Raw genomic sequence first — 51,313 nt, forward strand, 5'->3', positions numbered from 1 at the left:
TCGTCGGACACCCATTTTCTTGCCTTCCTACCTTCTCAGCAACAGCTCTAGGTTTCAAATAACTGCAGTTGATTAAATTCAGCTATCTGAAACGCTGCGGAACGCAGAACACTTGCCTAGAGTGCTTGGTGGCAATTCTGAGTCATTCCTCCTACAACCAGGCCCCCTCTAGGACGTGTAAAAGATGTTGCTTGAACGAACTAGCCGTTCAACAAAAAAGACGACAACCGAAACCGATGAGAGGGCAGGATTGAAGTGCTAAAACGCTCTTTTACCCTTTACAAAGAAAGTCGATCGCTGCGCAGCGCGCGTTGACAACGACTTGACGTTATCTAATTCAGCTTTACCTAGGAGAAGCAGGGGTGAAGGTTCTAGCTGCTCTGATAATGAACAAAGTTCCTGCATTCGGTACAGCTGGTTGTACCAACGATGACGTGCTGCACTTCGTGACAGTGCAAGGTTAGCCTCGGTCTCCCAAACCCGTGTAGCGCCGATACAAAATCGTCCTCCACGGGTCTGGGATGGTACCGCCTCTTCTCAATATATTGCAGTTGGTCCTAGGACCAGCATTAGTGTTCAGTTTCATAAATGCATACCTTTCCAATTACGGCCGTAATACAACAACGACGAAGACGTGTCGCGCTAGAACATCGTGTCGCATCCTGCTGCACGGGTACCTTTGTGTTTACAGTAGCTACGGTTTTATCATTTGTGTGTTAGTAGGGAACGCGAACGGGACGTTAGAAAGCACTGTCTTTTACTACTGGTGCCGCGGACGCGATCGGCATGTGTCTGATCGCCGTGAATCCGCTGCGAGTAGCTGCTAGTCGCGCGTGGAGTTCCGAATTCGCGATGAAAATTCGCGATGCGCGCATCCGCTGTGACTCGATCGTCCGGATTCGATGCGACTTGCCGCGAAATCGCGACAAAACTTCGCCGTGAATTCTCCGCAAGACTCTGTGTAGTGGACGTGATCATGAAGTCGTTGAGAATGCGGCTGGCTGGCTAGTGTAGATGTCGGAGCATTGGTTCGAACAAACGGCTCTACTAGGTGTCGTTACTGCCGTTGACAGGTGCAGAATACAAACCACGACGTGTAGGGATGTGAGTTTGCGTGAAGAGCGCACTACAAGTCGTCGTTTGTGTACAGTGTAGTCTTTGGTAGACAGCAGATATGCATGAGATGTCTTCGTTGATTACAGCTGTAATTGGGAAGGTATGCATTATGAAACTGAACACTAATACTGGTCCTAGGACCAACCGCAATATATTGAGAAGAGGCGGTACCATCCCAGACCCGTGAAGGACGATTTTGTATTGGCGCTACACGGGTCTGGGAGGCCGAGGCTAGTGCAAGGTCAGGCAATGGTAGATATCAAACTGAGATAGAAACACCTGCAAACGTCCTATTCAGAGCCAAGTAACAATTTAGGGACCTTGAAAGGAAAGCATGGGCTGTTCCTGTGCGAGTTGGGAGAATGTGCCCACTGCAAGCTAGAACATGGATGACGTGATTCGTCTGCTACATCCGTGTGCATCAAGCCTGTGCAGTTGTGCTGCAAGACACTCAGGAGTTCAAATTCTTACGCTGGTAAGACTAGACAGTACCGGAAGGCTAGTAGATGCCAACAGAGTGAGCTTGTCAGCAGAGAACATTCAGCGGTTTCCGCTATTAACCGTTGCTGAGTCAAATTAAGGTCAAACGAATTGGGGCCGTACGATATTTCCTTCCAACCCTCTCTCATGACATTATTACCTGCAGACTGCCGCTGCAAAGACAAAACGACTGTCCGACGAAAGGGGCGTTACCTCGACTCAATGAGCGTGCGCTATCTCTCCTGGAGAGTACACGTACAGTGATAGTGTTGTTGTGTTAGCTAGTCACCTATAAACCTATCTCAGGTGCGAAGTTGCAGAATTGTCTTTGCGTTTTTATGGGGGAGGTCGTGTCCGGTGAATGATGGTTGTGTCCGATGAACGGTGTCCCAGAGAAGGATCACGTTTACCGTCCTAGCATAACCGTTTTAAGCCTTTCGAAGTCCCACGTCTGGAATCACAGTCTTTACTAATCCTTCTTACTGTGGGCTCTAGGAAAGCTCAGTCTTACTTCGTTTACTACTTGCACGGCTGTCCGATGATTGATGGTGTCCGATAACAGGGGCGTCGCTCTACAGTAACAAACGAAGAAACCGTACGTACGCAGCTGCAGGTAAACGCGGGAAGAAATCTCTTGCAGAAGATACGGGTCACCTAACTAAAAAGTGTGCGGAATTACCCCGAATTTTTTTAGCCTACTGATCATAGACTATTACTCGTTGTTTACCGCGTTTTGTGACTGCGTCGCTTATTAGCGCACGCGAGAATTATACGGGTGTATGAATCGGAACTGCTTGTACGCCCTATTGTTGCCCGTATGAGAAACGTTCGCAACATGGCCACAGCTCTTCAGTACGATTACCTGGTTATTGGCGGTGGTTCTGGTGGCTTGGCCAGTGCAAGAAGAGCATCTCGTTTCGATGCGAAGACAGCCGTGATCGAGCACGGAAGGATTGGAGGGACTTGTGTCAATGTTGGCTGCGTTCCTAAAAAGGTACTCTTCAAAGTCAAGCACGTGTAGCTCCGCAAATCATACTCCTCATACTCCTTAGTTGGTGTTGATGTACTTGGTACTTTTCACACTACACTCCAAAGTGCATTTGAATGCGTATTAATTGCCGAGCGTAGCGAGGCTTCTAATCTAGGTCGCACAATAGAAATGGGCGTGGTCCTATATGGCTCTTCATCGAGCTTTTGGTGTGTGTGTGTGTGTGTGTGTGTGTGTGTGTGTGTGTGTGTGTGTGTGTGTGTGTGTGTGTGTGTGTGTGTGTGTGTGTGTGTGTGTGTGTGTGTGTGTAGTGTTAGTGCATACATGCCTGTCAGACAGAGTGGGTAGTCACGAACTTTTGTGTTGAGGTGTATCTGCCATCTGGATTTGGCGTTGACTTTGTGATTGACAGAACATCCCAGTGTTTCTCCCAGAAATCTTAAAAGGCAGAGCAGGATACTCCGTGAAGTGGGTGCATTACCCCAATGCCATGCCCACTTTACACAATGCAAGGAGCTTCATCAGTTGCCGCTCGTTTTTCAACAATGCAAGTGTTCCTATCTTCGACAGCGTTGCTCGTGAAGAAAGACTCAGTAGTTCTCTACGATGCTGACATGACACGTGCACTTCGCTGACATGTATACCTACTTGCACATGAACACCAGCTGCGAAAATGTGGTTTAAGGCTGCCTGTGTGGGTGTAAAGTGTTAGTGTTCTGCACAATTAGATGAAACCCGCTGTCGTAGTTAATTAAATTAATAAGCTTACTTCGAGATCCTCAAGTCTTGGGCATCTGGATGATCTACTTTACCTAATAGTTTAGTTGCTTAGAATAAAGCAGAGCGGGCCAAAAGATCCTGGGGAGAACAATGAATTTGTCATCCATTTGACATACTAAAATTTGCTTCTCCTCGAGAATGTTGTCCACGGAATGAATTGTATATTATATCTGCTGGAGACTGATTCATTTTACGAACATTTAGTGTTGCTATTAGTAGTATATAGAGCATTGTTTCTGGACCACTTCCGGTTTTGGTCCAGCTTTTTCCATATTTATACTAGTGGTCCAGCTTTTTTTCCCCATCTATTTGATTGGTCCACCGACTATTTCCTGTTTGTCAGTCTGATGTATGTACATATCTAGCCTATCTGGTATCTTCCCAAGTCGAGGGCGCACACCTCCACTCGGCACTCGAGACGCATGAAGACATTGAGACAGTGTTCGAAAACATTGGACGAGCATTTCAACTATGTCACACCTCTCTCTATATATATACAGTCCTTGTCAAAACTATTGACACATTCTGCTTGGAGGCGTGGCCATGGGTAGTGTGAACAGAAACGCATCCGTTTTCAGGTCACGTATGTTCTTTAGATAGAAGAGAACGTTGTGTATGCTTGTAGATTTGCTAGACTTTTGGAAACTCAGAAGTGCGTATCAGTAACTTGAGTCCTCCTTTCATTTTTTGATGGCATTTTCTTTGCTAGCATAGTTCTAGACAAAGGCTCATTTGGCTAGACGTGCGTTCAATGTACAGCAACAGATCACAAGGCGTGAGCAAGTGCAACTCTGCTTGGATTGTGTCTTCCAGTTCATTAACGTTTTGAGGCCTATGAAGCTTAACTCTCCACTTGATGACCGCCCAGAAGTTTTCTATTTCATGCAAGATATCTGGTGAGCTATAGTGGGTCAATTGAGAAACCGTAACTCCCAGAGTCTCGTTTTTTAGCTTCACTAGCAGCGGAATTTTAATTCTTAGGCATCGTGTAGTGACACTTGAGTATCAGTAAAGCTCACACGCGTGGTATGCTCCCTGGTGTAATGGTATAACATACTTAGCGCCGATGCGGGAGATGTGGGTTCAATTCCCACCCTGACCACCTGTCTTTTCACTTTCGAGGTGAACTTGTGTCTATAAAAAATAAAAAGAATATTTTAAAAAGTTCACTCAAGGTGAACATTGTCTATAAATAGTAAAGTTCAGTCAACTGAACTTTGTGCCTATAAATAGTGAAGTTTACTCCAGGTGAACTTGATCCTGTCAAAACTGGTCATGGGGAATTCCCGGAAAAACTGGGGAATTTGGGAAATTTTTGGAAAAACTGGGGAAATTTGGGAAATCCTACATGCTCATCATGTGCATGAGTCAACTATAAAAGCAGTGCACCGTGAAGCTAGCATCATTCTGTCTTTGGTGATAGAAGTACACTCTCTAAGCACGTTTTTGTGATATTCTCTATAAAGACTGCTAACGAATTGTATTCCATTAGAAAAATAATATAACATTATATATATATATATATATATATATATATATATATATATATATATGTATATATATATGTATATAAGCACGTTTGTGTGGCAGTCTCTTGAAGTGTCAAGAAATTGCGCCCTATTGGAGAAATAACTATTCTATAATATAGCACAGCAATGGATCATGTTATTTGAAAGCTGGCAAGTTTCACCAAGGACATATCCTTGGAAACGTATATGAATGCTATCCCCTTCACAGAGGAGACATCTCTACCAGTGGTTGTTACCACTTCATGTGTCCAGCTCCACGTGTTAAACCCATCCCGCTCCACGTGTGAGGCCCAGTCCAGCTCCACGTGTGAAACCCACTCTAGCTCCACGTGTGAGACTTACTCCGCGTGTGAAACACACACCAACCGTGTGGAAACACATGCCTCACTCTGTAGGTAATTTTCTTTGAGGTTGGCAGATGGACGTGCCAGAGGATCAACACGACCCTCAATCCTTTCTGACAAGCGCAAGTTCACAAATTCATCATCACAAGCTCGTGGAAGAGATCCTATCACTGAACGGTGTGAAATTCCAACTGCTTCTGGAAATTCGTCTTTACAAACAGACAACCAAAGGACTCGACAATTGGAATGAACTCACACTTAGAAGTAATATGGAGCCTCTTCTTACAGCCGATGAGATCTCAAAATTGTTGGAGAGAAGATTGCAACACATGTTGGAAACACTGGAATGGTTCACCAACGAAGGAAGCGGATGGACAGCGGACATGATTTCAACTCCACATTGCACGATACCAACCAATCCACGGTGGCTCTTATGTCCCACTCCCAAAGAAGTGCAAAACAAAAAGTCTGTCATCAATGTCAAAACAAAGACGACAGCTGCTTATGATGGGCTCTGCGTTCGGCACTCTTCCCCGCACGTGACCTCACTGATTGACCCAGCAAATACCCAGCAGACAATGGACTGTATTGGAATGGTATTCAAGAACCAACTCCCATCAAACAGATTGATCTCGTGAGGAAGGAAAACCCCAGACTCGCTGTGAACGTCTTCAGATGGGACAAAGGTGTCTACCCACTCAAGTTATCAAAGTCTGACTCACCCATTAGGATCAACCTCCTTCTCTTAGGCAAAGGACTCGAACAACACTACACCTAGATCAAAAATCTCAACCACCTACTCAACGATCAAAGCAAGGATACTCATCGTATATTTCTTGCGAACGCTGTCTACACGGATGCAAGCAACAAGACCTTCTCGAACAACACAAACCCGACTGCTGAGGTATCGGATATCGCGCCATTTGAGTAGAGATGCCTGAAAAAGGCAAGAACAAAGTCATCTTCCAGAATTACCAAAACCAACTCAAAGTCCCTTACATCATCTATGCAGACTTTGAGTCTTCACGATTTTGTCAAAGACCACTGTCACATCACGGGACGATGTCGAGGTGCAGCCCACAACCAATGCAATCTCAAACTCAGACTGTCTACAACCTTTCCCATGGTCTTCCATAATCTTTGCAGATACGACAGTCATCTATTGATGCAAGCCATGTCTAGAGTATGAGCCTGATGACGAAGAGTACAACCTACTCTTGAGAAAGGCATCTATCCATACGAGCACATGGATGATTGGGCACGATTCTACGAAGCCAAACTACCACCTCGAGATGCCTTCTACAGCCCATTGAACGATGAAAGGATCACTGATGGAGATTACAACCACGCGCAGAAGGTATGGTCGACCTTCAAAAGTAAGACCATGGGCGACTATCACGATTTGTATTTGCGTACGGATGTACTACTATTGGCCAATGCCTTCGAGAACTTTAGAAAGACATGTATGGAGACCTACCAACACGATCCAGCTCACTACTACACAAGTCCAGGGCTTTCGTGGGATGTGTTGTTGAAGCACTCGGGAGTAGAGCTCGAACTCTTGACCGACTATGACATGCATTTATTTGTTGAAAAAGGTATGCGAGGTGGCATATCGATGGTCTCTCGATGATACGCCAAAGCCAACAATCATTATGTCAAAGACCACAATTCCGACAAGCCCACCATCTACATCCAGAATCTAGATGTGAACAACCTATACGGATGGGCAATGTCACAACCTCGACCCACGGAAGGATTTGAGTGGGTGGATCCACCGAGCATACAAACGATACTAGATCATCCAGTTAAAAGTGACAAGGGATACATACTAGAAGTCGATCTAGATTATCCATCAAATTTACACCACAAACACAACGCCTATCCGCCAGCACCCGAACGTCTGGAGGTTCCAAAAGAATGGATGTCGGACTACCAATGAGACCTACTTCAGGGTATTTGTGGGAGTGAATCGAATGAAGTAGATAAGTTGGTACTCAATCTTCAAAACAAGACCAAGTACGTTTTCCAATATAGGAACCTACAACTGTACTTGTCTCTAGGTATGAAGCTGACCAAGATCCACCGTGTGCTTCACTTCAATCAATCTTATTGGGTGGCCTCCTACATCCACAAGAACACTGAACTTGCAAACCGGCCACCTGCAACTTTGAAAAAGATCTGTTCAAACTCCTCAACAACTCGGTCTTTGCCAAGACAATGGAAAATCTAAGAAAATGTCAAGACGTCAAACTTGTACGATCATGTGAGGGGAACAGATTGCACAAGCTGATCGCCGACCCATCCTTCAAACGCAGCGTTATCTTTTGCGATGGGCTCGCCGCACTCCACATGAACAAGAAAAGGATCTTGTTAAACCATCCCGCCTATGTGGGTATGAGCATCCTTGAACTCTCGAAGCAATTGATGGACGACTTCTACTACAACCAGCTGAAGAAGGAGTACGGAGATCTCTGCGAGTTGTTGTACACAGACACAGACAGTCTACTACTTGAGATTCACACCAGAGACGTGTATGCAGAAATGGTCAGCCAAGCCGATCTCTACGATACAAGCAATTACCCCAAAGATCAACCACTCCGCGACGTAAAAAATAAGAAGGTATTGGGGAAAAGGATAGATGAATGTGCTGGCGTTTTCATAGTTGAATATGTAGGACTTCGACCGAAGATGTACTCGATCGAAGCCGAGACCACCTTGATCAAGAAAGCTAAAGGAGTGAAAAAGTGTGTAGTGAAGAAGCAGCTACGAAACGAACAGTACAAGGAAGCACTGTCCGGAAAGACATTCCACCACAGTATGAACTTGCTGCGAAGCGTGGGTTATCACATCTATGGAGTGCATCAGAACAAGATGTCACTGTCTCCTCTGGATACCAAACGGTACATTTGTGATGATGGGATCCACACTCTAGCCTATGGACACTCAGACATAGTCTAACCGATATCAAGCCAAAGATACTTGATACCATCGACAACCCATCCTCTATGAATTCAGTTCAAAAGATTGTCTTGGAGTTGAGGAAAAATAGTATGTAGAGTCTCCTCAATATCGGGAACATCCAAGACGATCATCCGTCTGCGACATAGCGACAGATGAATCATATCGTTGTCCATTTGCAGTTATAGTTTGACTGTGAGTTTGAAAGACAATGCGTTCAATTCGGACAGCTCTTTGGTGAATTTATCATGTATCTGTGAATACATCCCATCTAGAAACAATTCTAGATTACCGCAACTACCGACATCCATCTGCCACGACCGAAGAAAGTCTTTCATCACCCAAGCTGCAGGTCTTCAGACCAGGGTCGCACCTTCTTGTATGGTGACACGGTCATGACTGGTATATATGGGTATATAAAAACTTATATTAAAGTCTCATGCACAACGGGTGGTGTTGCCACATCTGAACAAGGTCCTGGAAAGTCGACTTTGAACTTTTTATAATAGTTTCTGCTTAGCTCATCCAGAGTGGGAAGACACATATCGGTGACGAGGTCGTCCAATCGGTTGAGTTCTAAGAGCAGAATATCCTTGTGGAACTCTTTTCCTTGAAGACATCCTTTCAATGTGCTCAACTCTTTCTGGTAGCAAGTGTAGGCAAATTGACAGGCCTCCACCTTCTTGGGATAATTCTTCTTTAGGGTCACCGCATGCAGAACCGCACCCAACCTGACCACATTGAGTGCGATGAGATTTACAAAGACACGTACTGTGGCTCCCACGGCCCCCAACCTGGCCGAGGTCACGTGGAGCGCCAAGTCTTTGCGTTTCAAGGACCTAAACATTTTTCTATAACACCAACATCTGTTGTGGTAGGTGAGGTACAGCTGGGTGAGCATACGGATGTCACTCTCTGACAGATCGTCGTCGATGTGATTGAAATTGATTGCTGGAATCATCTCTATATATGAGGTTAGATAATCCACTTATTGGTCTCAGTGTAATTGGTATCATTGGCCACCTTGACTAGTTTATCGTCCCATGCAACACCACCAATTCTTGATTGATTTTGGTTGTTGCCTACATCGATACCAAGCTTACTCACGGCCTTATCCAACACCTCAATCTTTTCGAATTTTGCCTACATCGACATCAAGCTTACACACGGTCTCATTCAACACCTCCAAGCTTGTCGAATTTTGGCGGGCGAGCTTTGGTTGGTCTCTATAGCCAGAATATTCTGATTCACTGCTTTCAGAAATTTATCGATATTCTGATGGTTTTCTTCCACAGTGGACAATGTTGTTGTAACCGGGTCTGATTCCTCCAACAATTCATCGATATTCTGATGGTCACCCGTTATCAACTTTCATTTTCTCTCGCAAACTCTGCTCCCAGTCAGACGCAGATTTTAACAACTCGACGTCCCGGATGATTTGCAGCAAGTCGTCGATCTTCCTGTTTGTTCCAAACTTGTTTACTGACATTATATAGTCACTATATATAAAGATTATATAAAATGGATCTCATCAAATTTTAATGATGGACATCGTAGCTAGCCTAGAGACGATTGGCATTTTCTACTTCTCGACTGTCATTACCTTATGGTAGGGCTTACGGGATGTGGAAAGACGACATTGTTGTGTAGCATGTTGATGAGGTGGATGAAGCCCAACAAGTTGATCACTCTACACCATCAAGCCTGATCAAGACAAACTGCTACAGCACTTCTATGATTTCTGGAGACCGAGGGAGTGGATGGAAAATTCCAAATGCTTGAACTGGAGGAGGTGATATCCGTCGAGGAACTGGATGGTGACCCTAGCAAGGTGGTGGTGTTTGACGATATCAAAATAGACAGCAGTCATGAAACCTATCGAGGAATACTTTTCCTTGTCCAGAAACCGCAACTGCAATTGTATCTACCTCACCCAGAGCTACTACGACGTCCCCAAATACATTTGTTGGAATACCAAAGCCTTCTGTCTTTCCACGGACTGGACAACAAAGATATTTGGCACATAGCAGACGATCACAGCAAGGCAACAATGAAGAATTTGCCTATATATATATATATATATATGAAGGCATCTTGACAACCCTACTCATTCATGCAGCAACGGAGTTCAAAAGCTAAACTTCTTGCTCACCTTGGTCGCTCCATAAATGGATAAGACAGACTCTTCGTCTCGTTCCACGCTATTTGTACCATTTTCGCCCGGAAGTATGACGCGGCAGAAAGGGGTCTGGCTATGCGAGACTACCAAATAAGCATGCGCGGCTTGTTTCCAGCACTTGACCCGAGCCAGCCCGTGCTGGCCCATGCTGGCCCATGCTGGCCCGGCTATAAATACCGATCTGAGCTGGCACAGCTCGGCCCACGTTTACACGTACCATAGAAACCGAGCCAGCACGGGCTGGCCTGATTACAAGTGCTTGTGTAAACGGGGTATAAGTATGCAGGAAGGACAGGCCTCACACTTGGCTACTCTGTGGTGCATGTACTCAAGTCAATTTCCATAATTTTTGTTGAAGCACCCGGGAACTTATTTGAAACTAATTTTTTTCTCCATAAAAATCCTGTTTTATGTATTGCGGCCCTGGGTGCTGTTTTGGAAATTCCTGGTATAGTGCTTCTTCATTCAAAATGTTGTTTAAGAAGCTAACTTGGCAGCGCAGACAGAGACTGCTCATGCACTATCTTTGTTTGTTTCAGTTGTTGATAATGTAAGCTGCAATTTATCTTCAATGTCATTGTGCACACTAAAACAAATTCTAGATATTAATTTTCAAATTTATATCAATTGCAAGATTTATCAACTTGCTTTTGGTTAAAAAATTATCCTGGCTACTCCACTGCCTGAGCCATGACGACCGCTGGTTATAACGTAGGTTACACCAGTAGGCGTGTTTCTACTACGTTTACGTGGGTTGCATTTTTCTAGTGTGAAATGGGTCAATGCACATTGACTGCTCATCTAATTCACATCTGCCACAAAGTGGATTGAATGTGGTTTGATGCACTTCAAGTGTGAAAATGATGATGTGTTCGATAACTTTTGACCTTGACTAAGTGTATGGTTTTAATGAAAATGTTGCATATTGCAGGTAATGTTTTACACGGCTAGCCAAGCTGAGGCCCTCCATGACATGAAAGGCTATGGGTTTACTGTTACACATGATTTTAGCTGGCCGTAAGATGTGTTCTTTTATTCAGTTGTGTTAGTGATGTTTGAGAATGTTGTAAATGTGTTGGCTTGACTAGAGTGATCAAGAAAGCAAGGGACGATTATATAAAGAGATTGAATGCCATTTATGACAGAAACGTGGAGAAGGTCACATGTGTACATTTGTGGATATGTTCATGGGCATGTTTCTTTATTTTGAGAGTTAAGTTAACGTACACTACACATAATTTACTCATTTTCCAAACAAATGCTTTTGTGTGTTTAGCATTGCATGGTACACACACACACACACACACACACACACACACACACACACACACACACACACACACACACACACACACACACACACACACACACACATGCACACGCACGCATGCACATGCACACGCACACACGCACGTGTACACATGTGCGCACACACACACACACACACACACACACACACACACACACACACACACATGCACACGCACGTGTACACACGTGCACACACACACACACACACACACACACACACACAGGAGGTTGATAATTGAATACATGCACGCGTGCACACACACACACACACACACACACACACACACACACACACACTTGCCCATGCACCCACCCACGTACGCACCCACGCACACACACACACACACACACACACACACACACACTTACCCATGCACCCACGCACGCACCCACCCACGCACACCCACACCCACACCCACGCACACACCCACTCATCCTCGCACTCACTCACCCACGCACGCATCCACCCATGCACGCACCCACGCACGCATCCACCCATGCACGCACCCACGCACCCACGCACACACCCATGCATGCACCCACCCACGCACGCATTCACCCACACACGCACCCACACACCCACCTGCCTACCCATTGTCCACCGAAGAGACTTTTGGATGATCTCATGACAGCCACATTCACCAGAACCATTTCCGTTGACCACGTGCGATTAACGCATGTGTCAAATGTTCTACACAAGGAAATAATGACATAAAGGCAAACGTGGCGCGGCACTGGCAAGGTATGCTGGTGGGTGATGAGAAACAAAGAATTACATCGTTGTGGGCTTAGTTGTATAAACATGTGTTCCTGGATTTATTCAAGGGAGGTTTCATGCACTGTTTGTACTACCACCTGTTTAGTAATGTGACCACTATTTGCAGAATCATGCGTGGGCATTTTACAAGGTTTTACTGTAACTCTGCTCTAGCTTTACCAACATTTGTAGCTCTTTTCTTTTTCTTTGTGGTAGCTTTAGTATTCTTAGAACTGTGATTAATGAAATGAGTAGAGTGTTTGATAGAATAATGAATTGGTAAACAAATTTGTTTCGATAAACAAATAGAAAAGTTTATCCTTTCCGAGTGTTGCAGTAACTTCTCTGAAGCCCACTATGTTTAGATTGTTGCATGCTCATCTGCTTGTTTAACTTTGCCATGATACAAAGTCATTCAAACATTTTCTGTACCTGTATATTTGGGAGTTGCATTCACTTGGGCAAAAATTTTGCTGCTTAGGCACTATTTTACTCTTGTCCTTTGAAGTGAGTTGGAAGTGCTATGAAGCAGTATTATGGCAAACTAATCTGTGTGTTCTGTCAGAGAACCAGAACCCATGTAGGAGTAGTTTGTGTTTCTTAAACGATGCAGCCACAGTTGTAGCCACTTTGTTTCCAAATTGATGCTGTACACTTAGCAGATGTAAGAATGGTTTTCAGTAAAACTGAATGGCTGATTTTCTTTGAAGCGATTTGACCCATATGTAGTTTCTTGATGACATGACCCAGATCATTCAAAATTTGCTTGCACACTTGACAAATTTTAATTTGTGTAATAAGTTGAAATCTGAACATTTGAAAGATTTACAATTTTCTGTTAATGCACCTAGTTCTTTGCATTTGTTTTTACTTACTTAAATTCGGCATTAGACCTTTGCAGGATGCAGCATGCCAAGTTGTGCTTACTGGTGGATTTAAGAACAAGATTTTCTGAGGTTGATATGTGGTACAGAAATGCACGTGACATCCACAATTGGCTCTTCAGCAACTGAGATGGAAGATGTGTTATCATTCAGGAATGAAAGATTTACTGACAAGCTATACACTGCTTGGGATGTGATACTAAGTAAAAATGTGCTTGGCAGGAAACCTTATGGAGTTTTCCCATGTTTTCCAGTTTGGGAATAGGCGACTTAACATGACTTCCGGTCTGTCTGTCGGTATGTCTGTACCTATGTTTGTAACTATGTATCTATGTTTGCTTGTAAGCGTGTGTCACGCTCGGGGACTTTGTCGAGCCAATCAGCAATCGTTTTGGGACGCAAAACGTAGGTGACGTAATACTAGCTTGTCAGTGTGAATTACTCTCGGGAATTTGTAGAGCCAATCAGCAGACCTTTGGCACACCAACAATGGGTGACGTAACAATCCCGCGCATTATGACAGAAAAGCCGAGATGTCGTAAACCTTCATTTTACGGTCAAAATGTCGTCAAACCGAGAAGCGCAGAGGAAAGATCAGGTAATAGTTGTTCGCGTTTGTTACTTTTTACAAAAGAATCGCAAAACAAACGAATTTATCGTTCTACAAGAAGCCAAGCAAAGGTCCCATGGGACCATGCATCTAGCTAGGCACCGTTGTATAGGCACCACCAACATGTCATCCGCGATCTTCAAGAGAGCAATATATTCTAAGTAGGACTGATGATAAACGATCGACGTCGTCTTGCAAGAAAGATTCATAGGAAACGTTGACGCTGCTTAATTAATATCTTCTGGATCCGGTCGCTAGATGTACATGCATGTTGCTTCACAGTATATTCTATGCAGCTAGAAGACGTACACCGATCTCTAGCTACAACGAAATAGCGGAAAGAAAGATGGCGACGATTCAATAAAAGTATGATAATTTGATAGTCCATCTCAATAGTTAATTAATTTATTAACTTCCAGTGATACAAGAGCGCTATACATGCAGAATTGAGACATAATGTGGATAACAAGCCCGCTCCGTGCAAGAGTTGCGTAGCTGTGTGAATTGGAAGTAGTGTGGGACATTGATGGTATTTAGTTAATTATCTTTAATCACATTGATAAATCCAGGTGTTTTCAAAGAATTGCCGTTTACATTCTAGCATCAATTAAGCTAATGATTAATATGATTAATTAATAATAATGACAATAATTTAACAAAATTTAATAAATATACATTGATATTTACAATAAATACACACACACACACACACACACACACACACACACACACACACACACACACGTGCACACACACACACACACACACACACACACACACACACACACAACGTCACTTCTGTCACTTGTGCTGAATTCGAAGAGTAGTGAGGGACATTGATGATATTTAGTTAATTATCTTTAATCACATCGACGCATCTCTGTGTTTTCAAAGAATTATACATTCTAGCAACAAGCTAATGAATAAATAATGATGATGACAATAAATAGGCAAAAGTTAATAAAATTACATTAATATTCACACTAAATATACACGTGCCACACACACACACACACACACATACACACACACACACACACACACACACACACACACACACACACACACACAATGTCACTTCTGTCATTTGTGCTGAATTCGAAGTGTAGTGTGGGACATTGATAATATTTAGTTAATTATCTTTAATCACGTCGACGCATCCCTGTGTTTTTAAAGAATTATACATTCTAGCAACAAGCTAATGAATTAATAATAATAATGACAATAAATAGCCATTTACAAAATTAATAAAATTTACATTAATATTCACAATAAATACACACGTGACACACGCGTGCGCACACACACACACACACATGTATGTACACACGCACGTGCTTACACACACACACACACAGACAAACACACACACACACACACACACACACACAATACACACACACACACACGCTCGTAGATGTGAAGCGACGGTGTAAACACAGCTTCATTTACTAGTAGGTATATAAAAGGGAGACTAAGATTTAAGAAGCGAGTAATGTACTATAACAATTTGGATGTTTTGTGTGAAAATGATTGCTGTTAATTGATGTTTAGGATAAAGTTACAAAAATTGTTGGGCATGCAAGATTTATACCATCCGACAAAGGGCCAGTTGTCGAGGTGGGCAGGCAACAGTATACTGCCAAACACATAACAATAGCCACTGGTGGATATCCTGTTGTGCCTTCTCTTCCTGGTGCTGCCTATTGGTCTATGTGCTCAACAATTATGAAGTTTTACCTCAGACACATTTTATAGGTGCAGAGTTGGGAATAACAAGTGATGGATTCTTTGAACTAGAAGACTTGCCTAGGTTAGGGTGTTGTTGATGTTGTTTCCTGATGTAGTTGTGATGCACTTTCATACATTTTGATTGCTCAGGAAAACAGCAGTAATTGGTGCAGGTTACATTGCTGTGGAATTAGCAGGTATTCTTAAAACTCTTGGGTCGGATGTATCTCTAATCATTAGAAGGGACAAGGTGAGTGTTTGCCCATTTGCAAAAAGGGTGATAGCATTGACTGTGTGTGTACACCAAAAGGGTGTGAGTTACTTTTGAAGGAAATTATGTATGTGTTGTAAGCATTTTATACTGCTGGTAGTTGTATTGTTTAGAAGCATGTAAGACGAGGTTTTGGATCATTGTGCCTCTAGAATTGACAGGTGGTCCATGAAAGACCTTTGCACCGAAGCACATATGGGCCAGAATGATGAGTGAGAAAGATGGTGTAGTCTAGACATGTTTGATCTTGTATGATGGATGGTTTACATGATGAAAAGTGTTCACATGATAAAAAGTGTTCACAGGATAAAAAGTGTTCACACAATCTAACTTATCATTGACATCTGCTAACATAACGTGTTTTGAGCTGTGTTTTATATTGTATTTACCTGAGGCCCGGATATCCGGGCTAAGGGTACAGCAGTCTGGTGATGACCGTACGACTGTATTTATATTGGATTAGCTCAGATGCAAATGAAGCTATTCCGACCAATACACGAGACGTGGTGTCATCATCAACCAATAGATGAACGTGATGTCATCATAAGGCTCCATCTCTCTTTGTTTGGTAGCTGCTACGAGAATTCGGCTATTAGGTTGTCCATCCTGTACGTGGTATCTATTCCTTTGCTTATCATAAGGGTTTAGCACTTAGAAACAATGCCTAATCTACATTTGCACATTCATGTTTCCCGCCAACCATCCAGGCGTCTAGAGAGTGAAGGTGCTGTTAAGACGTGGCTGAGCGGTTGCAGCTACAGTCAATAGTGTCATTCAACAGAAATTTGGTGCTCCACGGGAATTTGCGAAGGGGAATGCATTGTCCATGACAGCATGTCTGTTTGTTGGACGAAGCGACTGACCTGTAAGTAGGCAAGTCTGGAGACGAGTTACTGCACCCTTTGTTTACACGCTTGCATTGGAAATCTTAGCTGAGGTCAGTGGGTTGGGCTACCTTAGTATGCAAAACATTATCACGTGACGAGATATGACATACACCGGTGGATGGTTTAGCACTGTAGTTCTTTTCTATTTATTGTATTTGTATTAAACAGGTAACAGCCTAATAGCTGGAAACGCTAGTACTAAAGCCATTCCAGTAAATGCAAGCGCGAAGCATACAATTTCTAGTTACACATAGTTATTACTGAGACAAAAACAAACACAAGCTTTAAGAGTTGGTGGGGAGAACATGGAAAGATTCTAGGAGAGAGGATTAGAGATTATATTTATTAGTTATCGTATGGGCACGCCGAGGATATCGTTGTTATTACCCGAGGGGAGTGGCAGCTAATTCCGAGATAATTACCGAGGTGAAGCCGAGGTATTTATCGAGGTATTAGCTGCCACTCTCCCGAGGCGCAATAACAATGATATCCGAGACTAGCCCATACGATAAGTGATTTGTATCATGCAAGGCCATTGGTTGGTTTGAATTCCCGTTCATTTTTTGAGCGTTCAAAGTAGAGTTGTGCATACGTAAATCTTACTTCTTGTTTGTCAGTAACCGTTTACTGTAAGTAGTTAGATGTAGTCTAAGTGCATTTACGGTTTAGTAGCTCATTAGAGGCTTATCAAATCATCTGCGTGTTACTGAAACCAGCTGTGTTGTGCTGTTGATCATAGCAACGGGAGGGTATACGAGTTTCCCTTGACAGCGGGAGGGTATCAGCGCATTCCAGTCCAGGGTACAGTACAAACGATTTGTACCCGCTGTATCAACCAATCAGGGTTGTCAAAAACCACGTGACATGATACAAGCAAAGTAATAGAGGATAATTATGTAGTACATTCGTCCTAGCTTATGGTAGATCAGTTTGGAATTGTCTTGTATTGTAGTTGTGTATGGAGTCTTTTCTTTTTTAGCAACTGTTATGTAGATGATAGGGATGAACCATGACCATAGTTTGTATTAATTAATTAAACACCTGTAACAGTGTTGCAACTTGCCTTTAAACACTAGGCAGAGGCCATCCAGTTTCACTGTGAAGATTTCATACTGAAGATGACCTTTGGTAGACTAGTCACAATCCATGTGGCTGTATTCTGAAATTGCGTAGATAGAGACGGTCAAAGCCCAGTCCAAGCTGTTGAAGCATGTTCTAGAACAGGGCATACAATTGTGGTACATAAATGGAATGCAGATTAGCAGAAGGGAGATTTGTTTTGAAGAACAAAGAAGACCAGTTAGACGATGTGGCTTATTGCACATTTGAGTGACCTGTTTAATTATGCCATGATAGAGGATGATGCCAAGATGTTTATGACTTGAAACAGGTATTTCTTTCAAAACAAGAGAAATTAATTGATAATTTTAAAGGCAGTAACATCCCTTTGCATTTGCTGGCATTGCAAAGGTAACTATCATGAGTTCAGCCAGTTACTAATATAGCACAAGGCAGCGTAGCTTAATAATAAATGAAAGAAAAGTATGACACACAGACACAGAGGTGTCGTTGGTGACAGGTTGACTTTGACAGTTTAACGAAAATCTGAAGATGGAAAATCATTGATATAAGCATTGAAAATCTAAGGACTGAGTATCATCAAACCTTGCGGAACACCAGCACAAACTACACCTAATTTGATTGAAAACCATTTGTTTTCATTCTTTTTGCCTATCAGAGAGTTAGTCATGAAGCCAGTGAAGAAGTTGCTCAGATACATTGTACGGTATGCGTATAATTTCATGAGAAGACCCTTGTGCCACACTTTATCGATTGCCTTGGTTAAATTAATTTGATTAAGGAAACACCAACTGTTCCAGCATTAAGAGCCTCAGACTGTTCTTGGATGAGATGTGTCAACTGAATAGATGTGGAATCACCTTGCTTAAATTAAAACCAGACTGAGCATCACAAATTAGTGGCTCCAGAAATTTGTATGACTGGACTTATGATAAAATATTTCTCCAATACTTTTGGATATGTGCAGCTCAGCAATGATATGGTTCTGTAGATGTTGGAGCAGGATACTTATTAAATACGAGTCTTGTCTCTAAATGGCTGATCAGCTTAGGAAGTCTGGGGAAAAGTACCACCATGTGCACACTACGAATATTCACTGAGAATTTTTGGTGACTTGTGAATTGAAATAATTTTGGTGATTTATCTGTTGCTCCAGGGATGCCTAAATTACTGGAAGCAACTTGGTTTCATGACGGAACTTTTAGCCAAGTGAATATGTATGATCTTCAATAGATAGAAGCTAGCAAACTTCAGCTTGATCAGTGCTGTACAGTCTGGTTTGCCAGAAGTTGCAGAACTTTGATCAAGTACAGTTGAACAACCAGCACTGACTACTGCGCACCTCTTTACAGCATTGAGCGTAGCCAGACCCTTTCCACCTACATCCTGCCAGCGAGAGGGGGGCTGTGGAAGTGCTTTGTATAGGTTTGTTCTGCTGCTGTCATTATCCTACCGGAATGCCGTCATTATCCCACCGGAATGTGGTGGGATAATGATGGTGGCAGAACAAACCTTAGCCTTGAACTTCCAGACCAGAGCGCGAACTCCTAAAACGATACTAAATGGTTTTGGAAGTACTTATCAGAAAGCGATGCTAAATGGTAGTCTAACAGACTAGGGTCATTTTACCTAGTTCAATAATGAGATAGAAAGATACCATGATTTTCATTATGCAAACATATCATTTGTAATGCCATGAGATCTCAAGAACGAAGAAGAGATGTCTGCCATGTTTGTGGCAATATCTTGGTGGACGGCATGAAACAATGACGCTTTGATTCTTTGCCAGAACGCTAGCTAAAGTCCATTTCTACAATAGGTGCAGTGTGGGAATTGTGGGTGTGTGTGTGTGTGTGTTGGTTGTGTGTGGTGTGCGTGTGTGGACTTCGTCATCTAGTGGGGAAAATAGGAAATTGAATTAGCATAACTACTTCAATGACGTCTGCTAAAGACAATGTAAACACTTATGTACATGCTTGTGATGGCATTCTAGAATAGCTGCAGAAATGCTACTGACAAAAGTAGGTGTGGATGTCTCCTAAAACTCTGAATTGAGTTCGTTTATGACTCGGGAGACGTCATTGAGAACTAATTGGCTGTCTAATGACTTCTAAGGGATACAATGAAGTTGATTACATCTACTCTTTAGCTAGAATAGGATGGGCCATGTCAGACTGGGGTGGAGTCTACATATGTAATATCCCGGAAGCTGCTCGTTCCAACGTATTAGAGCATCAGTCTGACTGTTAGAATGCACCAGTGTCTCCACCTCCACGTACGTTTGGGAGATATCAGTTCCATGTTTGTAAGTGCCCGGGATATCAAGACTGGTAATTTTCCCACACTGCAGCTATTGTTGGAATGGACTTTAGTCTAACCGCTCGACTAGCAAGACTACCGCTCGACCAGTTGTCAGAGGTGATGGACTGGCGACGCTACTATGCATGTCCTGTCACTGCAAGCTTGAAAAGATCGAAGAACTGAACTGAAACTAAGACGCGTGCGTGCACCAGAGTCTTCATTCATGGCTCTGGCATGCACTTAACCGCTCAGGAGGATTTCACCCACGTGTAATCAGCATTAGTCACTTAGCATAACCAATTACCGCTAGACCAAATAAGAATTTACAACCAAAATTCCGATTCTAAGACGCTGATTGGCTTAGAAGGCTATTTCCAAAATATTTTAGTGCCATTCTGGTCCAGACTATAGTTCGTGCTCTTCTCATGCTCTCTGGTCTGGAAGTTCAAGGCTAAACAAACCTATACAAAGCACTTCCCCAGACCCTTTCTCATGGGCAGGATGTAGGCGGGAAGGGTCCAGCTATGCGAGACTAATGATAACCAGCGAACTGTAATGACAGCTACTAGTTAATGAGTGCAGCACCTCAGTCAGCAGAAACCTGAAAGGCTACCAAGCTACCGTACCAGTTTATGGTCTCTGCTTAGAATTGAAGGTAACAGCTTTCATCTCTTGCTGTGCAGACTGAAAGTGCTTGCATAGTAATGGCACAAACGTGCATGGTTAAGAGAACTATATGCAATGCTTTCTTTTTCAGATGGACAATGTTGAATACGAGAGGCTGAAAAAAATCACTAAATGCAGCAGCAACAAGAGCAACCATGCATTCAAGGATATTAAATGAGCTGGATTTTGGATATGTTGTGACCTTGACTGTGCTCTAGTGTTTCAGTTCAGGAGCGTGTTTGCACAGACATCTGGACTAGCTAATGCGGCAGCACTGAAATGCTAAACCCTCAGCTGCTAGCTTTTAGGTTCTGGAACATGCAGCTGCTGCACTATTTAGCCTCGACACTAGGCCATCACGTGGCGGACTACCTCGTGTGATTACACGTCGAGATCACCTGACCGGAAACAATGTACCTGGACTATACTTTTGCAAATTTCTGCGCTGGTGCGACACATTACTAGATCACTGTTTGGCTGTATTCATTAGCGGTCGCTCTGTTTCCTGTAAGGGAGACACCGCCCACGTATTTGCAAATCAGCGCTGTATCTATCGGAGAAGAAATATCACACAACACCATTCGACATATCCATGCAACTATGTCTTGTAGACCTTTGGGTTACGTCTGCAAAACAATGAAGCACCTGCGTTTGTTTAGTTAGAAACAACTTAATCACAAGGACGAGCGAAACATCTGCTCTCGTGACAATTTAGCACATACAACCATACGGTAATACCGCCCACATCTGTCTATTGACCCACTCACATCCGTCTATCGACCCACTCACATCCGTCTAATGGTTCGTTGGGTTGTTGGGTCGTCAAAATTATAATATACTGACGCGAAGATAGCCAATAACAATGTTATCTGTTTTATACAAACCCGTGCATAAGTAATTCATCACATCCGGGAATCAACACTACGTCGTGACATCTACTCTCCCAGCCTGGGGTGTTTAGTGAACTCAACATACACCTGCTAATAAGCAGTACTGTCTACTCGACCATTTGGCACCTCTTAGAGTACATAGTCATCCCAATGTCTTGGTTTATGTACAGGTCGACTGGATCTTGTTTTCTTGCAGCGTTCATCATGCATCTGGTTTCTTAGTAGTTTATCGCTAGTTGTGGTCTCAGTAAGTGTGGACAAATTAGTTGGTTCTCTATGAATGGTCACCGGAGACGGGAGTGTGAGCTGAGGAATAGAATGTGTGCCAGTTGAGTCTCAATCTGTAGGTCATGACCCTTGTTGGTTTTGTTCAAATAGGCACGAGTTCTGTGCAGAATCCTGCCACTCGAGGTTTGGACCACTTAGGATTGTGGTTCTGAGTGGTGTTGAATGACACATCCTGGAATCCACTTTTTGCCTTGTATCAGAATCTGTTCACCTAGCTGCAAAACTGGAGGTGTGACTCTGCCTCTTCTCCAGTAAAATGCTTGATAAGCCTGCAGTTTTGCAAGTTTCGATCTGATAACCTGCACATTTCTGTGTTGACGTAGATAAGCATCTTTGTCTATGGCCAGCTGTGTTCTTCATTGACGCCCTTGCAGCAAGGTCCTGGAGAGGGAAGACCACCTCTCTGATGGGTGTGTTTTGTAAAACTCTCAATACATCAGCTAGTGATCTGCCATCTGTAAACATCATCATTGTCATTTTTGCTGTCTGAATGCTTCTTTCTGCCTGACATTACTAGCTGGATAACTGGGGCTTGAGATAATGTGCTTGAAGCTCATGCATTGGCTAAAGAGCATGAATTCTGCATTGGCAAATTGTGGACTATACTCTGAATACAGCAATTCTGGTATCCCGTAGTCCACAAAGTGACTGTCTAAGGCTGTGTTTACACTAGGGTTTAGAACTGGGTTTGCTACTGCTTAGCATAGCCAATTACAATAATCAGGTCAGTTTATGACAGGAATGTGGGTTAGAGTAGGACTAGCCTAGCCCTTCCGAAATGTAGGGTTAGCACTGGGTTTAGCTGGGTTAGCGCTTGTCAAAACATTTCAGTTTATTCATATTGTGTATCACAGCAATGAATCAAAGGAGATTGCTCTACTTGGTCTGGCAGTTTTTTCCTTGAGCAAATCGAATCCGCAGCACGACTTGCGGAATTCTGTAGTGAATAACGTTGTTGCATTCGTAGATTTATGCAACCGTTGCTGTTCTATCGCACGCATGTGGTCCCTACACCTAGAGAAGGCACTCGAAGACGGAAAGCAGTCAGAAGACGTTTCAATTCTTGTGCAGGAATTGAGAAGAGTAGCTTGAGTACATGATACAATCAGTTGCAGTCTGCTAGAGTTCACACACCCTATTATGACTAATTAGAGGCAACTGGACAAGCTCAGCATGTGAGAACACACCTTGCGCATGATAGCTCAGTGGGGTGTTATAATTAATTAGCACAAACTTGGGTAACCCAAGTGTGAACACGCCCTAGAATCACTAGAACATCCACTGCCTTAGTGGACAGCAGTTTAGAGACAGTGATCCATTTGCTAAGTAGTCGACTGTGAGTAAATAGTGTTTGCCTTCTAACTCAAGTGAGTCGTCCCCACTGACTGGAATGGATATTGGGTACCTCGCTGGGATGACAGTCTGGTAATGGATTTGACCTTTGGTGTTCTTGACTGATGCTGCAGCTTGCTACCATGTCTTTAATTTCATTAACATACCCAGCCAGTAGACCGATTGTTTTCTCTTTCGATGCATTTTACTATTCCCGAGTCACTGTCATGAATACTTTGTAGTATAGTTTTGCAAAGTATTACAGGAGCCACTGCCTGCTGACCCTTGAACACCATGCCATCTTTCATAGGCCATCCATGTTGTATATAATGGATCAAGGTTTGCATTGTGGGTTCCCTGAATGTTGCTTCTCTACATCTTTCTCTGCCCAGAGGAGTGGGAATAGTTTTTCCAATAGTTGCAGGAAACTGCTCTTTTGTCAATGCATCATGATGTTTGTATATACAGCTCCTAACGGCAGGCGACTAAGAGCATCTGCTACTATTGTATCTTTACCGAGATGGTATTCCAAGTGGAAGTGGTATCTTAGATACCTGAGTCGCATGCGCTGTAGTCTGGGAGAAAGTTCTGTCAGCTGGTTTGAAAATGCCCAGTAAAGGCTGGTTTCAGATTTCACAATTACTTTTGATCGTAGACATGTTGATGGAACTGTTCAAGTCCGAAGTGTAGAGTCCTGGATCTAGTATGGGATGTTCTCAAATATGGGACACTGGCACAAAGCTTTAAAGCAAGCTACCTCTCCATTTTCTATATCAAATTAAAGACTGATCATTCATAAATCATTGCTGTTAGATTCAAGCTGATCAGTTCAATTTTCGTATCACCACAAGCTCTTTTTTGAGGAAGGGTCTGATTCTCCAGTATGGAACAAAACCATCTACTATGGGACAGCTGCTAGTTCTTGCTGAACAAAGCGTCTTAATCATGGATTGGGTATTCAGTCAAGAGGGGACGGGACTTCTCTTCTAGTTACGATGTTGGAGTCAAGTCTGTCGCTTCGTGCTTCTCTCTAGAGACGATAGAAAAGGGGCGGGTTGCACCATCTAATATGTGACACCTGTATTGTTTGAAGCGAGACAATGTCGCGTTGCCTAGAATTTATGACTCTCAAACAGCAAGACAAAGCTGTTTATTGCTTGTAGTGATTAATCAAGTCCTCTGTACTCAACTAGAGAGCTTTACATTGTTGTCTGCATTGTCTAGCCAGCTAAAACACAGCTGCAAGAACAGCTTGTAGTCTAGAAATGACTAGAATCACCATCTTTGTGTTCAAAACACGTTGTAGCATCTCTTGGTTGCATCAAAAAATGCTCTCTGTTGTTTTTGGCAAAACCGACCGAATGTGGGTGGAGCCACTGTAATAATGAAGTGTTTATCTAGTTCCAGCGTGTGTCGTTGTTGTTATATTTGTCTTTCACCCAAACTGTGAAGCATCCACAGATAGTGTCATAGGAAGTTTGAGATTGAATAATAATGTGGGAGCCTCAGACACCAGTTGCTTGATTTACCATAGTGTCTCATTGTGGACTGAGTCCCATGTCCATTCAATCTCTTTGTGGTTTAGTTGGCGAATGGGATGTGCAATGGTAGCAAGATCTGGTCAGAACTTTGATAGGTAAGTGACTAGGCCTAGTAGCTTTGCTGCTTCTGATGGTGAGGATGGGGTGGGAAGGTTCTGGATGGCTTCCACTTTCTATGGATCAGGCTTGATACTCTCAGCTGTGAGGTGTCCAAGGTAGTGTAATTCTGATGGACAAAAGTGACATTTCTCTTTGTTTAAAGGTGCTCGCTCATGAGTCATCGCGCACATGCAGACACACACATGCAAACTTGAAAACGTGCCACGATTCAAGCAAACATCTCAGGTTGCAAGAGAAATGCGAATTGTGTTTTGTTCGTCACAGCAGTTTCACTTCTCGTGCTTACATGTTGAGAAAGCTAACAACAAGTGTGTTAGGTTCTTTATCCACAAATTTACCATTTACCATCTTGAAATAGCTTGCTGTTGAACGACAAAGCACTTTCTTGATCGCTTTCTTGTTGCCCGTGACCTGAAATGGGTGGAAACCGGACCATTATCGTGCACTAACATGATGGCATCCGAAACTTGGAGCATGAAAGTAGCCACGGAGAGGTGCTGGATGCCGCTGACAATGCAGATTGTGCATCTATCGTACATAATAGCTACTAGGCTCGAAGTTCCAGACGCATTTTTACATCATGTGCAACAAGAAAAAGATCGAGAAATTGCTTTGTCGTTCAACAGCAAGCTATCTCAAACTGGTAAATGGTAAATGTGTGGATAAAGGCATGATTTCAAGTTTGTGTGGGTGTGTCTGTTGCGTGCACATGAATTCTTGAGCGGGCCCTTCAAGCACAGATTGAGAGTCTTGCGGCGCTCAAGGACCATCTCTAAGCATTTGTCATGCTCTGCCTTTGTGGATTCTGCGTGTGACTAGGATGTCATCAACATAAATGAATACTCCTGGTATGTCGAGAAATGCCTCTGTGATCGTTCGATGAAAAACTTCAGATGCAGAGCAGATTCCAAAGGGTAGACACAAGTATCTATCTCTCAAACAGAGTTGCAAATGTTGTCAAGTAACTGCTCTTTTTGATCTAAAGGCATCTGAAGAAACTCAGAAGTGGCATGTAACGTGGAGAAATATCTGGCACCAGAAAGACTTTCAAAGATTTCCTCCGCTGTCTTTATGTGATAATGTTTTTTGTGTATTGCTTTATTCAGTTCTCCTGGATCTATACAAAGTTGTAGTTTTGTTGATCCTGGCTTCGTAACTAGCACAATGGGACTACCCACTCTGTTGCCTCCGTTACTGGTGTCATGATCTTGTCGTTTACCATGTTCTGTAGTTGTTTGAGTTGGTGTCGATACTTGAAAGGCACTTGTCGAGCTGCCTCTACCAAAGGTTGGGCATCCTTGTGATTTGGGATGTGATTCTCACCAGGTAATTGGTCTAGACCCTCGAAGACATCTGAACATGCCCTGACAAGGGGGTAGGTATGTTGGTGAAAAACACTACTTGCAGCATGTACAGGTAGCAGCCCCAAGGCCCGTACCGAGGGTAGTCCAATCAGAGTTGGTACATTTTCTCATACTAGGATTAATTCCAGCAGACTAAAATTGATTCAAAGAAGGAAGAGCCTGTGGGAAATGTGATTACCAGATAAGACATATAGGGCAGAAACAACAATATTGTTATCATCCTGGATTGTAATACTAACAATCGATAAACGAGTAATTAGAGCAATGGTTGCTACCCAGCCCTCACTGCCTACTATCTACCTACTTTAGTACGTCAGGGTCTGTCCTTTCAACTGTCATTCGAACTGGCCAGAGAAGGCGTTGAAAATGTGACGGCGGCAAAATGGAAGAAGTGTGTCAACCAAGTCATCCAGAAAGTGGAAAACCATTACAGAACGTCAGACGGCGTGGTAGAACAGGCGGTAGAAAGATTAGTAGGTGCAGAGGACTCTTCAGACAGTGAAGAAACCCTCTTAGGAGACGACGAGAATGACAACAATGATTAATGCAATTAGTCTCGTGGGTGTCATTTACTGGCGGTATTCTTTGTCGGTAATGCATTGGAGGAGTCTCTTTCCGGAATCATGCTGTATCTACTAACCCAGGATTAATAGAGTTAATTTGTCCAGAGATCTGACTCCACCTAGTCACGTGCTCTCGAATGATATGTTTACCAACGGTGTAGGGGCATACTTGCCAAGATGTGAGAAATTTTCCCATGGGCTCTCCATTCTTTGGACGGACTTTAGTTTGTCCTTGGTAGGTGATTTGCTGTTGCGTCTTGCCACTCATATCTAGTGTCAAGCCACCGTAAGCTGTAATTTGTGTATTTGTAGTGTGAGGAGGCTCCTTGCATAAGACTCGATATGCAGCTATTGGCATTACATTGCAAGAAGCTTCCATGTTGGCTTTGAGCCCACTGTCTTTCACTTCCAGAACTATGGGCGTGTTCGATTGGGCTCTTTCAGCCTCTTTCAGAAGAGGCTCCGCGTGCTCGCCCCTCTTCCAACTTCTACAGATCTGATGCTATAGTCGGAAGAGCTGCCAACTCCGTTGCTGGTTGGAAGAGCACTCCCCTTTTCCAACCTCTTCCGGCTCTGCCCTGGAAGAAGTTGGAAGAGGGGTGTGCTCTTCCAGACATGTTCCACTCTTTGTTGTTGTTCTCCTCATTTAGCGCATAAGCAAAGTGGTCTCGCTTGGCTTCCTTCGTTTCTGTCATCTGGATGTCTGATGTGGTAGGCGTCAAGGCATTCGTGGTCTCATGTCCTCTGGAACTGGTATTGTCACCTGTCATTTTGTTTGTTTTCTTGTCCCTGACGTCTTTGCAGCAGACTTCAGCTGTGTGATTGAGTTTGTTGCAATAAGTACAAGCTTTTCCCATGCTGGACAGCTCTTCCGTAGGTGTTCCTGACCGCAATACTCACACTTGAACGGTCTCGTTTGCTTCACGGTATATGCTGTGAGACTGTTGGTTTCCTTTGTCGGGGGTGAGGTGGCGGACATGGAGGTGAGATAAGTGGTGGTCGTCTCCATGTATCTACAGATGTCTACTGCTCGCTCGAGACTTACCGCTTTGTTGGGAAGCTTCTCTCTCGTAGTGTCTGATGTACTGTTCATGACAATCTGATCCGTTATGATCTTTTATTTCTCAGTTTGATGATACAAGCAAGATTCAACGAGCCGTAGAATGTCAGTGTAGAAGTTTCAAATCAATTGCCTTGTTGCTGTTTTCTTTGCAAATTGATGAAACGCACGTAAATGTCATTGGTTTTTGGTTTGAAATAGTTCGAAAATGCCGCAAGGACTTTGTCTAGATCGTCTGCTTCCTTGCAACTGTCCCATGTGAAGGTGTGGTAAATAGCAATTACTTCCTTACCTGTAGCAGTTAGAAGAGTTGCCACTTGAACCGCAGGGTCTTCTGTATCCTTCTTGGTTGCTGTCATATAGAACTTGAAATGCTCCCGCCATTGCCGCCATTCCTTGCCTGCATCTCAGTGCGCCCAGGAAAGGCTGGGGAGGTTTGAGTCCATCACCCATTTCCTGACACCATGTAATCATGTAATATACTGACACTTTGATAGCCAATGACAATCTGATCTATTTTATACAAAGTCACATCCGGGAATCAACACTACTACATTTAATACAAAGATCACTACTGTAACTAGAGGCTCTGCCTCGGGTTAACTATGATTTGGTTATTAAACTATGATTAGGCCAACATTAGCTCATCTGAACGTGTTCACGCCACTAATTACCGACTCATGAAATGCTCAGTAGAGTAACACATTGGGTACATACCTGTACGTACGACCAACTGACCTGTTAGGCAACGGCGTAATACGTGAATACTGAGGGAGGCAAATATGCGACCGGATGTCAGTCTCTTTCTCACGCTCTTCTATTGGCTCTGACTAATTACATTCAAGCAGCAAGTTATGGCACACAGAGGGTTTGCACTGTACAGTGCTTCATTATGATTAGTAAGTGATGTGGGCACGTGAGTGTAATTAGTCTCTAAAGCATTTCGTCTGTCATATCCAGCAAGAATCCTTGTGAAATGTCTTGACAAATTCAGTGGTTTATGTTTTGAAGAGGGAGACATTTTGTTTGCTTTCTCTAGCAGCTACTTCGGGGACAACAGCAATTTATCACAGTCACATCTGCGTCTGTGTATAGCCGTCGGCACGTTGCTGCTGTGTTTTTAGCAGGGTGCAAACATACTACACCACATCAGAAACGTTGGAGGCATGCTCTTCTTTCTAGACTACCTCATGTGCCAAAGTTACGTGCGACCTCTAACGCCGTTTTATGCCTGAGACCAAAAATAATGCCTGGGTCCTAGGTTTAATACGGCCGGGAAAAGTGTTTCTATACGCCCAGGGCTTTATTATGGGCGAATACGGTGTGTCACAACATAAAACAGACACAAGACAGACTCCCATTTTCATGCATACCAATACATAGACGCTAATAGCATAAATACTAAATGCAACTTAAGCTAATTAGACTTTTTATGCTAACCCAGTAATGCACCAAGAAGGGACATAAGCTTGTCTTCTTTATCTGGAATTGTACAGGCTTCCAAAGAAGAAGTTGCCTTGTTGCATGGCGGAAGTAGACTGTAGGTCACGTGTATGTGTCGTGTTAAATTCAGTCTTTAAATTCAGTTGGATGTTAAAAGACTGTTAAATTCAGTCTGGCGTTGAAAGAAAATGTATAGTAGTGTCCCCAATCACTTGGTTAGGTCTAGACTTTTTTAACACACGTACCATTTGCCTGATTGTTTTAGCAGTGTACACTGTAAAATTTAGTCAGACAGTGGGAGTTAGACATTAGACAAATGGCCGGTTCTTTGTTGAACTGCAACCAACAGACATCCGCTCTCATTTCTTCGTAAGTAAGATGCATGACCTGTTTTAGCTTCACGAGTTCCATTCATCAACCAGCTGTATAGCTAGTTGATCTACACAATCTACTTTACTAGACGCAACGACACATCAGCTTAGTACGCTTCCTGCTTTGTGTTGGTTACTGCGACAGGATCAGGAAGCTCCAGGCCATATTTCAGATTACTTGTGTAGATGTGCTTGTATCAACTGGACTTGCATTGTCTTGATTGTGTGCCTGCCGCCCACTGAAGATGGTTTTTGGGCAGAGAGAGGAGAACGGGCTAGGAATGCTGCTAGGTAGAATTGAAAATATATAGAGAGATTGAATTCCATGATTTGAGCTTGAACCAGAAAGTTTCCTAGTTGTGTATGAGTGTGTGGTCTAAGTTTGGTGCGTGTATAGAAAGATGTTTCATCTTCCTGTTCCTGATTTGTCCCTTGAAGATTGTGAACTGGATTTGTTAATCAGTGTATGCATTTGTGTTATACAATCGGATTTACTTCATACGTCTTATTGATGCACAACTGGAATGTTTTGAGTCTTAATTGTTTATTAATTACTTTAATTAATGACCTCAGTTGGAGCCCAAAAACTGACTGTTGACTAAATGAACCTGAACTTGCCAATGCTTTCAAACAAAGCTTTGAAAGCCTTTGTTCGTGTTTCAGTGCGCTACCTAAAAATTTCAGAAGAAAAAATTATTCAACCCGCGTGTGTGGTGTGGTGTGGTGTGGTGTGTGTGTGTGTGTGTGTGTGTGTGTGTGTGTGTGTGTGTGTGTGTGTGTGTGTGTGTGTGTGTGTGTGTGTGGTATGTGCGTGTGCATGTGTGTGTACAAGACAGGATGGAGGAATTGCACGCTATGTCTGCAACTCGGCTTACTTATAATTGGAAGCAAACAAAAATTGAAATAGAAAATAAACGAGGTTAAAATCGCAGACCTTTTATTTCTCACAAATGCAGTGCAACTATCAAGGTACACCTGTTGAATTAGCGTGGGCTAACCCGACTATATGTTGTAGTTAACAACTGATAGCATTGAATAGTGTCGGACTAGTCTTTTCCTAAACATATTCGTATAAAATTTGTTACATCTTATACTAATTTTTCTCTCTTTACGTTGACCAAACGGTTTTATTTAATATTGGTAACCGTAGAGATGAACTTATTGAATGCGTTAGAAAGATTTATTTAAATGCATTCTCTCACAGGGATTAAATTGTTTTTAATAATGTATTTAACACTGAGTATGGTTAGTTCTGTACAACCAAGAAGCTGCCATTTTGTCTAATGTCTAACATGCGCTTTTATTTGACTGAATGTAACAGTGCACATTGGAGTAAACAGTCTGAGGGTATGCTACACACGTGTTGAAAAAGTTTACACCTAATCAACTGATCTAGGAAATTATTCTACATTGTTCTTTTAACACCTAACTGAATTTAACAGAGCCCTTTTAATGCCAGACTGAATTTAACACCAATACTCTATTTAACACATGCTATGAAGAATTCAGTCAGTGTTAAAAGGAGTCTTATTAACACCTATCTTGCTAAAAGACTCTGTAACATGTTAAAAAGAGTTTTAAACACAATACCTGTTAAAAGCACTCTTTATAACACTGACCGAATTCCTGATAGCATGACTCTTTTTAACATTGACCAAATTCCTCATAGCATGTTTTAGCAGCTACTTTGTTAGAAAGACTCTTTCAAACACATTAAAAAGACTCTTTTAAACACATTAAGAAGAGTATTTAACAACAACTCAATTCCTCATAACACATGTGCCTAACCCATGTGCCTACCCTCACATTTAGGTTTGTCAATATGCAAGTAGTCTGCATGTCACACATACTAATTTTGTGACACATCGATATATCAAATTTATCACAGCAACACTAGTATCTACTGCTAATTTCTGACAATACAAACCAAATTATGGCACAACATACAAATCTAATGATGCAACTGCTGCTACTGAAGACAGTATTCAGCTATGTTTCTATTTGGTGATGGCGTTGTTTGGGACGAAAATTTAAGAGGCAGTTTCAGCAATGGACAGGGACAGGATTTACATTTGTGGAAATTCACACTTCTACAGGTCAAAAATGCTGGAAGAAATTCTACAGGTCAAAGAAGCTGGAAGAACCAATTAAGTATTGTAGTTCCTTGTTTAAATGCCTCCCCCAGACAAATGCTGCACCAAATAAGGGCCGCCCTCGAATATACATCATGTTTAATATCAGAAACTTCTAAGCATATGGTGCTCCCTAGTACTAGTAGCCTTTTTATGTTTGTAACGTATATAACCAAGTTAGGAGTTGGAAACTAATAAACTGCAGTGACAAGTGAAAGAAGAAGTTCTTTATTGGTATTTGTTTAGGTAGGCATGAAACTAAAAACAGCAAGCCATTGAATAAACCTGTCACATACTGAATAAGTAGGTGGGCTAATTGCGAAAAAGGCTTCAGAAAATGCCATCCGTGCACCCTTTGGCAAACCAATTTTTGGCACTTGGAGCTTGTTGTATGACACTAGATATTTGAGAATACCTATGTTTGGCGACACAGATCGTGTCCGATCACCTAGAACAAGACCGTTTTGCAAATTAGTCACACAGCAATGAACTGGAATCGCAAGGCCTATTGTGCATTATACAAGTTGAGGCAAAATCTTGATCTTGTGATGGTTTCTGCTAACTGTACGTTACTGTGAAGCTTCCGAAACGTTAACTCTTGCAATTAAGTGATAAATATCGCTGTAGAAAGTCTAATTAAAACTTTATTTCCAAGTTGTGACGTCAACATGTACATGCAGGATGTGAGAAATTGTACTTTGACCGTTGTACCTGAAATGTTGTTGTACTGTATTACGCTACACTTCACTGACAAGCTGCAAATATAGTAGTTTGCGGAGCGTTAGTGAACTTTATTGAGGTTGAAACTAGATACGTCTATAGCGCTTGTATGTTTACAAAGACAATCGAATGCGATTCTTGCATTGATCATGACTGTCTATCTACGAGCTAGTCTTTTGGCTGATAACTTTGATGATCTCGTTGGTCTTTGCTCTGGAGTAACTGCTCCCTGTGAGGTAGAATACGACCTAGCTCTTAGTACCAGCTTGCAGCAGGGCCAAGGTGAGGCCTAACGTAGACTTTGGGTGTCACAGAGAAAGTAAAGTTAAAACATTTACCCGTGTTGCATTTACCGAGAGTGAAAGGCAATCGTTTCCCAGCGACACTTTGGTCCGACAGATCGTTGTTTTCATGACTGCAAGGATGCGAAAAGGGTGGTATTTATTGAAAATTGTACAGGAGTCACATATTTTCCGGTATTAGAATGTATCATTTTAGACTTGGCTGTCTTTTGAATCCCTTCATCAACAGTAGCCAGTGACTATGGGAGAGCGCTAAGTTTAGAGCAGAGCACCTCGTCAATTTTTATCTCAATTAATATAAAATATATATAGTGACCTTGTCTGGCTTACAACATGTTATACTTATCTCTAATTGATGGAACCGCTCTTCTACACGATACCCCATCTTCCAGAAATCGAATTTCTTCGTGATTGATCACTATCTGCATTTGCCAATTGAAAATTTGGAGAGAAATGCAGTGCATCAATTCTCACACCTGCTTTCATCCTATTACAGCATCATCATGAGATACTTCCTCGCATCAGAAAAGGTTCATGGCAGCAGCAGCAGCAAATAGAAGAGCATTTGTTGCTTTTCTGTTTAGGAAATGACATGCAGCTACCAAAATACGCACGTCTTTGATGTTAAAGTGTGTATTTGTGTATCACCGCAGCAACTGCTCAAGGTTTACTACAAATCGAAGGCTTAATTGTCGTTGCCCAATTGATTCCAGAATTTCATGCAGCGAAGAAGAAGCTGATACGTACCCGAATATTTTTACACGCCAGCCAAGCAGCAAACGCAAGAGCATCTCACATAAATATTGTCATCTGTTCACCAGATAGTGACGTTTTAGTGACAGGCTGCTCGGTCACACATCAGATCCCGGCACAGATTATATGGCAAACAGAGTCAAAAAATCAAAGGTGCTGCTTCAGCATGATAAATATTGCTTGGTTGCTAGAAGATGTGTGTAAAGCACTTCCCGGGTTGCATGCCTTTACAGTACAAGGATGTGACAGCGAACAGCATTAGTGATACTGACTATATTTTAATTAAAAGTTGTAGTGGTCACTACTAGATAACACAGAGAAACGATAGATCTCTTCGCATGCGTATACATCATCTATTTGAGCTCTGTTAAATTCATCTGATTTTGTTTTAACTAAGAAACCTTGTCAACCATACCTAAATGTTTTTGATAGCAAATCTGACTTCTCTTTTTCATTTACCTATTGGTTACTATAGCAACATTTTTATTTAAGAAAACGCTGTTTTAGTCAACTTTGGACACTATGATGCTAATAAAAACATCATTTTTGTAATCACTAAAAAAATTACATAGGATAGGCTAGAAAGAAATGGTTTGCCATGGGGTGCACGAAAAAGTCACAATTCTGGACTTGGCCCACAGACTTGAAAGCAGTAAATGCTGTCCCTGAATACAGTAGTGTACATGAGACATTTGCAGAGGAGTTCAAGACCATCATCAAATGTCTATGATGATAATACATCACTGTTTGGTGATACAAAGGCAGGAGCTGCTAATTTATGTTCGAAAAGGAATTTTTCTTTAAATTTGAATATTAAAATTTCTTGAAATGATTACATCATAGCATAATCAAGGTTCATATGTATGATCTGTAAACTTTTACATGCACTCCACTGGAATAGATGCTACACCCTTATGAGGGCTGTAAGGAATACACGCTACGGCATTTAAATGAGGAAATAAAGTATTCTCTTGATGGTTTACCTTTAGCAGACCAGATAGCATCATTAAACTGTAATGAGGCACATCATCAACTTTAGTACACAGACTTCAATATTTGCTTAAACGAATTTGCATTGTTAGCAATATCTCTTGAGACTTGATGGTTGAACACTAATAGCATTATCAAGGAATGATAGTCAGTCAAACTGCTACTGTCTGTTCTTGACCATTTGGGAGGGGAGGGGAGAGGAAGGAGAGGAAGAGGGAGACTAATTTTTCATGGATACGGGTAACAGCTCTTAAGTCACTACATTTACAACACGTCTCAATCACTACATCTATGTTTTAGTTACATCCATATCACAATTGCCAGCTTCTGCCTGCATGGATTATGTCACCCACATTGTGATTATACAGTACTAAGCACATCTTCAGTGAAATGTGATATCCGTGTATGTTTCGATATGTATGGGCATGAGATATGAATCAGCATTACAGGGATCGTTGTTTAGGACAGTGGAATTATTCAGGAGACACATTAGAATGCCATTGGTCTCTAGTTAGGGACCTATTCGGGAGGAAGAATTAATCAGGTGGGAATTATTCAGTGAAATGTGGTAATAGAAACTTTCCCTCTCATTGGAAAATCATTGCTATCACGATACCCACCACATCATACAGGATTAAAATCTTGAGACAAAATTTTCTCACTCAGTGATCATTTAGGACCAAGTGTGTTTTGGGGCACAATAGTCTGTACATCATACACATGTGTGGACCACGCCTTCCTTCTTAGTTCTAAACTAAGGGTGCTTTGGATTGGAGGTAGACCACCATCCACTATTCATTCTGGACCTTGTATCGACTTTGGATCATCTGTCAGCTTTGTAGCACCAGTCAACTTTCAAATGAAATCGTTCGGAACCCCATTTTACATGCTGCTTGTTTTTTTTTGTAGGCTCTTCGTTCATTTGACTCTATGGTCAGCACCAACCTAATGGAGGCAATGGAGTCAGCTGGAATCAGTATTGTTCGCCAGTCTCAGGCAAGATTTCTTACCTCCCAGACAGTCATGCTTATTCGGAAGTTCGAATTTTAGGTAGAAAAGCTCACCAAGGAGAAGGATGACACAATTACTGTTCACACTGTAAGTGGCGAAGATAAACATAGAGCTACTATTTCTGGAAACAATGTTGTTATATGGGCTATTGGTCGAGCTCCGAACACAGATATTGGACTGGAACATGTTGTAAGGGCTTCAGGAAAAGCTATTTATATTTCTCCGTAGGCTTTTGTTCTTATCCTAGGATGTCAAACTGGATAGCAAAGGCAATATCAGAGTTGATAACGTAAGACACCATCTTCTAACTTGCAGTGTACTCCTGTTTGTGAAAGCTAATCTTAGTTTCAAAACACTACTGCAAGGAATATTTATGCACTGGGAGATGTGGCTGGAAAGTATTTGCTCACTCCTGGTTTGTTACATGGCAGGTTCGTATTGACTGTTATTAACATTTATTGGTTGTGACCTGTAGTTGCTGTTGCTGCTGGACGTCAGTTGGCCCTTCGGATCTTTGGTCATGATTCCAGTGCCAGGTTGGAATATGAGAACATTCCAACTGTTGTCTTTAGTCATCCACCTATTGGTACTATTGGCATGACTCAAGGTTTGTAAAGACTAAGCATTGTCAGGCGAACGTTGCTTACACTCTTTGCACTTAGATGAAGCTGTTGCAAAGTATGGTAAAGACAAGCTGAGCATTTACTATTCTCGTACTCAGAGCATGTACTTCTCAGTCACTGAGCGGAAGGAGAGAACAGTGATGAAGTTGATTTGTCATTTGCCTGACGAGAAAGTTATTCAGCTTGCATCTACAGATGAAGTGTGGATTTGTATATTTTGGTGCAACTGTGCTTTACAGGTTCTTGGGTTGCATATCATGGGCAAAGGGGCAGATGAAATCTTGCAAGGGTTTGCTGTAGCTATACGAATGGGAGCTACCAAGAAGGACTTTGATCGAACGGTAGCCATTCATCCAACCACAGGAGAAGAGTTGGTTACTCTAAACGAGAGTCAGCTCCTTGAACTCTGACTGCTTTGTCGAGATCTAATGTGATTTTCAATGTGTTGGTTTGGTCTCAATAATTGTGCCTTTACAGATACATGATGTCGTATGCTGGTCATGATATACTGTAGTGTGCTTGTGCTGTATTGGACATTCTGCAAGCAAAGGCAGATGTAACCGGTTCATGTATGCAATGTGACGTTGACGCTGGAATTTATACAGGCCATTGCACAACCTGTGTGTATCCGTTCACGTATTAGCTAAAAGTATCCGTTGGTTATACTGTTGGTTAGTGGTGCTAACGAAACGTTACAGTCTAAAAAGGTGCATCTTAGACAGTTTTTATCATGCGAAAATCAACTCATTAATTCAATCGCAATCGTGTTTTTAATTAAACATAGATCTACTGCGTATACCTCTTTGGGTAAATACTCGCGCTGCTTGACGCCGATTTAGCGTCGCGCTACAACCAAAAATCCGACTTGGACGGTATTATGATGCGAAAATCAGCGCATTGTATCGCTTTTATGTTACACACGTCTACATTGTTTGGGTAAATCGGCTTACTTGCGCCGCCTAGAACAGTACTTGCTACCTCTAGGGGCCGTTGTGATGTACAGTATACGTACTGTATATGGCGTTACTCAGTAACTTCACCAACAAACAGACAGACAGACAGATACTTCATTGCCGAGCATAATTGCCAAGCATAGCGAGGCTTGTAATCCAGGTCGCACAGCAGAAAGGGGCGTAGTCTTCTATGGCATATACACACGGCCCTGTTCATCTTGTTTCTGGTAATTTCTGCAAAAAGGCAGGAATCTTTCTGGTAACTAGGAATACGTGCTAAATCCGGTCAGACAGTGATTTATTCATGCTAAAAGCAGCTCTATTCTACCTACAAACGAACGCGAAGTTGCTTCCACCAGTCCGGCAATCAAGCTTCTAGACAACTCTCAGTACACGTGACCACGTGACACTAGCTTTCTGCATAGTAGGAGTATCGCTAGAACTATTCTTCTAGTACACCGACCGTTTCTATCCGCTGCTTCCCACTTTTACACTACAAGTCAAACATTTCTGCACTCGTTCAATGTTTGTTCAGGCTACTGTTGACGAGAATCAGCAGCGCAAAGTACACGTGGTCAATCACGACAGACGCCATTTTCTGCATACTAGTAATGTCTCGCCAAATCGCTATAATTCAACTTGACAAATCAAAATTTACATCGAATGCTTTCCACAATGCATAGAATCATATCACAAGGTATCTGATTATTCTGACATCATCTCCAAATTTCAAAATTCAACCAAACGATCGATTTCAGACGTTTCGATTACATGCAGTCACTTCTGCTGATAAAAATTGACAAATCAAAATTTACATCAAATGCTTTTCACAATGCATACAATCGTATCACAAAGTTTCTGATTAATTAATGTGACGTCATTTTCTTAGAATTTCAAAATTTGACCAAATTATTGTGTGTGTGTGTGTGTGTGTGTGCGTGCGTGCGTGCGTGCGTGCGTGCGTGTGTGTGTGTGTGTGTGTGTGTGTGTGTGTGTGTGTGTGTGTGTGTGTGTGTGTGTGTGTGTGTGTGTGTGTGTGTGTGTGTAAATTATAGACAGACTGTCAGTAATGACCATGCACTTTTTGGTGTTTAGTTTTAGTGTACACCCACAGTGGTGGGTACACGTGTATGTACGTATGTATGTGTGTGTGTGTGTGTGTGTGTGTGTGTGTGTGTGTGTGTGTGTGTGTGTGTGTGTGTGTGTGTGTGTGTGTATGCATTTATCTACATGTAATTGTATGTATAATGTGTGCAGACGATGTTTGCGACTTGGTATGTTTGCACAGGCGACTGGAGCGAAACAAAGCACTCAGAACGGTTGGTAATAACGTGTGTGTGTTGATCTTTATTTATTTATCTGTTTATTACAATAACTCTTGTCTAATGCATGCATGCGTAGTTATACACATGTACAGAATACGATCTTGTTTGCTGTATGTGGCCTACCCTATCTGTCTTGCTTGGGGTTCGGTAACTTAAAGCATACAACAGTTGGACATGCTTTTCAGATAAATAATGCGTTGAGCGAGGGTCCACAGGCTCAATTGTGGAAGGAATTTCAAAGCAAACATAGCTTACAAAAAAAGTTTGCATTGCCTCTATAATTTTGTGGATGTCTGTCTAATCAATCCAACACTTTATCAGCTCTATTTAGCAAGGACAAACATCTCTTCAGCTTACCTATTCCAGCTGAAAAAGTGGTAAATTAATTCTGGTCATGCTCAATGGTTGAATATTGCTTTTATGATTGTCTTTGTGATCAAGGTTCATAAAGTCTTGATCAAAGAACCAAAGTCGAAAGAGCAATCACGACAAACTGTGGCTATCATTAGACAAAATGTTATACGAAATTGCGACATTTGGAAACTAAATGAAAGAATGTGGTTCAATGACGTGGTAAGTGTATACACTGGATTTCTAGAAATTCCTAGAAACTTTTTGATACGTTTTTTGTTAGCTGATCAATTCGTTTCATCAGCTGTTTCAAACCGATGTGAATAGCGCAGTACACATCTAGTCTGCATTTCATTTCATTTTGATACTACCCCTGTCAAATAGAGCATGGTAGAAGCATGGAATTTACGGTAATACCATGGTTTCCATGCTTTTGAGCATGGTAAAAGCATGGATAGCATGGTATACCATGAATACCATACTTTTCATGGCATGATACATTAGTATGGTTTTATGGTACACCATGGATAGCATGGTATACTAACAATAACTTACTTTTCGTGGCATGGCACTTAGACATGCTTTGCATTGTATAGTATGTATGTATTATGTATGTATGTATTAAAAATTATGTATGTATGTATTAAAATTGCTTGTCATGTACGTGTATCATAACACATGCCAATGATCGTAATCTATAGATTACATTCTTAAATCACTGCATCACCCCAATTAATGCAGTTCTCGCATAGTGTGCCAGTTAGTCAAACGTCGTTTCAACAGTTTTTGTGGTCGTGATCTCGTGTAGTGGAGTGTGTGTGTGTGTGTGTGTGTGTGTGTGTGTGTGTGTGTGTGTGTGTGTGTGTGTGTGTTTTGCTTTCAAAGTGTAAGTTTGCAGAGAAATATTTTGTAGCTTTGCTGGTTGGTATATTTAGTTGTAGTAGCTGCTGCTCAGAGATTTGGAGCTTTGCAATTAACCTGTATTCAAATACAGTTATGCTTTAATATCAGACTTATTTCCATACGTACACAGGTACGTATACAGTATTGTCGAGAATTGGAACAACGACAAGTCAAGACTATACTGGAAAATATCAATGAAATTGTGCATTTGATGATCAAGAGTCACGATCTATACTTGTCTCTTCTCTCTAAATTTCTGTAATCTTCTATAGACCAGAAAGAAAGCCTCAGCGACTGTCTTTGCTAATTTATCCGCCTGCATGTATACAACAGGCAGTCATAATTTCTCAAAATGGTTTGGCTGTTGAGTAATGTAGGCATATGTTTCTGTAGGGATGGTGTTCATGTAAATGACTTTCTCTATCACGTCTTCTGTTCTGACAATGTAAGATCTAGAAGAAAGATACAAATTGTGTAAATCAACAAGTGTGCATGCTTAAAAAGCATCTGGTAATAGTGATATTGTATATACCTCTCGTTCGCCTGGCTGTTTTTCTTGATCTTCGTTAGCATCGGCAGTCGGTCACGAAATAGCGACATCATCTTTTGAAAGTCATCTACGACTACGTACACTCTGTTGGTCTGTCTAGAATAAAGGAATTTCTTTATGATAGCAACAGACGAACTGCGAAGTAAGACAACAAAGGGTTCTTTCTTGATGTGCCTCTCGTAGGTGACAGCGTAAAAGACTTCACCGTTATGTAAGATGCGAGACACTTCCTCTAGCTCTCCACAATTGGAATCTAACTCTTTTACTGCATCGTACAGGTTGCTGCTCAAAATTCCGGGCTTGCATGGTGGAAAAATGTTGCAATTTTTGGTTCTGAAGAATAACAGATGTGCAATATTGCGTGTACCGCATTAGTTAGTGAAAGATAACGACCACATACCTAGACTGCAAAAGTCGCGTATGCAATTTCGAATAGGGGAGAGACGTCATCATGGTCTTGAATAAATGCGTTTGACGCAGTATCGTCACACGAATCTGCTGCACAATCTCTTACGTTCGCCTGCCACGTCGACATTGCTCTCACAATCTGCATTATAGATGTGCTGTCTTGATATTGACAATGAGTATGCTCATGCAGCACATTTCTCACCTGATGACACACGTCTCCTGTTCCGTGGCAGAACGTCTTGATCCATCCATTCAAATCCTCAAAATTAAAGCATGAATGGGTCCACAACGGTCCCCAGTTTCTCACTTGGTCGGGGAGATGACAAAGATTGTGGATGTTGAGACCGCAGAAGTTCTCTCCTGCATGGATATAGATCAGTGTAAAAACCTAGTGATATAAATAGCATACCTACCACAAAGTATGTTGTATTACATGCAACATGCAGTATGATTGTATCGTAGCGTTCATGCACATATCTCTATTGCTAACTACTATAGAGTTGTAAACATTAAGTAAACTATAGTAGTAATCCAAACTGGAGCTTTCTAAAGTTGGAGAAATTGTCGGTTACAAATTTAGAAGATATAAACTTGTAAGCTAACTTACCACAAATGTCTTGAGCTTCATAATAGAAGTCGTTCAAGACAACTTCAGCTCTTCTAACCATTACTTCGCTGATCTTAGCAGCAAGAAGTAAATGCATGCCTTCAGCCAAAAGGGCAAAATTTCGCAAATACATGGTTGGCAATATGCCTTGCAAACATGGAATGCGGTAGTACAGCAGCCAAGATCGGTATTCTGATGCTATAGATAGAAGAAAACACGCATATTTAATGCTATAGATAGAAGAAAACACGCATATTTAATCATAATACGACATACTCGCGTTTAGAAGAGGATGCTAGATTGATTAAGAGTATATTTTATTTTGTTTGATTATCACTTATATACTAGGATGTTACTATGTAGTTTGCAGAAATCAACAGTTTTGACAGCATAGGAATGGCAAATTAATTGTCATCTTACCCTTCCAATTAGGTAGCCATTTACCAATTTCTCGTGGCAAACGTCGCACGAAATCTGGAGGGTGGATGTTTTTTAACCTTTCATCTACAGTCTCGATCTACAGAGATAAAACAAGTTTTATAGAGATGCATAAATAGACAAATGGATAGATAGAAGTCTAGCTAACATCATCTCTGATGAAATATGGACAGCCTCTGCTTGAAACATCTGTCCAACGGTGGAGTAAACTTTTTGTCACTCCCAGTAGCACGCAATGCATGTAGTCAATGACTGCGGCAGTGACTGGGTAAAAATCGTTTAATAAAAGAAGTGGACAAGCCGACTTTATTCCTTTAACCTACAAAAGTTAAATACAAAATCTTGCATGAACATTTACGTTGTCGCCATGCAAGACCTATCGTACTGTTTGACTAGAAGTAACTGCTTGGTGGGCGTTCCGTACAAAACTTTCATTAGTTCTCTTCTCAAGAGCTCTATTAAATAGATGGCGTGTACGTGGCCTCGTCCTCTAGCAACCTGACAACCCGGCTTTTCACATCCAAGGCAGCTGAACTTGCCATTGTGATGATTCATGCAAAGCATGTCAGCTTTGGCTGGCAAGTCTGCCGTACACACTATTGCCTTGGCGCTGCAAGTCACATCTTCTTCGAGACCATATGGCACAAATCTCAAACCTGTATTGTACAATGTGCTGAAAATCCGCCTTAAATTATATCAAATCACTTAAATCATCTAGTAATACCTGTTTGCGAAAGATCATTCATATTGCGTATGAATAGCGTCAACATAGATGTCAGTGGGACCTTGCCTTGGCCTTGCCACAGTCCACACAAGATCGTATTTCTTCTCAAGAACCTAAACATGTTTTACTAATTGATATCTTAACTTTAATTTATCAAATAAATAATTTTAATTAATAATATTTAAACTGTTAGTTATTTTGTCATGTTCTAGATGAGACTAACAAAGACTCGCTAATCCCATTATGAGGAATAAATTAGTGCAGTGCATGAATGTAGAAAGACACATTACACGCATTTACACAGTAACACACTAGTACGAAGACTAAGTTCTAATCGAATCAAATAATGATAGAGTTTAAGCTAGCGCTTGAATTTTTATACCTCAGGTTTGGCGAAAGCTCGTTCACAACAGCATATAAGGGCCAGATATTTGTAGCCGATGACTTGTACAGCTGTACTCCGTCGCAGTTGAACAGTAGCGAAATAACGTTGTTTTTTTGTATAGGACAAGTTCATAATCTCTCTGTAGCAATTGCCATTTCGAATGTCACACCTATTGCTGCTCAAATGTTTCACAATGTCTTTCCAAATGTCCTTTTCTAGAAAACAAAAAATTTCGAAAGTCGTCAATATTCTTTGATATGTAAATAGTTGTTTGTACTCTCAAGCAGACTCAGTAATTGTTCTTCTATGGACGTTACTAAAACAAAAGATTTCCTTCTACGAAAACACTGCTCGTCCTCTCCACCTTTGTAGCGTAAGCTAGGCTAGTATACAATAATGCAAATGTTAATTTAGTTTTATCAGTCCTGAAAACCCTAGCGCACACATGAACACACTCTCTCGCATATACGCACGCACGCACGCACATAAACACACACACACACACACACACACACACACACACACACACACACACACACACACACACACACACACAAATGCATGGATGCATGGACACACACAAAACTAACGTTTATTATACTTACCCTGTACAGTGTCGTGTTTTACATTGGACTACCTCTTCGTCTTCTGGAAACAAGGCGTTACACAAAGAACAAACGTCGTGTATTTCTCGTCTATCTGCTACTTCCAGCTCTTTCTTTCCTTGCTCCATCAGACTATCGTAATTTCGTGCACACCTAGTGTTTGGTGGACAATGCAGTCTTATTAGTTTTAGCAGATCTGTTGTCATTCTTTGACTACATTTGTGTCTGGTGACGAATGCCAGAGCAGATCTGATGTGATCAGTTTGACTGATCGTCGAGCCAGGAAACAGAACATCTTCTCTTGCTTGATTTTCAGAATCATTTGTGAATGATTTCTCTTCGCTTTCACAATCCATACGCCGGTGCTTGCTAGGCAGCTCATCTGTTGAAGTTTCATCTTCACTAGAGGATGCAAACTCTTCATCAAACTGTGCAGAAGCAGCTTCCGTTCCAGATGAGATCACACTGTTGGGTTGACACAAGTTCTTGGGTTCTACAGAGAAGCAAGACAGAAGTGGTGCATGAATCGCATTAAGTAAATATATTTTTGTTTAATTACTATAAAATAACAATTATACCAATTAACTTATACATCGCGTCATTCTACAGTTTTAGTTGGAGTATTTTATCTAGCTGAAGTAGTTTATGTCTAAACTATACATGCAGACACCTTCCAAATCAGAAGAAATTTCATCAAGTTTCTCTTTGATCTCGTGCAGATTTCTGTGATTCAGAGCGACATGACGCCAAGAGTTGTACTTGGTCGAATAGCGACGAAGACAAAGCAAACAAGTCCATTTATAATCGCCTGGAATATTAGAGTAGCTTTTGTTGTTCATTCGGCAATCTGAGACAGCTCTACGTATCATGGGTAAGTACACATTCGGCACTGTGACTGAACAAATACAGAAATTTTGTTAGTGCATTTCCCGCGATGTCTCGTGAGAGAAAGTTTAGTCTTGTGTTTTGGCTAGAAGAAAACCAGTATTCTATCGTAAAAACGATTGACGTTGTTGACTCTAGACATGCTAGAGGGGGAGATCGGACGATGGTGCGCTGGGACGGTGAGGTTTATGCTGCTAAAATTCTAGAGATTTCAGGTAGGCCAATGGTTTTGAGGAGGCTGCGACTGCTTCTGTTGCTGAAGTTGTACCGTGGTAGTAGTGGTGGTGCATGGTAGTGTGTGTGTGTGTGTGTGTGTGTGTGTGTGTGTGTGTGTGTGTGTGTGTGTGTGTGTGTGTGTGTGTGTGTGTGTGTGTGTGTGTGTGTGTGTGTGCGCGCGCGCGCGCGCGCTTTTGGCTTTGTGTGTGGGACCGTGCGCGTGTAACTAATTAGTAAATCAATGTTTGGATTTGTAGGCAACAAAAGCTACCTAGCTGACCAGCTTGACAAAAAAATCAAGCGATCAGAGATTGAGAGATTAAGCCAATCAAAGCGACAGCCAAAACGGAAGACATTCTCCAATGATGATACGGATCAACCTTCAAAGAAAGTAATTATAGAGTGGTATATCTAGTTACATTGTGCATGCAATAGAAAGTATCACGATCTACCACGTACAGAAGTCAAAGAAGAAACTGCAATCATGGGCTGAACTAACGGCAGGCGATCTTGTTGTAAAACAGATGGGAAGAAGTTTTCCTAGTGAACCTGAAAGGTTAGTGCCCTAAAGACTACAATCTAGGTGTTTTGACTCGAGCCTTCTGTGCAATTACTACAGCAACAGCCCAGACCTGACAATTTCTGATGATATGTGAACAGATCAAGAGGAAGATCTAGAAGAAATGGTAGTCTGTATGTAAATGTAGGCGTTTACATGTGCTCCTACCTACGTAACGTGCGTTAACTAAGCAAATCTATTCTTAACTTTTAGTACTAAATTCTAACCTGATATCATATATCATAAGTAAGAACTGGCAGATTCACCAAAATCATTAACACTCTTAATTAAATTAACTAATTGTAGTAGTAGTAATACGGGGTAGACATACTGAGACTAGAGTGAAAGCTAGAATCACTCTTAAATAGAACTACTAGACGTTACATGGTACCAGGAGTGAAGTCATGACCGAACAACTACGTCCACCGCCGCCTCTTGATTTTGAGTCCCGTCAACTGGGCCCCGTTTGGAAAGCCTGAGAAAGCGATTCATGGTCTAGTCTAGTAGAGGAGCATGTGCAGATATTTGAAGAAGCATTACAAGGGTCCGATAAGCAAATTCAGAGACTGAGAGTTGAAACGGGCAAGGATCCCCAGTTGGCAGCTCTTTTAGAGTGCTTGCGCTTGGGATGGCCTCACACGCAAAAGAAGCTTCGACAAGACATACAGGAATTTTGGAAAAGTCGTCATTTGATGACAGAAATTAGAGGCCTAATTTTGCGAGGAGTGGAAATGGTGATTCCTAAGTCTATGAGGACGGAAATGCTATAGAGGGCACACGAAGGTCACCTAGGTGTAGTCGATACGCTTTCCCGGGTTAGAGAAGTCATCTGGTGGCCCAGAATGTCCAATGCTATTAGACAGATGATCAGACATTGTGAAACGTGTATGGAATTTCGACCTCAGCAAAGAAAAGAGCCTTTGCAGCCGACTGAGTTGCCTCAAGGGCTCTGGGATAAGGTGGCAATTGAATTGTTCGAATTGGAAAATGTGCAATATCTGCTGAGTGTCGATTATTATTCACGATTTCCGGACATACGTACCTTGTTTTCAACTAGAGCAGAACACAGTCATTTCAGCTTTGAAAGATATTTTTCGTGTCATGGCATCCCGTGTGTGGTGATAAGTGATAATGGCCCGCAATTTGCGTGTCATCAGTTCCATGGCTTTGCAGAACAATATGGATTCCATCATGTCACATCATCGCCAAGGCACCCTTAGAGTAATGGCCTCGTGGAGAGGGGGGGGGTTCAAACAGTAAAAGGATTGTTGAAGGAGGCACAGCAATCGGGTGGGGATTTCCAGTTGGCGTTGCTGGCGTATAGAACAGCTCCACAAGAAACGACCGGTATATCTCCTTCACAGTTGCTGATGGGAAGGCATCTGAGGACAACCCTTCCGGCGACGAGTGTGCAACTGCGGCCGGTTGTGGTGAATCCCCAACAAGTCCAACAGCGGGATGGCCTTCAAAAACAATGTCAAAAGCAGAACTTTGATGCGCGTCACGAATGTCGGGAGTTTCAGCCACTGCAACGAAACGATCACGTTTTAGTATGGGATATGAAAACACGTAGGTGGCGGATCCCAGCAGTAGTGATGACAGTCATTAATCCCAGGTAGTACGTAGTCAAGTTGGCGGGTGAGGGCCAAATCAGACGAAACCGACAACAACTGCAGTTGAGACCAAGCGACACCTGCAAAAGAGTCGAGGACACCCAGGAGATGGTGGAAGAAGATGAACAAGAAGAGGAGCAGGTGGGAAATGCTAACACAGATGGGAAATGCTAACACAGATGAGCAGGCAGAAGAACAACAGGAACAGATCAACAGAACTAGGTCGGGCCGGAAAGTCCGGGAACCTGGATGAAAGAAGGACTATGTTTGCTATAACTAACTAGGACGTTTATGAGAGGACGGAGGAAATGTAGTAGTAATAATACGGGGTAGACATACGGGGACTAGAGGGGAAGCTAGGATTAATCTTAAATAGATCTACTAGACGTTACAGTAATTAAATGCTATCCTCAACAACGTAAAGTTTCTTGCAGTGGTCTGCTTCCATACAGGCAATCCACTATCACTGAAACCGTGCCAAGCTGCACCAACGTCGGCAGGAACTGCCCACGCACTACCAGACCCTTCCGGGAAAACACTCTCCAACTCGCTATCATACGGAAGCCGACATGTGCGCATTTATATCAACGCGTACTTCTCAGCTACTGCTATGCTAGCCTCGGTTCCAGACGCTTTCCCGTACGTGCTACTGCACGTGACAGGTATATTGGGTCAAAAGTAGGAGGAGCGAGAGGGAAAGCGTCTGGGCGCACTGCTATACAAACGAGTTCAGGGGCGGGAAAGCTATTAGATCTAAATTACACCATTAGTCTAATTGCATTTGGTTGCACAATGCAATCGTAACACGATGTAGGTCAGTCAGTTCCATTCGAATTGCATCGAAACACTCGGCAAAAACAGGCTAGCCACTGAACGACGCAGTGAACTTCGTCTGCAGCAACAGCAACGACGTGATCGCGGAATCGACTCTGTTGGACGGCGCTTCTCCAATAGACTCCCAAACACAACGCTGACATCACCACGTTGAATCTGTTCGTCTTCAAACAAACTAGCGCCTATCATTGCAACTGTTACACCGTGTTCTGTTAACCTTGCTACCTGGTCTCCCATGAGAGAAAGCAATGGCTTGGATGGAAAGAGCAGTCTGCATTACCAAAGACAAGCAGAGTGTTGCACACACTTAGCATCATGTGGAATATCTTAGACTTGCCATTATCTGAGCCTGTTCGAAAACATGCGAGACGAACGTCGTCTTCTCGGGCCAGATGACCTAGAGTGCGTTCACGCATTAGAGAGACTGGTGGAATATGACCATTTGCGCGACAAAGGTCAGCGCCGGATCCAGCAATTTTTGAAAGAGGGGGTTTACCGTTAGCAGTTATTTATAGCATTACTAATTTTCTTCTTTCTAATAAAACTAGGATCCATGGTCCGTCCTTCGTACGGGCAAGATACTGTAGTGTAAAGATAGGCCTGTGGACACGTCACGTGCAATCTTTGTTGCGAGGTCCCGGATATTCTGAATGAATTCGAATCTTGCTCTTCGCGCTTGTTTCGATAGAAATCGACACACTCGCCGTGTAGCGCTTGCTGCAGAAAACGTGTAGGTTGGATTCGGTGCAAATGCAATCAGAATTTGAAGAGAAACGAAAGCGCTAGAAGAATAAGTTTCGTCGGCAAGAGATATTCGATCGCTCGAATCTTTGCGAAGGACGACGATGCATACGGTCTACACAGGACTGGTGTGGGCGTGTGTTCAAATGAACAGGAATGTGCAGCGTTTGCGTCATCGAGAAATTTTACGCGGGGGTCGATCCCTCGAGATGGGACCCGGTGCGTAATTATTTAATTTTTTTACGCAAACCTTCTCCTGTGCGTGCCGAGTGTGCGTGCCGATTTCGATTGCAAACGGACAAAAGACGTGGCCTCCAAACGCGAACACACACACAGACAGACAATTTGAGCTTTATATATTAGATTATATAAAATTGTTGAACCACGCCTATTGAAAAAGAGGGGGTTTAAACCCCTTAACCCCTCTGAATCCGGCCCTGAAGGTGTTGCCCTTCGGGCGGATATTGGTATCAATCGAAAGCTCTTCGCTTGCCGGATCTAATTACACTCACCGTTGGGCTACAGAGACGTAACTGAAGTTAATAGAGCCAATTTCCTGTATTATAATGTGTTAGGGGGCGAAGAAAGGCGGGACTAAGGCGGGATTAGGGCTAATTGCATAACGTTAAGTACATAATTGTTATAGCTAGCAGGCTGTTAACGGTAACCCAACACAGTAAGCTTCCCAGTTGGGGTGCCAGTTAGCTAAGAAAGAGTGCGTCTAGGAGCCGTTTCTAGTCTTCATCCTTGGAACTTTCAGTCAGACGACGACGAATCTTCTGATTCAGGACCAACTTCAATGGCCATCTGCTCTACAACGTCGTCTAACACATCGTGTATTGTCCTGTAATGCTTCTCCGCCTTGTCACGTATGTGCATCACGCAGTTTGCCCACTTTTCTAAAGTAACGTTTGCTACACCTTCTCTACACAGGCGCTTGATGTTTTCCATCGTAAACCCAGTAATCCCTGTGTTGTGCTGTGCAGCATGTCGTTTTACCTGTGTCCATATCAGATCAATGGGATTGAGTTAGCGGTGTCCCACGAGTAGCCGTAGACAGTCACATCCAAACTTCGCTGCTAGAACATCCGTCTGGTACACACAGAAATGGAATTGGATCTCTTGATTAGATCAAACAGTTCGACTTTCAACATTTTTGGCTTATGGAGTATTTTATGTTTGGCCAGCAAGTCAATCATATCTTGCTTTCTGGAAGACTTCGTAAGGATCGTTTCTAATACGGCATTGTGATACCTTGCATTGTCTAGGACTCTAGCTATATTGTAGGTCAGAGGATGCAGGAAGGTCAAAGTCCTCATAGTGAAGTCATCAACGCTCAAGAATGCACTAAATGGCTGGTCAGTTTGGTTCTGATATGGTCAAATTAGTCAAGTTACCGTGGTTTCCAGACGCTTCTCTGAGCCAGAAGTGAATGAGTGTATGTAGCTGGTAAATATAGCTGTTCCTAAAAGAGGCAACTGACACATACAACCAGTGAGCGCATAGAAACGTCCAGGTCTGTTGTCATGGGTTATAGCAAAAGTACAATTTTTAGTATATCATTGCATCATGAAACAAACCGCGTTTCAAGCCAGCGAGGCAGCCAGAGGCAATACCTTTATACGTACACTTTCACGTAACAATTTAGTTACCTAATTTGTCATTGACACCATACGCTCTGAAACATAGATGTCAATTGCCTCCTGTGACAACATAACATTCGTTTACATGACTACACAAGCACTACGCCACGCCACGCCTTAGGGTGTACCTTACATTCCACCAGTCGCTCTAATTCGTGAACGCACTTTAGCATGTATGCAGAGGTGCTGCAACGACTTCACAGCTTCGATCACGAATTGAGGACAGCAAACAGCTGCTGCTTTCGCTATTGAATCATCTGAGGTGGATCTACGAGAATCAGTCTATGTAGTAGAGGGGTAGCTTCGATTCTCTAATTTACTCGGGAAGACCTCCATCGCAAGAAACACTGCAGCTGTTGTAATACAAGCCCGACTATGTGCCTAACAACGTTAATTAGCATGTCTAGAATTGTAACCGTAAACTAAGGCTGTGTCTCCACTTGTTGCTCTTTAAACTTGTTTAACGTTAAACACGTTTAGACTCTAAACATGTTTAGTAGACAGCGTCTCCACTTATCCATTTATTCCGGAACTTTGTTGTATCGCGCGAATTCGTTTTTTTGTGCACCAGACAGTCGGAGATCGTCTTCTGGTCGTCTGAAAAACCATCAGAGACACGAGTCTCTGTCTTCGCCGAAATCGTTCTCTTCTGACCCTCTGCATCAGTCTACGCACTCTCTGACATTGCCTAGTTCTGTCTTCTTCCAATAGTCTCCAAAGATAGAGAAAGAACAGCGCGAAAGAACTAACATCCATCGTCGTAGAACTCGCGTTTCTATCACGTGACGGTTAAACCTAAACCGCTTTCGTTAAACTACCTCCTAATCATGTTTAACAAAAGCTGTTTAGGTTTACAGCTAAACAGGTTTAACGCTAGTGAAGACGCGATTATTCTTAAACATGTCTAGACTTAAACAGGTTGTAAACATGTTTAAAGCCCTAGTGAAGACGCGCCCTAAGCGGTATTGTTCTTGTTGTAGACCAATCAAAACCACCGCTCGGAGCAAGCGGGAAGTTTCTATTAGTGCGGAGCGTTTCATGTTTAATAGCTTCCCCCCCTGAACTCGTCTAGACGCTTTCCCGCTCGCCGCTCCTACTTTTGACCCCATATACCTGTCACGTGCAGTATCATGTACGGGAAAGCGTCTGGAACCGAGGCTACTGCTATGCGGCCGGCAGGTGCGCGTTGATATAA

The 51,313-nt window shown here is 42.3% G+C and overlaps 2 protein-coding genes and 1 long non-coding RNA gene across 3 annotated transcripts; all 3 read left to right on the forward strand.

Annotated features, from left to right (window-relative positions):
- The first annotated feature begins 2,385 nt into the window (after positions 1–2,385).
- Positions 2,386–16,525, forward strand: LOC134196681 (glutathione reductase, mitochondrial-like). The gene is made up of 6 exons (XM_062665894.1): positions 2,386–2,590; positions 11,309–11,394; positions 11,466–11,535; positions 15,494–15,635; positions 15,698–15,752; positions 15,821–16,525. The coding sequence occupies exons 1-6, from the start codon at positions 2,414–2,416 to the stop codon at positions 15,996–15,998; spliced, it is 708 nt and encodes a 235-aa protein (XP_062521878.1). The 5' UTR covers positions 2,386–2,413; the 3' UTR covers positions 15,999–16,525.
- A 17,744-nt stretch (positions 16,526–34,269) lies between these two features.
- Positions 34,270–36,997, forward strand: LOC134196445 (glutathione reductase, mitochondrial-like). The gene is made up of 7 exons (XM_062665574.1): positions 34,270–35,740; positions 35,795–35,944; positions 36,003–36,044; positions 36,101–36,170; positions 36,231–36,362; positions 36,418–36,551; positions 36,618–36,997. Exons 1-7 carry the CDS (start codon positions 35,675–35,677, stop codon positions 36,786–36,788), a joined length of 765 nt encoding a protein of 254 aa, XP_062521558.1. The 5' UTR covers positions 34,270–35,674; the 3' UTR covers positions 36,789–36,997.
- A 1,557-nt stretch (positions 36,998–38,554) lies between these two features.
- Positions 38,555–40,933, forward strand: LOC134196726 (uncharacterized). Its single transcript, XR_009972561.1, has 6 exons — positions 38,555–38,650; positions 38,842–38,918; positions 38,978–39,033; positions 39,098–39,229; positions 40,304–40,671; positions 40,739–40,933. It is a non-coding gene; the product is annotated as an uncharacterized LOC134196726 (long non-coding RNA).
- Positions 40,934–51,313: the final 10,380 nt, after the last annotated feature.

Source organism: Corticium candelabrum, chromosome 21 (assembly GCF_963422355.1).
Source record: "Corticium candelabrum chromosome 21, ooCorCand1.1, whole genome shotgun sequence".
Classification (NCBI taxonomy): domain Eukaryota; kingdom Metazoa; phylum Porifera; class Homoscleromorpha; order Homosclerophorida; family Plakinidae; genus Corticium; species Corticium candelabrum.

What these genes read in the sequence shown, in the direction of transcription:
- LOC134196681 (XM_062665894.1), top strand. Translation starts at nt 2,414, where the DNA reads ATGAGAAACGTTCGCAACATGGCCACAGCTCTTCAGTACGATTACCTG. An exon ending in ATGACAGAAACGTGGAGAAG is followed by an intron (nt 11,536 to 15,493) that starts GTCACATGTGTA and finishes ATTGATGTTTAG; the next exon opens with GATAAAGTTACAAAAATTGT. An exon ending in GAACTAGAAGACTTGCCTAG is followed by an intron (nt 15,753 to 15,820) that starts GTTAGGGTGTTG and finishes TTGATTGCTCAG; the next exon opens with GAAAACAGCAGTAATTGGTG.
- LOC134196445 (XM_062665574.1), top strand. Translation starts at nt 35,675, where the DNA reads ATGGTCAGCACCAACCTAATGGAGGCAATGGAGTCAGCTGGAATCAGT. An exon ending in ATATTGGACTGGAACATGTT is followed by an intron (nt 35,945 to 36,002) that starts GTAAGGGCTTCA and finishes TTCTTATCCTAG; the next exon opens with GATGTCAAACTGGATAGCAA. An exon ending in AAAGTATTTGCTCACTCCTG is followed by an intron (nt 36,171 to 36,230) that starts GTTTGTTACATG and finishes TGTGACCTGTAG; the next exon opens with TTGCTGTTGCTGCTGGACGT.